Below are 72,089 nucleotides of genomic sequence, written 5' to 3'. Positions count from 1 at the left end.
TTTCAGTTGTTCCCCCTGATTCAGATGAAAGGTGCACACTCAGGGAAGAGAGGAGAGATTTGAAGAACTACTTTTTGGAGAATGTGGGTATAGAGAGTATGGGGGGGGTAAGATTCAGGGGTCCTTCATTTCTCAGGATCTGAAAACCAAATAAGATTTGGAACCAACAACAAGTTGAAGAACACTTTAAGTTATCTGTCAAATTCATTCTTCTTTTATGATGTGATCATATCAGGATAGCATACTCATCAGCCACACTCCACTGGAGATTCCAAAGTAAAGCCCCATTGACAAAATTCTCAAAGACAGAGAGTACTGCCCAACTCAGGGAAGAAACACATCCTATTTCCCTATATCTCCAAGAGGAAAAGATGTGGGGTCATTGCACCTATCTAATGAATTCAGGCAGGAAAATACCTAACCCTGCACATCAGAGCACATTGCATAACTCCACATTAAACCAAGTCTCCCTAGGTTCCAAATAATTATTCATATAATATGGGGCAATTGGTAAAGTACCTATAAATCTTTTCTCTTATTTTCTCTCCGGCAACTATTTAATGTCAATTGCCAATGACTTTATTATTTCCGTGCTGCAGAAGAGGAGATCAAGGCTCAGACAACCTAGTAACTGACCCCAAGTCACACAGCAAGGAAGTGGCAGAGCTGGGAGGGAAACATAGCCTTCTGGACTCCAGGATTCATTTCCCTGGATCATCCTGTCCCACTAGCCCATGCCTCCATTTCAAGAACCAGTCCCTCCCATGGGTATTAAGTAGGTAACTATTGAAGTGGACTGATTTCTTTTGAATTTCCTTGCCTCCCTCAATGTCCTTCCAAAGTTCCTGAAATCCTTGCCTGCCTCTTTTCAAGGTCAAAGACAATTATTTCCCCCCATAGAACTATCCAGTCTGGGGTCTTCTAAAGAGCTTGGGCCTGTCCTTGTTGGTGAACACTGGGGTCAAAATTTTGTTTCCAGACAAAATTTTGTTTCCTTCATTTATACAAGGAAGAGTCTGGGTCACCCTGATCCTGAAAGTCCCTCTTGCTGGGGACTCTTTCCTGTCCCTTTAGAAAAGGACCAAGGATAAGGGGCAGCCACACCTGAACACAAGTGTTCCTGCCAGAGACTGTTATGCTGGAGAGCTCAGAGATTGGCACAGCTCTCAAGGCTACTGACACAAAGCTAATAATGTCCCTACCACACCCTGGATCCTTCCCTCCTGCCTCTGTCCTCGCTCTGCTGGTAGACTGACCACAGGGACAGAAGCCCACACCAGTGGGGTCTCACAGGTTCCACTGATGGTTCCACTTAGAAAAAGAGTTATGCAGGTGTCTGTTCTGCCAGATGTGTTTAACTGCTCAGGAATGACTGAAGGACAGCTCCTCCTGACTCCAGCCAGCCCTGCAGCCCTACCTGTCCACTGGTTTCCTGTGAACGCAGAGGCAGGAAAGAGAGAGACAGAGACTCACAAGACAGCCATTGGCATATGAACAGAGATAATTCTTCCTCCTGGATTTTAAAAACTCTTGGATCATGAATACTGATTCCCAGGAGATTGTGTGTGTGTGTGTGTGTGTGTGTGTGTGTGTGTGTGTGTGTGTGAACTCTGATAAACATGATTTTCAACAACACTCAGTAATGTATATCTCTGATGTATGTGTGTAACTAGAGCTTGGCTTGAGGATACAGAGATCAGGGGTTGTTAATGCATCAAACATAAGTGTATAGATTCTAACAAGGTGATTTTTAAATATGTTACTGCTATTTTAAAATATATATTATTGTCTACTTACCAGATACTGGTTACTATCCAAGGTCTTTATTTGGATTATTTCATTCAATCCTTAAAACATCCTATGAAGTTACCTTGGCAGTACTGACAGTGTGTCTTGTTTGGGGATTTTATTACCACCTGATGGTGATGAATGGATAGAAACTAGGGTACAGACCCAGAAAGGCAATTCTGAGGACAGATTGGAACTACTCACTTACTGCAGCAAAGCAAATAGATTTTAGCTCAAGTGCCAGCTACCATTAAAAGTCAGTGAGAAACTAGAGGGTTGAATTGAGAAATATTCTGAGATTAAGTCTGGCTCAGTGGGAAAAAGAGATATGATTGACAGGCAATGCCTGTCACGGGTACTAAAGGAGGAAGTGCCCTATATGTAACAAGTATTTGTCATCCTTGCTGAAGAACAAATAGATCTTCCAGAAAAATCCATTTCTCTAAGGGGGACACTTAAGTATGCCCACATCAGCTGAGCTCTGCACAACTTCAAAGGATATCTTTTATACATAAATACACATATATATATAATATGTATGTGTGTGTGTGTGTGTGTGTGTATAGAGAGATACAAATGGAACTCCCTGAAATTATGCAGTCCATAACCTCCACAATCATACCTGGCAGCCCTGCTCCTGTGCTCCCCTCATGGAAATGAAAACTGAGGTAGGAGATGATGAACTGAACAAGAACGATGAGTCCTAAAAGGGTAGATGCGTTAGTACAAAGAGTTTCAGATGGAAACTGAAGAGCTCTTGCCCCTGCTGTTAATTTGTTACATGTCTTGGAACAAATTCTTTCCCTTTCTAGATCTTGGTTTAATAGCCTATAAAATGAGCTGTTTAGACCACAGTGTATTTGAAACTTCTGCCAAAAATGTGTATGGTGTACTTTGTTGCTGATTTTTGCCACTCAACTTGTCCTTCCCTTCTGGGCCCATGATATTCAGAGTCCTTATGAGGACTCTCCCCGCCCTTGGTTTTGAAGCTTTGCTGCAGTGGTAAGGCGTGCCCGAGCTAAGCCAAGCAGGGCATCTCATCCACACGGTCCCTGGCCACAGGGACTAGCTCAGGACTAGCTCAGGATTAGCTACCCAACCAGGCCCAAGGAGACTAGAGTCTAGGGATTCTTTTAAAGTCTAGAAGTGGGTTTCATTTTTCTCATTGGATGTCAATATAGAAGAATGGAGCCCCAAAAGAAGAGTTGGCAGTAATTTAGGGGACCGTGAAGGGAAACTCTGTTTGAATATAGAGCCCTTACCAATGAACACAATCCACAATAGGGAAGCTGTTTTCCTGCCCACTACTTGAGCATTAAGCTTCGCCTGAAGTCAGACATTCTCCAGCCATGGGTCAACGTATTCCTTTTGCTTGAGCAGTTTGGGATGGGGACTCTGCTCAAATAATCCTAACTGAAAATGTATGAATTCCTGAGTCCAAAGAGTGAATTTCTAACTCTGGCCAGAATTGTTCTTGGTATCACTGAAAAGAGCCCAACAGAAATAGCAGGTCTATAAGATGCTAAATACACATGACCCCAGATCTGTTTCTCCCACACATGTAACTATACACAATGTGGCTGGCATCACCACACCACCAGACTTTGCCTTCCAAATGTTAGTGCACTAGTGACCCAGGGAGGCAGGGTGTGAATATGTTTCTTTACATCAATAAGGCTTCTGGTACTCCATTTCTGAAAACCTTCAGATCCAGGTCGCAAACCTCACCCCTACCCCATGAAAACATTCTAAATCAGAATTACAACAAATCTTCATGACCACTTAATAGGTATAAGGGGTTACTACAGACACTGGGAAATGAGCAGGATCAAAGAAAGTTCAGAACCTCAAAACATTTATAATTTAGAAGGAAAAAAATATAAGGTAAGTATTCAGTCAATCCCATGTTCCACTCCTGCTGGCTTATAAAGATAACCTTCAAATGCTAAGTGGTTTTCTAGACAAACTTTCAGGCTTGTCTCTCTTTCAACCCACTTTGGATCCTTGTATGCCCTGTAGTAAATACCTATGAGGCCCTCTTTACTTAGAACTGACCTTCCCATCATCTGTAGTCACCATGGAAGCCAACCCAGAGGGATGTGACCACCTCACCTTGGCAAGGGTGCTTGTCCAGGGAGCCACCTACCCAAGACAAACCAATCCTAGAATCCATTACCTAGACACAGTTGATCAGTGTGTATGTGTGAGTCTCTATTCCAAAGAGACTTACCAGAGCCCTTCCAGGTTTGTATCCACACAAACTTCCGTGGGAGTTTGAGGAGAGGACTGGTGAAAAAAGCCAGGATTTTACGACTTCCTGCATTCTCAGGTGCAAACATTGCGACTTTCTAAGCTCTTGTTTCTCAACATATAAACCAAAGTAAGAGAGGGTTTCATCCCATAGAATGAAAAGAAGAAAAAAGCACATGTGAGATGGTATGTGAGAAGATTTCCAGAGAGCCTCAAGCCCCTGGTTCCAGTTGCTACTGAAGCCCAGATACATAACAGGTTTTGAATTGTTTTCTATACTTAGTTAACGTACAATAAATTCCTATCTTTGCTTACGCCTGCTGGAGCAGTGTTCTATCTTGTAGAACCAAGAGTCCTTACAAATGTGTGGTCCTGAGAGGTCTTGTGTCTCTGGTTCCAGTTTAAATCTGTCCATCCAAATTTGGTCCCCTCCCTAATTCCTGCCCTTGCATTCAGAGCTTATTGGTTGTGAGCTTTGGGCTCCCGGCAACTTGATGCCTTCCATTGTCTCAGATCAGGTTTCCCCACTCTCATCCCACACTGTAAAACTTCACCTCCATTCTCCTGTGAAGTGAGTGGAATCAGACACGAAACCCTGACACTCCACCACAACGTGGAGCTGTGGTAGAGGTATGTCCACAGTACCATGGAGGTGATGAAAAAGGAGTAAATCCTGCTGCAAGAACAGGAAGTGGTTCATAAAGAACAGGAAGTGGTCCACAGGGACTTGACTAAACATTGAGAACTGGGTAGGATTTTCATGGATGGAGAAGACTGGGATTATTAGGAAAGTAAAGTGGAAGTCTGTGTCTAGCAGAAGGAACAAAAAGGGCAAAAAGATTTTGGAAAAATGGTTAAGCACACTTTAGTGGACCTCTGCAGGAAAACAACTTCCATCTTGATTCCTACATTATTTAATAGATTTGAATCCATTGACATGTCCTTTCAAAACAAATATTTTGGTGAGTGAAGGATAGCTGATTGCATGCCTCGTGTCTTCAAAAAGATCACATACCTAGAAAATATGGGAAAGTATAAAATTTCCTATAATCCTTCCACCTGCTCAGACATGGTCTCAGTTAATAGTCATGCATCACTTAACAATGGGGATACATTCTGAGAAATGCAATGGTAGACAATCTGCTGTGTAAGCATCATAGAGTGTGTTTATAAAAACCTAGATAGCAAAGCCTACAACATACCTGGTCTATGTGGTTTTGACTATTTCTCCTAAGCCACAAACCTGCACAGCATCTGTCTATACTGAATTCTACTGGCAGTTGTAAAATAATGATAAGCATTTGTGACCCAAACATAGCTAAACATACAAAAGACATAGTAAAAATACTAGGCAGTGATTCAGGTCCATCATAATCTTATGAGATTCCTGTCACACCTTTAGTCCATCGTTGACCTAAACAGCATTAGACACAAGACAGTATTTATGTATACACTCTTTTTGCTTCTTTGTAAAGTATCTAAATATTTATATATCATACAAGTAGACTTAATTATTTATATGTTTTTGATGTCCTGATTTCTTCTTCGCTGTACAATATGTTATGGACAGAATGTCATTAAATGTGTTGCAGTACGATTTTACGTCTTTGACATTTAAATGGCTGCATTGCATTCTCTGCATGGATGTACTAGACTGGATGTAACCAGTTCCTCATTGGTGGACATTCAGGCTGCTGGGGGCAGGAGGGGGCAGCGGGCAATGCATTGACTTTTGTATTAAAACTCCAAAAGCAAATCTTTGCATACTTGTTTGCTTGTTTCTTAGCCAATTTTGTCCCATGGTCCCTACAAAAACTTATATTAAGCTACAAATATTAAACTGTTTTAATGGACCTGTGTCACTGAAATGTTCACAAAATTAAATACTTTGAACTTACTGGTTTTTAAGACAAATTCCAAGAAGTGGAATTACCATGTAAAAGGGATGCAGATTTTCAAGACTTTTCTGAAAAACTGATTAGAAATCTGCTTATTTACCTCCTAACAATACTATGTGAGATAATGTTCCCTCTTTTCAGTCTTAGTTTTATTACTTTCCTTCAGCATAACAGGTTAAAAAACAGATAGCTTTGTTGAGTAATTTGTATTTATTTTATTACTACACTATTTTATGTGATTATGGATCATCTGTATACTTTAAGAATTATCAATTATATTTCACATTTTATTTGGATGTAACTAATCTTTCCTATGTAACTTTTTAAATATCTGTAATATTAATTCTCTACTCATCATATATGTTGAAAATATATTTTTAATATAGCCTATGGTTTCTTATTATTTTTTTATTTTTTTTAGTTGTACATGGACACAATACCTTTATTTTATTTATTTTTATGTAGTGCTGAGGATCGAACCCAGTGCCTCACACAGGCTAGGCAACCACAGCCCCAGCCTTTGTATTTTAACTTGGTAATGTGGGGAGATTTGTAACATAAGTCTTACAATTTTATTTATATCCATATTCTTTTTAAATGATTTCTGGTGGTTGGTGCCATAGTTAGCAAGAATTTCTCCAAGACTGAAAACCTAAAATTATCCTTCTACAAGTTCCTACTTTAATGATATTTTTGATTTAAATTTTCAATTTATCTGGAATTCTTATTTTGTGTAAGGTTGGAAGTCAGGCCCTGACTTCATCTTTTCCAAATATTCAAAATTGATACCATTTGTGAAGAATGAATATGTCCCCTTTATCAACGTCTTAGTTCTGCAAAGCAGATCCTATTTAGATGGTCTATTCTATCCCAACTGTTTGCCCTGTTGTGTTACTAAGCATTTTAATCCAGCAAGGCAATTCCCTCCACCTAACTTTCTCTTTTCTAAATTTTAGGACCAGTTTTAAGCATTTATTCTTCCAGAAGTGCTTTAGAATAATTGTGTTAAGTTCCTTCCAAATCCTACTGGCATTTTCTATGGAATTGCATTAAACTAATAAATTGAATTGTAGGGCATTACAGTATTTCTAGGAGTGTGTCTTTTTGTTTATTTAAGTCCTCGTTTATGTATCTCCGTAAAGTTTTCTCATTTTTACATATAGGTCCTATGTTTCTGATTAAAATTATTTCCGAGTATCATGTATTTGGTCAATATTATATTTGATAACAAGTGCATATTGGTAAGCATTAAACCATTGATATACGTACACACACAGTTGGACCGTTGTGACAGAGCAGGAGTCAGGGGATTGATAAGCTTAGACCATAAGAGCTCCCAAACCAGAGACAGAGAGCGAGTCTATTCTCCTGTCTTTTCCTTCTTTCACCCCCAACGACAAAACCCAACTGGAAGCCTGATAATGGGAGACCCTGGAGGGTCGGAGGTGGCCCCCAGACATACAGAGCATTGCAAAGGAGGCCATAGACCAACTCACAATCTCTTCTTAAGAACAAATAATTGCCTCTAAAAGTTATATCTGCTCTCAAAGAATGAGTGCTTGACTTGATCATGAGAGTCACAGAAATGTGCCCTGGTCTGAGAACAAGGTCAAAAGAGGAGAGAAATAATTTTGATTAAATTACTTTTCAAGTAAAGTGACCGAAGCTCACCAACTCCTGTAATGGCTATGCTGAAGAGGGAAACCTGCCTGTGGGTGAATTGGTACTATTTTTTAATATGCAGAATGTAGAATTAATGTAGAATCATGTATTATGTACCATGTTTTTTACTCCCACAATCTCCCAAGAAGTGGAAACCAAAGAGAGTTCAGTCTCTAAAAGAGTCCAGCCAAATCTCATTTCCCTTCTTCCTACCTTAGAGCATCTGGTCACCTTCCTAGTGTGATGGGCTGACAGATCTGGCTCCATGGGAATGTCATAGGCCAGACTCTAAGGGACATGACTAAACAGACTCCATTTTGCTCTGAGACTCCATGTTATGTAGAAAATAAGCTTCTCCCATGGGAACACCCCGCCTCTGTGCCCATCATCGTTACTTGGTGTGACATGTTTAATAATATACAATGGCAACTCCTATGTAGTGAAGAATTGCTCTCTTTTGATTCCTAGTGCTCCTAAACAAGGTACCATGTGAACAGTGATTATGTGGATGTTAGTAACCATTCTTTAGTTTGTACCTAGGTAAGGATCATTTTGACCCACTTGCCCCTCTGTTGATGATCTCATGACGTTAGTTTGTAATTTTGAATCATAGCAACAGACACTTATGATGGATGTGATTTTTGGTATAAGAACCCCTGCAACCCTGTGGTCGGGGCTATTCTCCCAATAGCCATTTTGGGGGGCATTGTGTGAGATAGTCAGCCAGCTGGCTTAATAAAGACTCTCAAATTTGGACTTCTCAGTGGTGCTCGGTCTGTTCTTCAGTTGCGCCCCATAACACTAAGAGGACAAAGTGGGAGGGGGAAGTAGATCTTCTCAGCAGGTGTGTCCCCCACTGATTTATCCAGCATCAGCCACATAAGCCAAACAGAATCTCAGTAGGCTCAAAACTTTAAAAAAAAGAAAACAAAACTCTTCCTGAATACCAGCATAAATGGATGCACCTGTTGTAAGATGTAATTTCAACCAGACACGTCACCTTGAGAAAAATCCCAAATGCCTTCCTACAATCCTCGTCTTGAGGATTTCTTGTTCATCTCAGCTCTCCTCAGCCCTCGAAGTAGATGCTCAAGGACTATCTGTGGTGATAAACAGCTCAATTTTAAAATGGGCTCAGTTGTAAACCTAGCTCCAGAGAAGATGTACAGATGGCCAACAGGCATATCAAAAGATGCTCAATATCACAAATCATCAAGGAAATGCAAATCAAAACCATGAGATAGCACCTCATACCTGTTGGGGGGGAGTCACTATTTAAAAAAAAAAAACAGAAAATAACAAGTGTTGGGGCTGGGGAGATAGCTCAGTTGGTAGAGTGCTTGTCTTGTAAGCATAAGGCCCTGGGTTCAATCCCCAGCACCCAAAAAAAAAAAAAAAAAAAAAAAAGAAAAGAAAAGAAAGAAAATAGCAAGTGTTGGTGAGGATGTGGAGAAACTGGGACAACTGTGGCCCATTGGTGGGTTGGTCAGTGGGACTGCTGCTATGGAAAACACAGAGCTGCCCTATGATCCAGCAATCCCACTTCTGGGTACACGTCCAGAAGAATTGGAAACAGGATCTCAAAGAGATACCTGCATTCCCACGTTCATTGCCTCGCTGCTCAGAGCAGCCAGGCTTTGGAAGCAAACTTAATGTCTACTGATGGGTGAATTGATAAAGAAAACTCCGTATGTACATTCAAAGACATACTCATCCTTTAAAAAAAAGGAAATCCCGTCATATGCTACAACATGAATGAACCCTGAGGACTGTATGCTAAATAAAATCAGTCGATCACAAAACAGACAAACACTGCACATGTTCACTTTGTGTTGCTGTGACCAAACTACCTGACAAGAACAACTTAGAGGAGGGAAAGTTTATTTGGGGTTCACGGTTTAGAAGTTCTCAGTCCATAGATGGCCAACTCCATGGCTCTGAACCCAAGGTGAGGCGGTACATCATGGGACAAGGGCCCAGTGGAGGAAAGCAGATCAGCTCATGTCAAGGTTAGGAAGCAGAAAGAGGAAAGGGAAAGGGCCGCAGAGAGGATGCACCCTTCCAAGACATGCCCCCAGTGACCCACCTCCTCCAGACATGCCCCGCCCAACCACAGTTACCACTCCATAAGTCCATTCAAACTAGGATGGACTGATCAAGCTCACACAACCCAATCGTTTCACCTCTGAATATTCCTGCATTAAGAGGAGTTTTGGGGGACACCTCATTTTCAATCCCTAACACAACCCAATTCCACTTCGGATACTGTGCAGTATCCAAAGTCATCAATTCATAGAAACAGAAAGTGGTTGCAGACGCTGGGGGGGAGGTGCAAATGGGGAATTATTAATGGGCATAGTTTATCATGTAAAACGAGGAGTTCTAGAGAACTGTCACACAGCGATGTGGATATAGTTGACAATACTGTAATATCCACCCTAGAAAGAGTTAAAGGGGTAAGTTTATGTGTTTTTTAACATAACTTTTCTTAAAAGAAAAAAAAAAAAGGAATGTTTGAAGTGACTTCAAATTGAGCCCCTTCAGGTAAACCACTGCCATGTGAGGCCTCCCACATTTCAGGGTCCCCTTGGGTGACAGTTCCTAGCTACCATATCTTACACACCTCCTGGCTTAGTCAACAGCACTGCTGATGTTTTTGCAGGTTTGTGTCCCCCACACAATCTAACACAGCACCAAAGCCATTTCTCGCTCAATGTTTCTGAAATAAATAAAGGAGCTCAGTTTCCCCATCGGTAAAAGGGGAGTCGTGAGCATCTGCTGTTTTAACAGCCTGTGTGTTGGAGCAGTTCCTCCTGGTCCCCTTGCTGGTGGGAGGTGAGAATGTGGGGGATTTCCTTCCTCCCACGCCGCCAGCATGAGTCATCCAGGAGCCAGACACCATCACTCTCGGACAAAACATGTCAGGTAGTCGCTGGGAGCAGCGGGCCCATAAATCTGTGCTGCGTCCCCCGCGGTTACCTAGGGAACACGGGGGCACGGCAAGGAAGGGGGGCTCTGCAGACAGAGCCGGCTCTGGTCAGTGTCCCAGCCCTCTCCCACCACAGCCAGGCAGGACTGTCACCCTCTCTAGTGCAGAGCCAGTGTTCTATCCCCTGCAGAGGGCAAAGGAGCCCCCCCCAGCCAAGAGGATCTGCGGTCCCCATACCAAATGTGCAAAGAGGCAAAAGCGTAGCACTGGGAATCAGGGTCGCTGGGCTCTGGTTCTGTGTTTCAATCTTTAATCACTACGCTGGCGATCTGGAGCAGATTGCCCTTCCTTCCACCATCCATGAGTGTGAAGATAAAATGAAACATTTGTTAAACTGCTTGGCATGAGTCCTGACAGAGAGCAAGCAACTAGTAGATATAGCTGTAGGTTCAATTATTATTTTTGTTACTAGTAGTAGTAATAGTAGTAGACATGTATCACCCTCTCTGTAAGCCCCCAAAGCTTATCCCATTTTACAGGTGGGGAAACTGGACTCAGAGAAGTAACTGCCTTGCTCAACATCCTCCAACTAAGAATTGGATCCACTGGTAGTGGCCATGTAGTTACCCTAAAGGAAGATTATTCTGGTAACTCCCATGGGAGTGTGTGGGAAGAACAGCGCATGTCTCCATTCAGTTCCATGTGCCCAGATGGGTTCCCTCACTACGGTCACGTGACCTCCAGGACCTCCCGACCTCGCTTCCCACTTTACATCCCCTCAGCCTCAAATCCCACATCAGAAGAGTCCCTGGGCACTCGTTGGCTCTGATTGGGTTGTACCCAACCCTGGGACTGAAGAGGAGGACCAACCTGGGCCTCAGAGGCAGGGGACGCAGGGGACTCAGGGGACAGCAGCTCTTACAAAGAGAGTCTAAACAGAGACACAAACAAAATGTACTGATGTGTGTGTGTGTGTGAAATCTAGAAAAATTGGCCAAATGTTAACAGTGCTGCTTTCTCTGGGTAGTAGGATGAAGATTGATTTCCCTTTTGTTTCCATAGTTTTGCTATGTGCATAATTTACCTGAATAATCTTTTTAAAGCTACTTTCATTTGTTCGTTTGTTTGTTTGTGGGGGTTACCTGGGATTGAACTCAGGGGCACTTGACCACTAAGCCACATTCCAAGCCCGTTTTTGTACTTTATTTAGAGACAGGGTCTCACTGAGTTACTTAGTGCCTTGCTGTTCCTGAGGCTGGCTTTGGACTTGTGATCTTCCTGCCTCAGCCTCCCAAACTGCTGGAATTACAGCCATGCACCATAGCACCCAGCTTCATTTCTTTTGTTTTGTTTTGTTGTTTTTTTTTTTTCCCCCTGCATATAGTTATTTTATGTCCATTTATTTTCAAGACCATCAGGCTGAACATCACTGCCCTCAGTTCTGGATCTGGGTTCTGAGCATCCAAGTTCCTTGTCTGACTCAATTTCCCTGCCCGTGAAATAAAGGGCCACATGAAATCTACAGTCCACTCCAGCTATGATTCTGAACGACTCTTCCCTATCCACACACAGCCAGTAAAAAAGTGCGCATACCTTGGATCCTAGGAGAACGGCTTGAATTCAAAGAAAATAATTGCTGCTAAGTAGAAATCAATCCTGAACATAAATGGGTACGTTTACCAAGTCAAGAAAGTTTCATTGCATGTCAAACATGCTTCCCAGAACCTCAAAGAGAGATTACTCCTCTGTGGAAACCAGCTAACCTACTCCAGCCCAGAAAAATCTATCCCTTTCTCACTGGGGGGGGAAAAAAATTTAGCATTATTGGACTTATGTTCAGGCTCAGTACAAAGTGCACTAAACACCCATTCTCATCTACATTCATAACACTGCCAGCATCACTGTCTGTTCAGAAACTAAATACTGAATCTCCAGATATGCTATTTAACTACCACACCACTACTGATTATGAATCTCTGACTCACCTCTCCATAAACGTCCTCAAGGGGGAGAGATAATCCTAGTCATTCTGGTATGCCCCTCAAGTCATACGTGGTCTCAATAAATATCTGCTGCTCATTGGAACCTTCTCCTACCATCAGTGCCTCTTGGGTTCCATAGAATTTGAGTTTGACCAGCTCATTGGAGTACACACCTTTGATTAAGAAAGGATGACCTACAGGGCATGGTGGCACACTCCTGTAATCCCAGCAGCTCAGGAGGCTGAGGCAGGAGGTTCAAAGCCAGCCTCAGTAACCCTTAGTAACAGTGAGACTTAGCAATTTAGCAAGTGAGCAAGACCCTGTCTCTAAATAAAATATTTAAAATGGCTGGAGCTGTAGCTCAGTGGTTAAGCACCCCTGGATTCAATCCTCAGTACCATAAAAAAGAAAAGAAAAAGAAAGGATGATCCGGGGTCCTATTAAAAGGGGAAGAAGCGGAGCAACAGATGAGGTTGTTCTCCATTGTTGGCAAGAATCCACCCCTGTGAGGGATTCCTGCCACTCACTGGGCCTTTGGGAAATGGGATGTTGGATTGGTAGAATTTGACGGGGAACAGAAGATTGGAAAGGTCACCATTTAGGAGTTGCTGGATGCAACATGAAGGTGGTTGGAGTTGAAAAGAAAGTTGCAGAGAGGAGAATGGATTTCCAACATAAAACTCACTACAGAAATAGAGAATGGAGATCGATAGAGAGACAGACCCACACAGCAATCCTCCTCCTACACAATTCCACTTGGAGGCTCTAGTTTCGTGGATGGGATGGAGAGTTGGAATGAAAGAACCTGGGTCAGAAGCAAGAACAATAGTTAAATAACATCTACAAAGAGAGAGCTGTAGATAAACAAAAGTTTCACATTTTGCTTTATTTTGAGTTTCAGTTACAGCTGAGATCAACTTAATTCATTCTTTAATTCATTCACTCACTCACTCACTCACTCACTCATCTAGTCAATATTTGTTCAGCCCTGACTGTCCATCTGACACTGTCACTAGGCCCTTGGACGAGCTGCACCTATTCCCCTGGTACCTGGAGCCTACGGAGAGAGCAAGATCAAAGAATCACAGGAGGAGCGTGCAGCCACAGACCAAGGCAAATGCCACTATGATGGAGAGGGATGTGGTCATCTGAGAGCAGAGGACAAAGGAGTCTCCACTCGCCTGAGGAAGTGCACTGACATGTAATAAATGGGCGGGCCCTGGACGAGAAGTAAGCTGCAGAAAGTGGAGGTCATCTTTAACGTATCCAGTGGAGCCAAGACTGGCCGCATGGGCCATCAGAAACCTGCCTTCGAGACCTAGATCCTACGGGAACCCTGCTAGGGGATGTTCTGTCAAGTCGCTTGCGCTTTCTGGGTCTCCGTTTGATCATCAGTAAAGTGGAGATGTTGGATCAAGATGATGTTTCTCCGAATGTGTTCTGTAACTCTTCTGCAATAGAACCTCTTGGCTTACTTTTGCAAAATGTAAATTCCTGGACCTCTCATCAGCATTGTGGAATGAGAATATCCGGGTCCAGGAATCTGCATTTTAAGGCTCTCTCTGGGTGACCTTTATGCCTGGGAAGTTTGAGCCCGCGGCTGCACAGGCAGATCTTGGCCTACTCAGAGGCTGCGTATTTCTCCCTTTCTAAATTCCTAGGCTCTGGATGGAACAGCATCAAGAAGAGGGGAAATGAGCAGCCCCCCAGACTGAGCAAAGGAACATTCTCAAGTTTTCAGGTGACATCAAAGGGCCTGGTTTGCACACCTAAAGATCATCCAGCTGTTTTAGGGTAAGTTCCCAGCTTCAAGTGAGAGCTCCAGACTGAATTTTGGATTTATTTTATTTGATGTTTTCTTTTTCCACTCAACAACTGGAATTTAATTTTAAATACACAGACACTGGTATTGGTTCCCTGCTTTTTTTGTCCCCTTCTCTTTGTCCCCTTCTCAGGGATCCCGTCCTTTCTGCCATACCTGGGAACAGCAGATGGAGGGTCACACAAAGCCCATTTCTTCTCTGCCCTTCTAGGATATGAGTGGTCTGAAGTGAAGTCTTATGGAGAGTGGACCTCTTTGGTCTGGTACACAAGGAAATGCCAGTTGATCTAATTGTACCAGTGATCAGGAATGATAGGCCAAGGACCTGCGGGTCTGCTGTGAACCTGCACTGTGCTTCTCTTTCCCTCTGCATAGCAAGCTCACTGGGCCAACTGCCCAAGATCACCAACACCCACACTGGCTTGGCCTCCAATCTAGGAGTTCTCTCTGTGTATAAAATATTTCCAGAAAACCCTGGGCTCTCTGAATATGGTAATTTCCTAAGCTACATCTCAAAGTCCAGACATATAATTTCTCCCTACCTGATAGAACTCTTGTGTTGAAATGAAATAATGCGTGTAAAGCACATGACAGGTGCCTCGGTCACAATAAGTTCTCAGTAAATATTGGCTACTGTTTTATTATTGTTTTTCTAGCCATGATTGTTCAGGGTAATTTATATCAGGGGGAAAAAAATGTATCAGTTACATCTATTGGCAAGTAAAAGGTCGGAAGGATGGTTGAGAGATCAACTAGGAAAATCTGTTCCTACATATCCCAGATACTGAGAAATCTGTTGTGTATCTTTTAGATTATACAAAAATATCAACAATAACTAACATTTGTTGAGCTTTCTAGTTTCCAGGCACAGTTCCATTTAATCCTCTCAACAATTTGATGTGGTATATGCTATTAAAATCCCCATTTTACAGATAAACAGATGGAAGCTTAAATAAATAAGTAGCTTGCTCAAGGTCAAAGCCAGGAAGTGGCAGGACTTAAAATTTGATCTGTCCAGATGAAACCAGTCAGGTGTTTAACGAGCTACTTCAGTAGAGCTAACTGCCATCTCTCATGCTGTCATCAGAGTCTATATTTGCTGTTTCTCTCAGAGATAGATGACAGCTGGTTACTGGGACCAGTAACCTTCCCAATCCTTAAAGATAAGACTTTGGTCAAGCCTCCCATCCTCTTCTTGGAAGAATTGTGGCAGAAGCCTGATATAAGCTCACTTGAGATTCCCAAGGAGGGGTTAAGAGGGAGAGTTTTCTTTTAATAGACACATAATATTTGTATGTATTTATGGAGTACAGTGTGATAATTTAATGCATATATACAATGCATAATGATCAAATCGGGATAATTAGCATTTCCATTTCCTAAAACATTTATCATTTTTATGTGTTGAAAACTTCAGTCATTTTGAAATTTTTCATAAATTGCTGTAGATGCCATTTATCCTGCTGTGCTAGAGGACAGTAGGACCTGTTGTTCGTCTCTAATTATTTTGGCCCCTGTTATCTGGCATCCCCTATCTTCACTCCCCTCTACCCTTTCTAGTCCCCAGTGACCACTATTCTAACTCTCTAATTCCTTGAGATCTACTTTTTACCCTCTGCAAATCAGTGGGGTCGCATGGTATTTGCCATTCTGCACCTGACTCCTTTCACTTAACATGAAGTCCTCCAGTTCCACCCACCTTGCCCCAGAGGATAGCATTTCATTTTTTTATGACTGAAAATATTCCATTGTGCCCATACAACACATTTATTTATAGGAGGAGAGATTTAATCCTTAGATCTGACCTCAGAGAAGGGCCCATATTTTCATTGTGCACTAGCCCAGCCCAGAACGTTTCTGCCTCTCCAACTCCATGTCTCTGGTCTGTCGAGGCTTGCCCAGAAGTTACTATCGATTTTTGTTTGTTTGCTTGTTTGTTTGTTTAACAGAAAAGTCAGCCTGCAGCAAAATTTGGGGCATCATGAAGGTGAAAAGAATCAGCTTTCTAGTCACATCACCTCTGCTCTTGTCCCATGTCGGGATAATCTTGAGCAAGTTACCAAATCTCTCCTATTCTCGGTTTTCTCATCTGTTAAGTGGAGGCAATGGCATCTACCATAGGAATGGTGGAGGATTAACTGAGATGATGCTGGTGGTTCATTTTGGCACAATTCCTGGTGCATACCTGCATTCAGAAAGCCATGGTTAATTCAGATGTGGTCCAGGGAAACAGGTGACAGCTCTATCTAAGGGTACAGCACTCCAAGGGGCAGGGGAGATATCTGGGTGCCCTCCCAGGAACCTGCAGTTCACATCATGTAGCTAGCTGTCGTTATCCTTAGACCAGATTGCTTCTGTTAGAAGTTTCCAGAAATTCTTCCCTAGGGCAGAAAAATCAAGATACCTCCTCCTTCTCCCTCTTTCTTCTCCTGTCTTTTCAAGACTTCCAAGGCAACCTTCCAAATCTTTTGATTTGGTGTCCAGTAAACAGCTAATAAATGTTGGCATTTCCTGTCTAGCATTCCTCAATGCACCACTGAGATAGGCAAAGGGAACTCGTTCTCACTCTCCTCCCGGCCCTCCCCCATGCCCAGAGTGATGCCACCCACCACTCCCCAAACATGCCCGTGCTCTTCCCAGGCTCCCACAGTCTCTTCTGCCAGAGAAAGGAGATGAGAAGGCAGAAAACACCCTGTGACATCACTTCCCTGCCTGGCTCCCCTGGGGCCTGGTCTGTTCCCTCCAAAGCTGGGCTCTAACACTTTGTCCAAATACAATTTTTAGATGCCCCCAAGGAAAAGATTCCCAGTGCTTCCATCAGACCTTTTTGAACTTGGTGGCCGCCACAAGTGAAAATTTCCCAAAGGGGTTGCATGGTGTGGTTCAGAGAGCGCACAAAGAGGAAGAAGGGAAAGGAGGGGGAAATTGGAGACCTGTGTCATGCATTTGTTTCTCTCCTTATTCAACCCACAGCCCTGTTCAATGTCAGACAGGATTCTCTATGCAGCCTCGGTGGCACATTTCCGTTATTCATCTTAAACTGCAAACTCCCGGAGGACAAGGGAGGCCGGCATCCATTCACTTTATTCAGTTCAAGTTCTGCTCCATGATAAATGGTAAAACAATGGATTAGTTCTGTTGCCCCAAAGTGAAAGAGGTTACACTGAGATAGAGTTAGCAGGAGAGAGAAAAATAAGGAGTAACAGGCTGGAGATCAATGATCAAGGGGCCCTGGCAGCAACTTGGCACTGAGGGCGCCCTGATAAAGCAATTCAAAAAAAGTCTTGGGTAAAGTCACATATACATAGCCTTCAACAGATTCTCTGTAAGCGTGAGGACCCAAAATGTCTAAGAACCATTGGTTCTCTTGGACCGATGTCAGTTATGACTACTCAATTCTGCCATTACTGCATGAAAGCAGCCATAGACAATATACAAATAAGTGGATGTGGCTGTGTGCCAATAAAACTTTATTTACAAAAACAGGTACAAGGCTGGGTTAGATCCAGACTGTAGTGTGCAGACCTTGGACGAGATGATGTCTAGAGTTTTTTGGTTCTGACATTTCAGAAGTTCATGATCCTGACTGGTGGCAGCAGAGCCCAGAGGGGCAGGGCATTGAAAAGCCAGCTGTAAAGAGCCTGTTGTCATAACCTTTGGTGATTTCAGCACATGTGGCTAGCAAGTAAATCTGGCAGTGCTCCCTGGCACAGAAGCTGGTGGGGCATAAGAGAGTGGACTTGTCTCTGGAGAGTTCCAGAGAGAGGCCTAGCAGATTCCTATGTGCTCACACCCAGGCTCCAGTTCAAGGCTCCTGGGCTCTCCTTGACTAAGGGATGTAAATTCAGCCCCTGGATGACTTGGCAATTAATCTTCACCAGTCTGCTACAAATAGCTGCTACTGAGCTCTCTACCTTACAGGGAAAGCTGTGTAGCCGGAAGTGCTGGGTTGGGGGAATCCATGCTCACCAAAGAGTGACAAGTTGTAATTACCACAGACAAAAGCAGTTTTGCCCAGAGGAAGCTAAAATTCCTCACTTCTAGGAGCCTCTGACTTGCCGCCTTTGGAGGTAGTCTCTGCTGCAGTCAGTGTCCCCTGACCAGAAGAAAGGACACTTCTCATCTGTCTTATCTGGGGGCACAGGGGAATAAAAATTATCTTTTGAGTCCCCACAGAGCCCTGCGTGCTTCAGGGACCAATGCCTCATACTTCCAAATCCTTTTGCTTTTTCAGTCTCATCTACTGGGTTCTTTGTATGCTAACTGGGCTGTTAGTCCTGCGACCTCAGGCAAGTCATTTAACAACTCTGAACCTCAGTTTCCTCATCTATAAAATGTCCGTCAAAATAGCATCCTCCTGAAAATATTATTAAATTAAATGAGCTGATATGCACAAGACACTTTGGACAAATGCCTAGCACCTACTATGTGCCCAGGAACTCCTGACTGATAGGATTACCATTGCTCTGCACTAGGTACTTTATACACAGTATCACAGGTAGAGACTGTGGTGATCTTCATCTCACATGCAGGAAACTGGGTGCCCAAAATAGTTATGTGACTTGCCTGAGGGCACACAGATAATGAACTAGTGGAACTGGGACATAAACCCAGGTCCGTGGGATGCCAGAGCTTTGGCTCTACACTTTACTCTCCTACCAAGGTCACATTAGCAGCTATTAAGGATGGAAGTGGGATTAGAATCCAAGTCAGTTCTCAACTCCTTGGCAGAACGAATCCTGTGTGGGAGGCAGGGAAGACTAGCCCCAAGGAGTACCTCTGCAGAACCTTCTCTCCTGGACCGTTCTGCCTCTCCTCCCTGACCTCTGCCTCACTCAGGACCCGGATCACATTCTGTTTCCTGCTATAATTTCCTTCAGGCTAACATGAAGCCTTCTGCTGCATTTTTCTTTTTTAATCTCAGTCTGGTGCAGAGAGAAGGATACAAGCTTTGGAGTCAGGAAATAATGCTTTGAATACCAATGTTGCTTACTCACTGAATGGCCTTGGCCATGTCACAGAACCTCCATGAACCTCAGTTTCCTCATTTGTAAAATGAGGATAATTCCTTGCACACAGTTCTAGCATAACCCTTGGCACATGGTAGGTACTCTCTGAAAGTTGAAGTACTGTTAGCACGGTCTCCCACCTTGCTCAGTACTGGGTTTCCATTTGCTTAGTTAATTTATGTCTGTTGAAGCCACGGCACCCAGAGTGGTACCTTGCAGAAGAGATGCTCCTATTTATCTCTAGTTGAACTGAGAACTAGGGAGAGAGAATTGTGCAAAACTGCATGATCACAGGTGAGAGATCTCCTCCCCCAGATGCCCTGAACAGATCCCTGAATCTGCCAGCCTTGGTTTCCCCACCAGTCAAGTTCAGTGACAGCTTCTCCTGCAGGGCTCACAGAAATGGAAGTTTGCAACTTCAGAGGTTTCTAATGTAATAAGATGGATAATGAAAAGATTCTTCTTTCCCAAGCCTCGAGTGAGTCAGAGCTCTGTGCTTGGCTTTGCCCCAGGGAGTACCGAGAAAATGAAATATTGTCTGTATCCTTATGACACCTAAACAAACGGTCAGTTCCATGGGTCAAAAATTAGCCAGAAGGGTTAAGAGGCATCTTCAGTGAGGGAAAGGGAAGAAAGCAAGGTAATGACCATCCACAAAGGTTGCTTAGTGGGGTCCTGCTAGTGGCTACTATTAAGGTTGATGCCCGCTTGATGCCGGTCAATGACAACATATCTGAAACCTGCAATAATCCTGAATTTCTCTATGTGGCTCAATAATCTCTTCCACATCCTACCACCTGAATCAGGACACAAGTTCTCACCTAAGCAACAAATTATCCTCTTTCATAATAAAGAGAAACCAAGTCTGAATCTTGTATTTGCCCTTTTTTTCTCTCCTGGCCTTTTGCCACCATAGAAAAATGTCTGCTAGGCTGAGTTTTCACATTGCAGCTGGTTATTGTGATTATGTAGACACGGCCTCTGTCAATTCAATGGTGTGTTGCTGGCTGCTCAATAGCTGGTGAAATTAATGCTCAGGGAAGTGGGAAATGGGCCACCACAATCAAAATGTGGACTTGGAACTTGCTCTTTTCTGTCCTACCCTTCCCCTCCCCACATCCCTGCCTCTGTGTTAATCAACAGCTTTGTGCCAGCTCACTGGCATTCTCTCCCTTCCCCCACTTTCCCTTGGGAGTAAAGCAGTTCAAGAGAAGCTCCACCATCCTAGACTTGAAAATCCATGGGGATGGTGGGAATGAGAGACTGACACCCACCCCCACACCCTACTGTAGAAGATGCATGGGAGAAAGGGCAGCAGGGCGCCTTCCGGGTCCATTTTATTCAGCAAGGGAAGTTGAGCACCTGGAGCTAGGGCTTTCCAAAAGATCACTTGCACCAGTCCCTGTCTCTGAACAAATTAGCACATGTGCCCCAAGACCAAGGACCATCTCACCTTTTCATTACGATTTCTGGCAGAGGCAGAGAGCTGTACCATCTCACACCCCACTGTATAAGTCACTGGGTGACTTGCTTCTGCAGGGGGCAGGAAGGAGCTGGAGAAGTAGAATTTGAGAATCAGCTATGTCCCAACCAGCTCTAAGAACTCCTAAAGGTCTGTATCACTGTACACCTGTGAATCTCTCATTTTAAAATCTTCAGGTGTAAGTCAGGGCAATTTAATTGAAATGAAAAAAGAAATCTGTTTTCAGAGCTGTCTCTAGCACAGATTTTTCTAACCTCAGGGAAATTCTTTGAAATTGGATATTTGGTGCATTTATGGAAGCTATATTTTAGTAGGAAAAGATAAAACCTTAGATAGATGCATAATGACCACCTGCCCTCCTCTCTGGAATATAAAAATAAAAAGAGATTAAGAACACACCTTTAGCTTGAAGAGCTCAGAGGTAAATCACACAGAGTGACTAATGCTTTCACCTTAATATCAAGCTATAGTGCTTCTCAAGGGTGGGAGAAGTTGACTTGTGGACTGAAATAAAAGAGATGTTGGGCTTGACTTTTCAATCTCCAGCTGCTGCTGCCCATTGCTTGGCCACATGTCACTAACCATGTGAACTCAGGAATTTGCTAGCTCTCTATAAATCACCATATTCTCATTTATCCATGGAGAACAGTGTGCCCCGCTCAAAGAATTGTTGTGAAGAGAAAAGAAAATTGAATAAACATGTTGCTATCAGTAAGAGCTCAATAAATGCGAGTTTCCACCCAACACAGTAGCTCAGACCCCCAAATTTACCACTTATGAGACAACTCCATCTGCAATAGTCCCACCATCCCCCTACCTTGCCTCTGAAGGGGGTTTCATGGTGGCTAAATCCTCAACTTTGGAGCAGACCCCACAACTGGGTTCCATTCCTAGCTCCTCTCCTTGATGGCTGGATGGGCATGGACAAAGAGTTCGTCTTCTCCATAATTCGGTGTCCCATCCTCAGGATACAAATGAGGAGGAGAATAGTTCTTGCCTCATAAGGCTGTGAAAAAAATGCAAAGAGAACTTAGCAAGCTGTCCAGGACGTAAGTGTTGTTTAACCGTTAACTAGCACAGAGCTCTTCCTGGGCTTTTCTCAGTTTATACTTTCTCTCCTAAAGTACCATTCACCCACCTCTGAGAATATGTCCCTGAAGCAGAGGTCCAACATGGATATAAGGCAGAAAGGAAAGAAAACCAAAGACAACACAGGTCCCCTAAGTCCCTTTCCCAGATGTTGGGCTGTCTCTCCCCACCCCACCCTCTACCCCCAGATAAACGACTAGCTCCTTCCCTTCCTCCTTCCTGCCTCAAATATCACTGTAGTGACACCCCAGAACCCATTTAAAATTTTAAAATCTGCCCCATGCACACACTGAATTTCCCTCTCCTTATTCTTTCTTCTCCCTAACACATCGTCACATGATGCACCACCTAATTTGCTTGTTTATTATACCTAACATCTCATCAGATGATATACCTCATGATTTTCTGTTTTATTATCCCTCTCACTGGCAATGGAAGCTCCTGGAGGGCAAGAGCCTGTGTGTACTTGTTCAATTGCCACACCCACCGAGCCTAGAACAGAGCCGACAGGCAGTGGGTACTGGGGTACCAGTTCACCGGATGAGTAAGGGCAGGAGCGAGTGAACGAATGAATGAAGAGAACCTCCAGGTTTTATTGACACCAGAGAGGTTGCAACTGGGAGATCCAGCATGGGGGCTGCTCTCGGCTCTGACTCAAGTCCCTACCGCCTGCCTCACCCTGGCTTCTTCCTCCTTTAGGGGCTGGACAAGTTGCACCTCGCGTTAAACCAGGGCCTGACTCCAGGCGCCCGCAGTTAGAGGTAAGTACCCCCCACCCCACTTTGGGAACTGAAGAATGAACAGGAGGGAAAATAATTCCAGCGGGCCGCGTCGGGATGGCGGGCGGGGATCCCACGCCCAGGTCCCTGCTCTTGGCCCCCGCCCCTGCCCCGGCTGGCCGGGCCCGGGAGCGGCGGGGGCGCGGCCGGCCGCCAGGCTGACCCCGGTGGCGGCGTCGGGGCTGCGGGCGCCTTGGCTGGACCCGCATTGCCCCCTAGTGCCGCGCGGAGTCAGGACGCCGGGCTCCCCCGCCTGATGTCACCGCCGTGCAGTCAGCCCAGAGGCGGCTCATTGAAAGCAGACCCTCCTCGGCGCTCGCTGGGCGAAGGAGGCGCCGCGCACCGCAGACCCGCCGCGGGCCGGGCACAGCCGGGCGCCCCGCCTGCCGCCCCCTCCGCCGCCGCTCCCCGCCAGCCCGGCCCGGCGCGCCTGACGTGGACCATTAAACTTGGAGCTGCCTTCTCGTCCCCTCTCTCCTCCTCCTCTCTCTGACAGGCGAGCGAGCGGCTCGGTGCAGGCAGGAGACGTGCCGCCGGGCTGGGCTGCCCGGGGGAGATGCCTTCTGGCCAGGAGGGCGCCTCTGGGAAGACCACCGCCGCCGAAGCAAAGTTTCAGGGCAGCTGAGAAGCCTTCGCCGCAGCCCTTCCCAGCCCAATCACCTCCCTGGCTATGGAGGGCGGACTCTAAAATGAATCCCGATCTGGACACCGGCCACAACACATCAGCACCTGCCCGCTGGGGAGAGTTGAAAAATGCCAACTTCAGTGGCCCCAACCAGACCTCGAGCAACTCCACACTGCCCCAGCTGGACATCACCAGGGCCATCTCTGTGGGCCTGGTGCTGGGCGCCTTCATCCTCTTTGCCATCGTGGGCAACATCCTAGTCATCTTGTCTGTGGCCTGCAACCGGCACCTGCGGACGCCCACCAACTACTTCATCGTCAACCTGGCCATTGCCGACCTGCTGTTGAGCTTCACTGTCCTGCCCTTCTCGGCTGCCCTGGAGGTGCTCGGCTACTGGGTGCTGGGGCGGATCTTCTGTGACATCTGGGCGGCCGTGGACGTCCTGTGCTGTACGGCCTCCATTCTCAGTCTGTGCGCCATCTCCATCGATCGCTACATTGGGGTCCGCTACTCTCTGCAGTACCCCACGCTGGTCACCCGGAGGAAGGCCATCTTGGCGCTCCTCAGTGTCTGGGTGTTGTCCACGGTCATCTCCATCGGACCTCTCCTTGGCTGGAAGGAGCCGGCGCCCAAGGACGACAAGGAATGCGGGGTCACGGAAGAACCCTTCTACGCCCTCTTCTCCTCCCTGGGCTCCTTCTACATCCCTCTGGCGGTCATCCTGGTTATGTACTGTCGCGTCTACATCGTGGCCAAAAGGACCACCAAGAACCTGGAGGCGGGAGTCATGAAGGAGATGTCCAACTCCAAGGAGCTGACCCTGAGGATCCACTCCAAGAACTTTCACGAGGATACCCTCAGCAGTACCAAGGCCAAGGGCCACAACCCCAGGAGTTCCATAGCTGTCAAACTTTTTAAGTTCTCCAGGGAAAAGAAAGCAGCCAAGACCTTGGGCATTGTGGTCGGCATGTTCATCTTATGTTGGCTTCCCTTCTTCATCGCTCTCCCACTTGGTAAGTCAGGGACCGGCAGAGGGGAACTGAACATGGACAGCTGGAGGGTTTCCCCATGAGCTTACTCTAAAGTTTTTATGTGGGTACTGTTTTCTGTGCAGTCTCTGTGTGTTTGGAGATTGGATAACATTGTTTGTTCTGCAAAGGCTTTGCAGATTGGGGAGCTGGCTGCGAACCAACTCAGGTGTCAGTGGCACACGCTAAGGTACTAGGCACTTGAAATAGAACCTTGGGAGGAAAATCTGGGATAAGGGATGACTCACTCAACAGCCTCGGTTTAATAATTAAAAAGGACACTGGGCTTGAGCATCACACCAGCGTTATTTCGGTAGTGATGATGTGCTGGCTTAGGCAGCGTCACTAATGCAGCATACCAAATAGTTTGTAGTTACTGCAGACGCGGCGTTTGGGAGGCAGGGGAGCAGCTCACACACAGAAAGGCGGTGTTCATTCAGCATTTCCAGGGCTCTTGCAGAGACCACGTTTCTCAGGAGCGTTGCAGAGGCTGCAGTCTCTCCCTCCTCCCTCACCGCTGCCTTTCATCTCAATGCGCTGCCTTCATTATCAGTTAGTAGGAACCTTTTACAGCCACACAGCCCCAGCGGGCCTTTAAGTTATCTGAAGCTTGAGATTTAAAAGAGAAAATGACTGGAGGATCATACGTTCTTGGTTTTCATCCCCAAATGTTCCCAACTCTGGTGATTTATGGAATGCCCAGAGTTAAATTATACTAGACCCTCACCTTCAGCTGCAAGACCCCAAATCCTGTCGAGACGGAATGCAGTGTGTCCTTCCCTTTGAACAAAAACGTGTCCATCTTAGTTCATATTGTGGTCCTACTAACTGAATTGTTCAAAAGGCTTCCTGATTTCTTCTAAGGTCTGGTTGGGGATAAACCTAGAGGACGGTGTTGGGACCTGCTGTTCACATGGCTTGGGACATCTTTTTCCCTTCTCTGAGGCACCCATCTGCTTTGATTTCTTCTGTCTCTGGGAAGCAGAAACTGAATGGAAGGAGGTGATCATGACACATGACTTGCCATGATATCTGGAGAGGTGTCAGCTGCCACATGCCATAGACCACATATACCTGCAATCCCACTGGGTCTCAGAACTGAATGTAACCAAACCCCTCAAGCAATCAGTATTGCTCCTTTCAGGAGAAGAAGGTGAATGGAAGAAAGCAAACTGATAACAAGAGTTTCCATTGTTAAAATAAATAAAGAAAGAAACGCCATTGAACCTACTCTCCATATTATCTTTCCTAAGGCAGGCTTGCAGGCTAATGCCTCTGAGAAATATTCTCAGTGATGAGTGTTAAGTAGAAAGGGCTTGAAGTTCTATGCCAGGAGCAGTCACATCCCACTGCGAGGAAGCTTGCTTCTCTTTCCCAAGGTCTCAGGGTCCTTTTGCAGGTGGATGATGGTTCACACTGCCTGGGGTCATGGCAAAGATCATGGTTGTACAGAGTTTATTTGGCCTCTTATTAGTCACATGACCTCAGGCAAAAGACCACTCCTGTGTGAGCCTCAGCTTCTTCATCTATGAAATGGGGCTACTTAGGGTTTACTCCATGAAGTTTGCACTAATGCATGTAAAAGACAGTTCAAAATCTGGCACATTGCAGACACTCAGTGAAAGTTAGCTATTAGTACTACAAACCAAACCCAATTGCTCCCTAGGGTATACTAATGTTTTCTCCTTCTCATTTGCCAACCCCATGTGTGTCACTAATGACTCAGAAGAGAAGTGGGTCTTTCTCTGTCCTTCCTTCTGTCCTTGCCTTCCAGCCTGCAGAGGCTGTGATCAGAGCATGCTCAAGAAGAAAAGGCCTTCATGGGTTGCAGAGATGATCAGAGGTACAGGCTTGGGCAGGGGAAATGGCTTCAAAAAGGCAGGAGGCTTCCAGCGAGTTGAAATGGAAAGAACACTGCTCTGCTCTGGTGGTCAATAGCAGCAGGATTCTCATTTGAATTTTGCCATCGATTAGCTCTGTGACCCTAGGCTTGTTGCTTTACCCCTCTAGGCTTCTGATCTCATGTTTGAAGAACACTTTATCAAGATCAAGGGATCTTAAATTTGAATAAATATCAGATTCGCTTTTGAGACTTGGTATTCATGTGGCCACCTGTGCCCAAGTCACAGAGAATCTGATTCAGTTAAGCAGATGGATCCCTGGAATCTGCGTGTTTAATCAGCTCCCAGGTGATTCTGGAGAGGTGGTCCATAGACCAGGCTTTGAAGATCTCTGGCCAGAGGATCTGTCATCTCCCTTCAATCAACATCTTGGATGCCACGGTTAGGTCTTCCCCCAGCAACCCGGAGCTCCTCTCTGGGTCCTGTGCTTCAACTCCTCAAGCCCACTGTTCCCATTCACATTATCCTGTTATCCTTTCTGTCTGTGCCTTTCTGAGACCTGCCCTCCTTGCACCTCAGGTTCTTGGTTTCCATGCCCAAGAAGTGAGAGCTTCTTACCCTCCTCTGAGCTTGTTTCTCCTCTCCTGGAAATGAAAACTTTCTGATTATTTGTGCCATGATCTCCTGGGGACCTTCTGATACTCAGTCCTTGAGCTGACTCCATGTTCATCCTTCTTGTTTGGAAACCTGACAGGTGAGGTGAGGAACATGGTCACCTGGCCTTGGGTTTAGGATGGACTCCAAAAACTTCTCAAGCTCTCCAAAGGGGAAGGTGCATAATTAATGTTTTCTTAATAATTTAGGAGGAACATCCCATCAAACTAAAGAGATGTAGGTTTCTACTTCTTCTGAGTTAAAACAACACTCAAACAAAAGTAGCAAGATGTAGAACAATAGGTCCTTTGGAATCTGAAGAAAGTTCCAAATACTAAATTTTCCATGAAGGACTTTTCACTCAAAAGGGGCGAAAGCAGATCTGGGGGAAGACAGTGCTGGGCAAACAGAGCCGTGCAGGTAGGAGTGACTTCCCGTTGGTGCTAGACTTTCAGGTGCCTGGATGGCATGAGATTTCCATAGCTGTGTTTGTCTTCTCCATAGGAGAGAAGGATTGGGATTCCTTCTGAGAAGGAGGGAAAATAACCAGGCCCCCTACAGGATTCTGCTCAGGGTCCCCATTTGTTTTCCTTCTTCCCTTGTTTTTTTTTTTTTTTTTTTTTTTTTTTTTTTGGGGGGGGGTGGGGGGAGCAGGGCCTCTTGTCTCCCGCTGTGCCCTCCCCACCTGTGACATCCTCCTCACCTCCTCCCCACCCTTTCCCTGTGGCCTCAGACCAAGTTGGACCAGGGACCAGTGCTCACTTACTCTGGAGCAGGAATGGACTCCACCAAACAAGGCCTCTTTATTTGGCCCCTGGAATTAAGCCAGAGAGGGACAGGAAATAATTGCAACAGAATATAGCAGTATTTCTACCCCATCCACCATGCGGAAGATGTCCAAAGGCACTGCAGTGCAGACCAACTTCCACTCGCCTGGGGCAGGCCTGCTCAGGGTCCCCAGAACTGGCCTGGCTATTGAGGGATGTGCATTGCAGTGTGGGGGTGAGGGAAGGGGGGAAGCAGGAAGTGCTAGGCAGCCAACTAGTGGCCGGGCTTAGTGAGTTGTTTAGAAAACACTGGAGCCTTGCCTCGCTCCAGATCTTTCTTCCGTCTTTTAAAATGCTGAAAGGCATCAGGAAGCCATTCTTGAACTAACTGCTTTCCCCTCCAAATAAATGAAGGTCAATTTCAAAGAAACAGTTGTGCTTGCTATAGGGCTGGAACCAAATCGGAACCCTTCGCTCCATTGATTTGACTCTCTGGCCCTCTCATTCAAATGGGGGCTGAAGAATGTCCAGCCCCCCACAAGCACAAGGGAGGAGGAGGGTCTCCGAGATGACTCACGACTTCAGACAGATACACCTCCACAAACGCATGTTAATCCTCAGCTCTGAGATTCCCAAGCACAGGAGTTTGGGTTGCCCACAGGAAAGCAATTGGTTGGGGATGGAGGAATTTTTACAACAGGAATCCTTCTTGGAGGAGGGAAATCTTACTGAGGTCAAACACCTTTGACCATTTATTAATTCCTAAGGAAACACTTCCTAAATATCTGTGTGCTAGGCTCTGTACTAGGCACTGGGACATAAAACCAAAAGCAAACTAGGTCCCTGCCTGCACAATCAATATGTGATTATTGAGCACATACTTCATGCCAGACATTCTGCTAGGTCTCCCAGAACCGTTACCTCATTAATCCTCCCAGAGCTACCTCACAGGAGAGAGTAACTGCTCCCCATTAGCAGATGAACATTCTGAAGCTCGACGAGGTTAGATCTTTGTCCAAGGTCACACCAGACAAGTAAGTGATAGGGCCAAGAGTTGAGTCCTGACCCGTCAGAACAGGCCGTACCTGTTTCTCTGCACCTAGGAGATGTCTGGCCTTTTCTGCTTTCTGGTAGCAGCCTGCTGTCACAGCAGATGTTCTCCAGGAAACCCAAAGCCACCTTGTCAAGAGCTAGTTATGATGCTTCTGTTGCAAAAACCCTGCCCACTTCTGAAAAATGACCAACCCATGAAATGTCATGGCAGGCCATCCATGTCCAAGTTCAGGGCTAGATTTTCTCCATACCTCCTGGAGTGTTTATGCTGAGGGTCTCTGAGGACTGGGCGCTTGGTCAGTCCCCCAACAAAAACGGAAACGTGAGAGGGGCCTTACCCTTCTAGGGATGTGGGTCTACATCTTTAAGCATGTGTTTACTCAGTTGCTGGATATATATATGGATTTATTGAGTGGCTACTGTATCCAGGCATTTCACTGGAGAAACATTGGTGAGCATGTTAGTTCTGTTCCATAGAATTTAGTGCTAGTGGGGGACACAGGTTTTTTAAACAACACACAAATGAACATGAATGCAGATTGTGACGAGTGACTTGAGATGAGATGCTATTGGAATGACATAAGGGATCTGTCTTATGCCAGGTCCCTGGGGGATTCAGAGTTAGGCAGAGGGAACCCTGAATAGTTTGGAAGAGCTACTTCAGTGAAGGGGGCAGGTAGAAAAGGGATCCATGCAGAAGGAAAATCCCACCTAAAAGACTGGAGGGGAGATGGGTGGGTATAAGTCAAGGCTGCAGGCGCGGGCAGAAGCCAGACCATGCAGGGACTTCCAGGCCACATGAAGGATTTTAGATTTTATCTTAAGTGTGTTGACTACTGTGGGGTGATTTGAAGCAGACAAAAGATCCTGTCTGAATTGTGTCTTTAAAGATGACTCAGGCAACCATGTGGAGAACAGACTACAGACTAGACAAGTCCAGGGAGAGGTGATGGTGACTTAGACCACGCTGGTGACAGTAGAGGTGCTGAGCAGTAGATGGACTCGGGGACCTGGGGTGGATGGGGGGTGACCTAGGAAGGTTAGTGAGAGAAAGAAATGTATCCAGAAGCATCTGAGGTTTGAGGATGGAGCTGCCTCGGTACTGTTTGCTAAGATGGGGGGAATGGGGTATAGGGCAGGCAAGTACAGCAAGAGGATTCCTCACCGGCTCTTCCTCAGAGCATTTGTAAGGGATCAGAAGACACCATGCTGGGATGAGCCCACCAGATACCCATGAGTTCGACAGACAGAATGTCAAACCAGGAACCAGGAGCAAAAGCAAACCTCACCGCTCCTGAGAAACATCTGGAGGGGGTCATTTTTAAAAGCATAACTTCTTGGACCCCAACATAAACCTACTATACTACATGCTTTTGTTATAGGGTAAAGAATCTCGGGGTTTAGGTTTTTTTGTTTGATTGATTGATTGATTGTGGTACCGAGGATCGAGTCCAGGGGTGTTCTACTACTGAACTATGCCCTCAGCACTTTTAAGCACATTTCGAGACAGAGTCTAAGTTGCCCGGACTGGCCTTGAACTTTTGACCCTCCTTCCTCAGCCTCCTGAGTAGCTGCAATGACAAGCAAGAATCCCAATTTTTAACAAGAGTCCTCAGCAGATTCTTACATAGCCTATATGACACCAGTCCGCCCTGTGCCTAGGAATCCCTTTTTTTTTTTTTTTTAATTTTCCTGCAAATCTCCTAAGTCTTCGAATCACAGGAGACACTATGGTGACTAGACAGTAAATACCTGTGAGGAAAGAAATGAAAAAAAAAGGAAGGGAGGCAAAAAGGAGTTGGCCTCCTCCTTGCCATGAGACTCAGTGGCCCAGGACAGAGGGAAAAGAGTTGGAAAGGTGACATGTGACAATTACACCTGTCAGAACCCACAGGATGGGGGCCAGACATGGTGGCACCGAGGCCTGCGTGGGCAAACTCACCATGGACTTAACTGCAGATGCATGTGTAGCTGCCCTGCGTCATAGACAGGCCTATTAAGATCTGTAATGCAGGGGACGGCTTTACCTGAATATGTGTGCGGCTCATAAAAATAACTGATGGCCGCCGGCCTGCTCTGGGAAATTGCTGTCTCCCATACCTGCAAGGTACTTCTGCAGTCCTCCTGCTCTCTGACCACGACTGATCTTAATAATACTGATAGCTGCCTTTTATTAGGTCTTGCAGGGGCCGGCTTACCAGTGCTGCTCTATACGGGGGTGCTTCCTGGACAGCCTCTCCTTTCCTCCTCTCCACAGGCTTGTAAGTGGGGGCTGTTATTACAGATAGGAAAATGGAAGCTCAAGGAAATTGACTAATTGGCCTCAGCTGATCAATGGCACCATCTGGATTTGAATTCAGACAACAGGATAGGTGCATCACAGGAGGATTCCTAAGGGTGGGGCTCCTCAGTTTGAGGAGGTGCAAGAAGGAACTGGGGAAATCGGTCTGTTCTAAGAAAGAGGGGGAAAGGCAGACAGCTGCCAATCATTCAGCAACCAAGAGGCAAGAGATCCTGGTGAGAACAAAAAGAATAGAAAATAGGTGGGACTTGCTCCTAGTAAGAGAAGTCAAAATTTCTGTTGATTATTTTAAAAGAAAAATTTCAGCCTCATAACTTATTATTGGTACAGTCATGCATTTTTTAAGATTTCTATCAAATTTGGGAAAACATAAAATGTAGAAGACTTTGTCATAGTTTCCAGTCATATACATTTCACACTGGATTCCTCTCCACCACCACCCACCTACACATGGTACCAGAACCCTAAGACACTCGCCTATCACAGATCAGCCTCTGGTCCTTCTGCTTGATATCATGAGGCTGGGGAAGAGGGCACCATGTACGAGAGTATTTCTAGACTCCATTCTTTCACTTTGCAGCAACCTGGGCACAGAATGAAAAGACTGCAAACCACACACATGTCCAACAGAGCCCAGATGAATTGCATCTTAACTCCTAGCTACTTCCCCCAGTTGCTCACGGCCCTTTACCACCACCCAATGAGGTTAGCAACGGTGGGAGACAGCAGCAGAGGGAAGTCCATGGGAACAGCCTGAGGTCTTCACTGATTATAGTTCATTGACCTTACTTTGAAAACTGTAATGTCCTTGGGCACCTCCTGAGCCTTGGAAGGTTCATGAAGAGAGAGGCCAAGTAGATGTCCTTCATCTGCACCCAAATACTGGAAGAAGCTCACTCTAGCAACCTCAGGGCCCACTTCCCTTTCCCCTCTGCAGGTTGCAAATGTCTTGTAAGCAGCGATCAGTCTTTCTTCTCTACCTAACCCAGGTGCTCACAAGCTGAATGGATAGATGAAACATGAACAGCATGGCTAGTCCAGCGGAAGAGTTAGGGTACGACCTGGTGGAAGTATTCGCCATTTTCCAGATACCTTTTCGCCTTTTCCTTCCCTCCTGCCTTTGTTTATATTGTTCCCCCCACCATGGCCACCACTGTGCTTTTCCCACACCCTCCGCATACCCAAATCCCGCCCCCTGCAGTCACCCAGTTCTGATGACACCTTTCCCATGAGGTGTCCCTGGTTCTCACCCCTTCTCCTGGCAGCAGTCCCTCCATTTATACCTGGTTTATAGTGCTCATCACATTTGTCCCTGGGGACGAGGACTGATGGACACACAGGTAGCAGTGCTACCAGGTTGCAAACCCCTGGAAGGGGAGAGGCCCAGGTGTGTGTCCGCCTCTTGTCCTCTGTGCCCAGAGAAATGCACACAGTAGACTCTCAGTAAAAACAGCTGTGATTCGTGCAATGTGTTCCAGACTTCCCCGACCCTGGAACCTCCCATAACCCCTCGGACAGGTATTAGCGTTTTGCCCATTTTATAAACAAAGAGATGGGCTTGGAGGGGTTAAATGGCTTGTCACGTTCCAGGAAATGCCAAACACATTAAAAGGAGACTGTCATGGACGCTCTACTTAAAAAAACACAAAATGCCAAGCAGTACAGTCATGGGGCAGTAAAGAAAGATTGGGTAATGAAGACCTTGGACCCGGGTATGCACTTGAAAACTGGGTGGTACTTTCACCTTTTAGGATCCTTGTATGGGGTAGAGCTCCCCATTGCCAGTTGACCCTCATTTCCACTCACTTTACTAGCCCCCGTCACCTCCCACTCCCCTCTGCCATGGATATAATCAGAGTTGGTCCCCACAGAAGCAGGAAAGGAAGAAAACATTCTGGTGATTTTGTAGCTGGGCCAGATTAAGACCTTTAGAGACCCAAGGTATAGAGACAGGAATAATGTAAATGGAAACACACACACACACACACACACACACACTTATACGTGGTGCCTTGAAATAAATGTAAACCATGCCAACAACATTCTGAAATTGGCCAGGTATGGTGCCGAAAACCTGTAATCCCAGTGACTTGGGAGACTGAGGCAGGAGGGTTGCAAGTTCAAAGTCAGCCTCAGCGTCTTAGCAAGGCCCTAAGTAACTCAGCAAGACCCTGTCTTTAAATAAAATACAAAAAAGGTTTGGGGATGTTGTTCAGTGGTTATGCACCCCTGAGTTCAATCCCCAGTACCAAAAAAAAAAAAAAAAAAAAAAAAAAAAAAAAATTCTGAAATCAAAGGCAAATTTAATTTAATTGTATTTACTTATATATTTATTTATTTTGGTGCTCACGTGTGTTATGCAAATGCTGTATGTGAGCCACACTCCAGCCTCTGATTTTCTTTAATATCAAATTATCTCTCAGAAAAAGTGGATGTTCCCCAATCTGCTAACACTCTAAAGACACCCTGTGTCGGTGTGCTGATTGGTAAAGCTCTGCTGTCTAATGCAATGACATATGCCCCAGTTTGCCCCAGCCAATCCCCTTTATACGTGTTATAAAAGTGTGATCGTTAGCGTGTAACATCACTGTCTATTCTCCAAAAATCTCGGTTTGATCAGTAGAAGTGCCTCCCTATTTTAAAACTCCGAGGAAATGTCTTTACCTTGGGGACATCCAGTCGTACCCCTGTTTTATGTCAGACCCTGCATTAAGGAGGAGACAGAAGCCAGCAGCCACAGGCTCAGCAGTCCAGAAGAAGGTCCAGAGGAAGAGGCCAAAGAAGGAAGGCTAGAACTCGCCATGCGCGCGCTTAGTGGAAAGCAGTGGGAAGCAAGAGTTATCGTAAACATTGGTCTGAATTTTTAAAGTATTCTTCATTTAACCCTGTTGCCCTGGTTACACGAGCAAGTGACCGAGCTAGAATTGCAATCCACATCTGGCTGAACCTGAATACTCAATGAATCAATGAATGGAGGGAAGGAATGGGTCAATTTGGGCACCAGACAAAGGATGTCATTGCAGACAGGTGTCTGCAGAATGTAGAGGAGACAGAAAGAAGGTGGGCAGCTGTTAAGACTGGGCAGAGGAGAAGGAAGGTGAGCTGTGTTTTGAGGGTTTGTGTGGGGCAGGGTGTCTTGGTCCCATCTGTCATCACCCTGCTGCACGAGAGCATGAGTCAGCCCCCGTGCAATAGAATCCATCCCGGGAGGCTGTGTTCCTTGGACTCTCCACGCTCCTGGCCACACCACTGGTAGCACATCCAAGCCCCCTCTGAACACTCCGGTGCCCCTCTCTGGTGCGAACACACACACTGCCATAAAAGTTTCACCAACCAGCAGTTCAGGCTGAAATGTTCAGAAACAGAATGTTCTAGCACAGGCAAGCCCACCATTCCTCACGGAACCCTTTAACTTTTTTCTGGGGTGTCTGCCCATAGAGTCTTGCTCCCTCTCAGCTCTCTCTCTCGCCTACGGGGATCCACTTGGGGCTCAGCTCTGCACGCTTTTTTGAAATTCTTCTTTAAGATAGTGTTTGCTGCCAGGCTCATGGGCATGGCTTAGAGGCTGATCTCAGCACCCTGGCTGGGCCCCAGAAGGAGGTTAAAATGGGACCAAGGGCAAGCCGGGCTCGCTGTCATTTGCAGGCCCTGGCCCCGGGGCTCACACCACCAGCTCAGGGCTGGGCAGAGATCCAGGGAGGCAGCTGGTCAGGGAAGAGGACGATCCACCAACTGGAACAGCAACAAAAAATTACATCTCCGATTCATATATTCAGGCCATTAACTGCCCCCTGGCATCCAGAGATTGTGCTGGGGTCCCTTCTTCCACCTCCAGGGATGTCCCCAACAGCGTCCACTTCTGACTCCTTGCCCACAGTCCTTCAGGACTTACACAAGAGTTCTTGGATTTTTTTGTTCCTCTGACCACTTCAGCGATCCGATAAAGCCCCTTCTCAGAGTTGACACGTCAAAGAAAGGATTTCAAAGCAAACCAATTATTTTGAAATACAGTTATTATTATGTTGAAAAGCAAATTTATTGTAGAGTTAAAAAAATGTCCTTCTTAACATATTAAACAAACAAGATCTAGCAGCAAGTCAAATAAATAACTACTATAATTTTGAAGTAGTGACAAGTGGAAATATTTCAAAATCTCTGCAACGAATGTAATGTGATATTATAAATCTGATTTCTTTAGTGACAAACCCCGCTGATTCTACTGTGGCTTGTTGCCTACATTCCTATGGAAGGAAATGTAAACTTTGAGTCAAAGGTTTATTTTGTTTTGTTTTGAAAGGTATTTTCCCATCCACGTTCATGGAACCCCCAACTCCAGACTAAGAACCTTGCGTTAGGACCCCCCTAGGGTGTACTTCGGGATGTGAGATACTCTTCTTTTCCAAAAAATACTGTCTTAGGACCACAGGGAAATATTTTACTTGATTTCTTGTATCCACTGTTTTAACCAACTACTTTCTTTATTTAAAAACAATGCCCTAGATTTTTTTTTTTTAATTAGAAAGAAGAAGAAAAGAACAAGGATAAAAATTTCTCTCCAGACCCCAGGTGCCCATGCATTCAACGTTCCTTCAGTAGCAGTAAACCATTACAAGATTATTTGTGCATGTGCCCAGAAATATTCCATTTATTTGTATGCATACATATACATGTGTATGTGAATGTATTTGAGTGTATATGCCTGTGAAATGTGTGTATATTGACACTCTTTATTTTTACTGATGGTGTCACTTTGTAAACACTCAGTAAAGGTGATGTTTTCACTTAGCAGCCTATTTTGGACAGTCCTGTGTTAGAATGTACAGCTACTGCTGTATTTGTTCATGGCTGCATAGTAATCCATTTTATACATTTTCATGTTTTACATATCATTTTCCAAATTGATAGATATTTATTTTTGATCTTTTGCTACTACAAAAAATTGTTGCAATGAATGCTATGCCTATGCCCACATGTTCAAGATAAAAATTCCTAGAAATGGAATAGCCGGGGCAAGGAATATTTGATAATTTAGATTTCAACCTGATTATGTTCAGTTTTATTGAATAAAGAATTAACAATTAGGAAAATACAAAGTGATATTTAAAACCAATAGGTTACCCCTATATCTACTAATCACTTAGGAATCAACCAATCACTTAGGAAGAATGGTCACGATATAAACAGAAGAAAAGTCATCAAATAATGTGCAATCCCATTTTCAAAAGCTATTAGCTTAGCCACTTTGAGGGGTAGGATGAAATGAGCAGGAGTAGATTATTAACTTTTTTATATCCTCTGTATTATTTCACTGTCTGTGATTAAGAACATCGAATTAAGAAAATGTAATGAAGGCAAATTTGGTTTCAACAGAGGTAGCGTGGGGACCATTACACCATTTTATGATTTTAGAAACTATCAATGGCCAAAAAAAAAAAAAAAAGATTGTTGTACATAGTTATTTTTTATCTAAGTTTACAGTGTTCTAATTACACTTAGAACTAACACTTAGAACTCTGGCCTCTTCTTTGGCTGGTTTATAACCCTGCTCACTCCTCCAGATCAAAAAGCATGTTGTCAGATTATTTGTGGATTTTTTAATATTCTTTTCAAACAAAGCATTTTTCTTTCAATCATAAAAAAATATTTCATACCTAACAGTAAGATATAAAAAAGAAAAGCCACCCACAAGCACACCACTTGTCTCAGTCCCTTTGAGCTGCTATGACAAAATGTCTCAAACCAGGTAATTTAGAAATAGCAGGAATGTATTGCTCACAGTTCTGAAGGCTGGAGAGTTCACAACTCAGACACTGGCAAGTTTGGCATCTGTTAAGGACCCATTGCTCACAGATGGCAGCTTCTATGTGTCCTCATGCTGTGGAAAGGGAGAATAGGTTGCTCGGGCCTCTTTTGGAAAAGCATTAATGCTTCTATGGAGGCCTCACCCTATGACCTACTCACCTCCAGATGCCCCGTCTCCCAATGTTACTTCCCTAGGATTGAGGTTCAACACCTGAATTTAAGGGCGCAGGGGGCTCAAACATTTAGACCGCAGCACCATGTCATTGCCATGTTTGATATTTTCCTGTGGAACTTTCCAGAAGAGTGTGTGTGTGTGTATGTGTGTGTGTGTGTGTGTGTGCCCACGCGCGCGCATATGCGCGTCGACACACACAAATTGGATCCCCTATTGCTTTTTTCATCAATCATGAACTTCTTGCCATATCAACAAATTAGTCTTTCCCATCATTATTTTTTCTCATCTTTTCAATGCTGCATTGAATTCCGTAATAGATAATACCACAAAGTACATAACCGAGCCAGGTGTGTAAGCAACTCACATAAAAAAGCAGGTGAGGCACACTCAAGGTGATCAATTCACAAGGTGCAAATATAGAATAAAAAGTATGTCCCTGTCACAGCCCTGATCTTAGCCATTTAATTTCCCCTTCTTGGAGACAACTACTAGTTGCTTGTATATTCTTTCCATTACTCTATGCACATATAAATGCATTTATATTTCTTCTCAATGAAAGCAACATGCTATAAACACTGTCCTACATTAATTTTTTTTTATTGTACAAGTGTTTTGAAGATCTTTCCGCTTCAGTACAAACAGAGCGATCTCATTTTTATAGTTGCCTAGTATTTTCTTTTTTTAATGGAAGGATATTCACATTGTCTTACATTTTTGTTACTTCAAAATAATATTCTAATATATACTTCACCATTCTCCACTTGAGTAAACAGATCTGTAAGATAAAATCCTGGAGGTGGATTATTTCGAGTACATGTTTTAATGTTTATAAATATTGCCAAATTGTCCTCCACTGAGATTAGACCAATGTATGTTTCCATGACTGACATTTGAGGGTACCCCGATATTCACCAACAGGGTTATCAAAATGATTCACCTTTGCTGTTCTAATAGATGAAAATTTTGTGAACAAGGTTAAGTGCATCTTCCTACTTACAGTAATCCCTCCCCTCTTGATGAACATTTTTTTCCTGTGATGTGATTAATATTTGGATAGATATTTTTCCTTCATAGCTTGTACACCTGTCCGTGCTTCAGAATTTCCTTAGGAAAAAGTTCACCGAGAATTGTCAGGTCAAAAGGTAGACTCAGAAGGAAGGCCAGTGGCACCTGTTGTCAAGTGACCCTCTGGAAAGAGTGTGGCATTTGCACTTCTACTAAGTGTGTGAAGAAGCTGCTTTTTTTTTAATTTATTTTTATTGTAAACAAATGGGATACATGTTGTTTCTGTTTGTACCTGGAGTAACAGCATACCATTTGTGTAATCATATATCTACATAGGGTAATGGTGTTTGATTCATTCTGTTATTTTTCCCTTTCCCCCCACCCCTCCCACCCCTCTTTTCCCTCTATAGAGTCCCTCCTTCCTCCATTCTTGCCCCCCTCCCACCTCCCATTATGTGTCTCATCCGCTTATCAGCGAGATCATTCGTCCTTTGGTTTTTTGAGATTGGCTTATCTCACTTAGCATGATATTCTCCAATTTCATCCATTTGCCTGCAAATGCCATAATTTTATTTTTCTTTATAGCTGAGTAATATTCCATTGTATATATATACCACAGTTTCTTTATCCATTCATCCATTGAAGGGCATATAGGCTGGTTCCACAGTCTGGCTATTGTGAATTGAGCCGCTATGAACATTGATGTGGCTGTATCTCTGTAGTATGCTGATTTTAAGTCCTTTGGGTATAGGCCAAGGAGTGGGATAGCTGGGTCCAAGCTTTCTGAGGAATCTCCACACTGCTTTCCAGAGTGGCTGCACTAGTTTGCATCCCCACCAGTAATGTATGAGTGTACCTTTCTCCCCACATCCTCGCCAACACCTATTGTTGAAGAAGCTGCTTTTTTATACCGACAGCTCCTTACTGCCTGGGACTGGGGGGCTTCAGGCATCCGTGTGAGCAGTCAGTTTTCCCTCTGAGGTGATAAGACAGCTTTAAAGCTTCAAATCCTTCCAACTAATTTGGTGCCTGCTTCCAGAGCTCAGGCCTCGCTGGCTGTCCTTTTGGAATGCAGTGTCCCATCTACCAGGGAGCTAGAGGACACAGCAGCCTCGGAATGTGTGTGTTTCCCCCCCCCAGATGAGAGAACAAAAAGCAGTCACCCACGGTGTGTAAACGGATTTGATCTTTCTTCCAGCAGCCAGGCCCACCACGGCCCACATCAGGGGTTTGAGGCTCCAAAACTAACGTCCCAATTTTAAACCATAACAAAATAAAGTACTGGCACCACCCTCCAGGAAAGCAACCAGGCCTGCTGCACTGAGGGTGATTGCTCTGGGCATGTGAGCTGGCCCCACCCCACGTGGGGGCCGGGTGGATCCAGGGAGGGCAGTGACTGCCTATATTTAGACAGGGGCCAGGAACGGCCCCCACATTTTAGTGGTAAGATTCAAATTGGCCCTGGAAGATGCCAGCCTCGCCAATTGAAAATTCACTTGAGCACCACTCAGAAAGAAAGGAGGAGCAGGTTCTGCCGGGAAAGAGGCTTTTGGAAGGGACTCCGGTCCTGGTCTGTCAGGGACATCATTTAATCCTGACCTTGAACTGCTGATCTGGAAGGAGAGGCCGGGTTATTTTCAGACTAGACTAAATCTAGAGGGGTTAGAACCAGCCGCTAGGACAATGCAGGGACAAGGTGAACTTTGACCCACTGCCACAGGTCAGGGGGATCCAGAGGGATGCTCCTAAGCCAGGGGCCTGGTCTCGGCCAGTGAGTCTCAGAATCTGACCAGGAAAGCGCTTCCTGCCACCAGGCTCTGAACACTGAAATCCTGTCGTTCACCTTGATGAAAGGGGCTGGGGCCTCCCTCCCTGTCAGCCCTTCATGACTGCTGTTGGAGTGGCAGCTTCGAGTACTAGAAAGAACGGGGACATAGAAATCAGACAAGCCAGGTCTGAGGTCCTGGCTCTGCCACTGATCTGGCTAAGCCTCGGTTAACTCATCTGCAAAATGCAACTAGAAGCATCAACCTTGTGGAATTGTAGTGAGGAATACCTGAGAAATGAGCAGAAAGGACTCAGCCTGGTGCCTAACACCAATAAATATCCACACACACGAGCTGTGAATTGCTCCTGAAGCTGCTAATGCAGCTTCAACCTCGGGAGACATTTATTTCATAAGTACCTGGTTCACACCATCAAGCCTGTGGCCAAGGCTCTGAATGAGCTATGTCTTTCAAGAAATCAAAAAAATGGGCCAGACCCCTTCTCATGAAATGGTTGGGGGGGTCCCCTCTAAGAAACAGTGAAAAGCTAAGGAAGTTTTATCAGTGGGCTTGCTGTGGTGGTCTCATGCTCGGAATGTAACAGAAGACTTGAGCATTTCTGTCCACGTTTCTCTCTTTTTAAGATTGCTGTGGTAATCTGTAAGTTATCAGACATTTTAGTGGCTCCAAAAAATAATTTAAGACACCCATGAATCCTCCACTCAGAAAAAAAATGTTAACTTCTTGCTGAACTTACTCCACATCTTCTCTTAAGAAATAAAAAGGTTACAGATGCATCCATCCACAAGGCTCCGGCCCCTCATCCCATTGACATCCCTTCTTCTTCCCAGAGGGAACTACCACCATGCCTGGGCTTGAGCGGACTCTCTGCACATCCTTAAATGTGTACTCTAAAAGTCAGGAGGGCCAGGCACAGGGCGCAGGCCTGTCATCCCAGGGATTTGGGAGGCTGAGACAGGAGGATGGCAAATTTGAGACCAGTTTCAGCAATTTTGCAAGATTCTGTCTCAAAATGAAAAAAATGAAAAGTACTGGGGATGTAACTCAGAGGTAAAATTCCCAGGGTCCAGTCCCCATACCAAAAGTACATAAATAAATAAATAATAAATGCAAGGATAGTGACCGAGGGTGAGGATCTGGGTGATCAGTCCTCTACTCTGATTCCACTACCACTCCCTCGCTAGCTGTGTGGCCTGGGGAAAACTGTCCAGCCTCTGCTTCACCTTTCCTTCTTCTCTAAAATTCTCTAAAATGGGACTAATAACACCACTTTACTGGGATGTGACAGGGATGAAATAGGATTATTCAGGCCAAGCAGTTGTTATTAACCTAGGGTGACTTTGCTCCCCAGGAGACATTTGGTCCTACTGAGACGTTTTTATTGTTGCATTGAGGGGGCAACTGGCATCTAGTGGGAGGGGCTGGGGGCGCTGCTGAACTTCTTATAGCACACAGGATAGTCCCCCCAGCAAAGAATTACCCCACTCGACATTGGTCAAGTGGAGAAACCCCACAGTGAAACATGCCATCACTTCGCAAGGGCTCCGTAAACCTTTGCTCAACAAACACAAAAGCATGAATTATTATAATTTTTGCATGGAAGACTCTGTGTTAGACACTTTCACATGCGTATCTCACAGGTACCTAGTGAGGTTGTCCCTTCTTGGATATAAAAAATGATAGGAGGCACATGCTGCTGCTTCTACCAATGCTTGTCCCATTTGTTAAATCAAATTGGTAAACATACTGAAAAGGTAAAATTTCGGGAGAATAGATTAATTGTAAGTTTTTCCTCGGAGCCCGACTCCTCCTTACTCTCCTGCGAAATGAATTGTATCAGCACTTTCAGTCACAAAATTGGTTCATTTAAACCACAAGTATTTCTTCCACCTAAGGAAGCCCAGGGACTGGCATGGAAATAAGTAAATAAATAAGGTGTTTTAATTAAAAGAATGCCTTTTGGCCCCTGTTCATGAAGATTGGCTCTCCAAGGGCTCAAGAAACCACAGAGGCAGCAGAGAAGATGACCAAGAGGTGACAAGCCAGTGCCCTGCCTCTGACTGGCCCCAGGCTGAAGTGGATTCTGAATGTTCTGCCTATGGCTGTCCCAGGAATCAGAGCTACTGCCTGTGGGGGTCAGAGAGCAGCCTCTGTGGGTGGTCTCAGCACTGGGTTTCCTTCCAGGTGGGTTTCCCAGTCCAGCAGCATCAACACTGACGATTCTTGGGCTCTATTCTAGAACAACTGAATCAGAAACTGTGGGTACAGTGCCTAGTGCAGTAGCACACACCTATAATCCCAGATACTCAGGAGACTGACACAGGAGGATCCAAGTTCAAGGACAGCCTCAGCCACTTAGCAAGAACCTGCCTCAAAATGAAAGCAAATAAAAAGGACTGGAGATGTAGCTCAGTGGTTGAGCACCCCTGGGTTCAATCTCCAGGACCAGGGAAAAAGAAATGAATGGAAGAAAGAAGGAAAGGAGGGAGGGAGTAAAGAAAGAGAGAGAGAAAGAAAAAAAGCAACTAAGGGTACAGCCCAGGCTATTTGGGTTTTCTCAAGTTCTCCAGATAGCATCCACGCACATTCAAGTTCAAGGCCAGGCCCCGCTGTCCCCGTGTGCCTGCAGCTTCCCCACTGCAGACACACGGTTCCCCAAGACAGTTCAGAAGTAGAGCAGCCTCTGCTGACGAGCTCGTTCCTGGTGTCAGAACGCTTGACACATATTCTTTAACTTTCACAACAAGAATAAAAGAGAATAGCTATTATGTCCTTTTCCAGATAAGAAAACCACAGCTCACAGAACTTACGCGACATGCTGGGGTTATACCTACAGAAAAGGAATGGCACGGGGTCTGGATCCAGGTGCCAGCCTGATGCTAAATCCTCCGCTTTTAACAATGACATCACATGGTGACATCACACTGACCTTTAATGATAAAAGAGAAAAACACAAACAGATCAGCCTGCACCAAACTGTGAGCCCTGTCAAGATTTAGTGCTATGGAATCAAATGTCCTGAGGTTCCCTGGTCATTAACCCCTCGCGCCTGATACTGCCCTCTAGTGGCCTAATCTTCCAGCCTTTCCTTCCTACTAGCTGTGTGACGGGGTAGCTGACGTGTAACCTCTCTGAGCTCCCACATTTCACCTCTAAATCCATTTAAATATTACTTTCCTATCAAAATTGTTATGAGAATTAAAGGGGATAACAAATGTGAACATATCTAGCCCAGTCCCCAGTGCACAGGAGAGAGTAATTAACTGCAGGTTTTCTCCCACTGTCCTCTGCAAATCAACAACTACCAAAACTACTCTATCCAGGAGTGATTCTCTGGAAGCCTGGTTTACTGACCAATTAGCTAATAGGATGAGCAAATCCTGGAGGTGTTAATTCATAATAATGGTTTCTGCATTTACCTCCAAAATAGTATGTGCCTTTCAACCTGGGGATTTTAGTCTTCAAAATTTCACAACCATCTTGTCATTAATGATGGAAATGTTAGGGAATGTGGAAGGCCAATAGGGAGCCTTTCCCACCCTTGATATCACTCCAATATCATGTCACTGGAGTCAGTGGCCAGGGACTATCAGAGAACGGGTAATGAGATAAGGAAGGAAAATATACCTTTAAGGCTGCTACTGACTTTGAAGAGAAAAAAATGGACTACAGGCATCTGAAGCTCAGGATAGGTGCGAAGGATTGGAAAAAAGAAGTGAAATCAAAGACTAATGAGTCGTTTGCCAACATTTAATACAATTGCTTGGGATCTGCACAGATGAATGTAATAAGGCTTCATTAAAAAGTAGTTATAACAACTAATAAGACCCTAATTAAATTAGCTTTCACTGGGCAAGCTGCTTGTGAGGTCCTAATTAGGTTATTTGCTGCCATTGGTCCAGTCTGAAAACAAAAGAAGACTCTGTACATCTTCAGTGGAGCCTGGAAAACTGGGTCTCCAGCCTTGAACAGGAAACACTAAAAGGCCAGGAGAGCAGCCTGTCCATATCTATCCTGACTGTCCCAAAATCATGGTGAGCAGCCACAAGGAAATCCATGACTAAGTCTCACCACTCTTAGGAACCAGACAATTTTAAAGAAGAAAAGGGCATTAAAAGATGGAAATACCAAGAGCTTCATTTTACGTATGAGGGAACTGAGGTCATGTGAGATGAGATTAATCCAAGTCCCTTAGCAAGGGGAAGGATTCTCCACTGCCCCCAATCTTCTTCCACCACAATCTGGACTCAACAAAGAACTTGGGGCTGCTGGTACAGATTTTTGTTCTGGGAAAGAAGAGAGAAAGAAAAATAACTGGATTCTCAGAGTCTGTGTTTTAAACTAGGGTGTGTGTGTGTGTGTGTGTGTGTGTACATATATACATGCACTGGAGTGTGTGTCATGATCAAAGGCAGTTCAGCCCAAGGTAAACTGCTGCACTGCTTCAAAAGGACCTTGGTAGCTAAGCACAGTAGTGAACGCCTGTAATCCCAGCCACTCAGGAGGCTGAGGAAAGAGGATTGCAAGTTCAAGGTCACTCTGGGCAACTTAGCAAGACCCTGTCTTAAAATAAAAATTTTATAAAGGGCCGGGGGATGGACCTCCACGTTTGCCTAGCACGTGCAAGGCCCTGGGTTCAATACCTACTACCGCCAAAGGACAGAAATATAAAAAGAGAAAAAGAAAGGAAAGGTAACTTGGCGTTGCTGCTACAATGACCTCTCTAGAACTCAGAGCTGAAAAGACTGGTACCATACAGAACTACCCATAGGGTGACTTTTGAATTTGTGCTCATGGCAGAAAAGTCCCCTAGCATGAATAAAGTCTTCCTTATTGTGCTTGAACAAATACCACTAAATAGTGTACACACACACACACACACACACACACACACACACGATATTAGCAGTAATTATCTATGGTAGTTTCTCTCTCTCTCTCTCTCTCTTTCATATGTTTCTCTGCAGTGAATGTGTGTTGCTCTCCTAGTAAGAAGCAAGACAATAAAGACAGTTTTTAAACTGGTGAACTGAAAGGAGATACGTGAAATTGCAACTTTCCAAATACATTCCTGCAAATTTGGGAGTTACCTGTATCTCAATACAGTGCATTTAAGGTCTGGTGGTCTCTGAATTTCTTCTGGGTGACATCTGTGACAGAAGCAAAAGGCACATAGGAAGGTGGCTACTTCTCCTGTATTTTTATGGTGGCCTTTTTTGGGCACTATGAGTTTTTGCAGACAGGAGAGGATATGTACTGTCTACAACAGTAGCTACTGGCAACATGAGGCTAATCAAACTTAAATTAACTGAAATTAAAAATTCAGTCCCTCAGTCATAGTAATCACATTTTAAGTGTTTGATAGCAATGCACAGTTAGTGGCTTCCATACTGGACAGCACGAATTTAAAACATTTTCATCATCACGGGATGTTCCACAGGACAGTGCTGAGGCAGTGTGCTATGCAGCTCGCTCCAAACCTGGTTGATGATGTCCAGGGAGCAATAATCATGTCCATTTCTCCATGAAATGTTCTTCCTTGCTTAAAAATATATATTCATTCTGGATGCAGTGATATACACCTATAATCCCAGCTACTCTGGAGGTTGAGGAAGGAGGATACCAAGTTCAAGTCTCAAAATAAAAAATTTAAAAAGGGTTGGGGATGTGGCTCAGTGCCTGCCTAAACTTGTGCAAGACCCTGGATTCAGTAACCAGTACTATGGGGAAAAAATACATATATATAGCCATGGAAATATAAAATGGTACAACTACTTTGGAAAATAATTTGCAAGTTCCTTAAAAAGTCAAGCATAAGCTGCTTTATGACACAGCAATCCCACTTTCGGAATAAATGCATCCAGGAAAATTAAAAGCATATGCCCACACAAAACTTGTGCACAAATGTCCATAGCAGCATAAGAGGGCCCAAAAGTGGAATAACTCAAACACCCATCAGCTAAATAAAGGATAAACAAAATATGGCATATCTACACAAAGGAATATTATTTGGTCAAAAATTATGAAGTTCAGTTGTCCCATGGTATCTGCAGGAGATTGGTTCAAACCCACCACCACCACTGCCAACCACAGTACCAAATCTGCGGATGCGAAAGTCCCTTATAGGAAACAACATAGTGTTTGCATATAACCTGTGCTGTCTTCTTGCATACTTTAAATCATCTCTAAATTACCATGTAAGTGCTATATAATAGTTGCTATGCTGTATTGTTTATGGAATTATAACAAGGAACAAGTCCATGTATGTTCAGCACAGATGCAAGATTTCTTCCAAATCCTTTTGATGTGCATGTGGATTGAGGATGCAGTTAACCCTGCAGGACAGAGGGTGGCCTGTACCGATGCATGCTGCAACATGGTGAACCTTGAAAACAACATGCTCAGATCATGTGTCATACGATTCCGTTACCATGCAATGTCCAGAACATCAAACCCACGGGAAGAGGAAGCAGAAGGGTATTTACAGAGGATGGGGAGGGAAGCGTTCACCGCTGCTAACCTGCATGATATCTTCTGCTGGGGTGATAACAGCATTCCAGAATTAGACAGAGGTACTAATGCACAACTCCATGAATATACTCAAAACCACTGAGTGTCAGGCTTTTACAGGGTGGATTTTATGCTATGTGCATTTTATAGTTCAATGAAGCTGTTTCATTTATTTAAAAAAAAAAAAAAAACACTATTCAAATTGAGAGGAAAAACTCCTAAATATCCATCCATAGGCAAGTGAAGAAATAGATTCTAAAGCATCCATGCAGTGGACTCTGATGTAGTGGAGAGAATGAATTAGATCTGTACTTCTTAAGAAAAATATTTAAGACAGAACTTTAAGGGGAAAAAAACAATTTTCAGAGTATAGTATGAAATATTACATTAAAAATCCAAAATCCCCAAATATTCTAATTTTTATAAGTGTGTGCCCATATGGAAATACATAGAAACCAGAAACTGGAAGGTTGTGCACCAAAAAGATCACAAGAGTTAACACTGAAGGAAGATCCTGGGAGATTAGGTAGGAACAGGATCAATGAGTATGTTCTTAATTTTTAAAAGAAAAAAATATTCATTATATATATGTGCAATTAACTTTTTTTTTGGGGGGGGGGTACCAAGGATTGAGCGCAGGGTCACTTAATCATTGAGCCACATCCCCAGACCTTTTTTATTTAATTTTTTTTTTTTTTTTTTTGAGACAGGGTGTCAAGTCCTCATTTAATTGCTGAGCCTGACTTTGAACTTGTGATCCTCCTGCCTCAGCCTCCTGAGCCGCTGGGATTATAGGCATGTGCCACTGCACCTGGTTATAATTAATCATTCTAAAAACTCTCTTTATTAAAATGAAAACATAAATAGAACCATCTCTTTGGGGGAATAAAGAGAAGTATATTAAAATACAAATTTCAAAGAAATAAACTACTGAAATATCATTGCTTGGTTCTTCTGTTTGTTAATCAAATTCTCTTATTCTCCCAGAGAAACAAACTTAAACTTTGCTTAGCCCTGAGCTCTCTTGGGCTGAAAAAACACCTAAATAAACAAGGCTAATCCTCTTGTTTTAGCCCCTGCTAAAAGAGGCCAGCCCCATGTCCCTTATTCCCACCTCCAATCTGATTAGAGGTAGTTAGTAGGGTGACTTCCTATCTGGTCATCTGCTATCACCTCTTCCTAACCAGATCTACCTAGAAAACACCTAGAAATTCTTTTATGCTTCAGATAGCCCAAGCCTCTGCTGACACAGTCGAGAATGTGGTTTGTCCTATTTAGGAGATTTTTTTTTTTTTTTTTAGGAGTTGAGGAATGAAAGAGACTTGCTTTTCATTTGATTTTTCACCAATTTTCCCCAATCTTTCCTTTTTCAGATCAAAAAAAAAAAAGGATAAAATTTTAAAAGAATACATGAGAACACTTTCTCACCTGGTAGCTACAATTCTGTGATGATTTTCTTCCAGTCAGTATATTATTACCTGGGTGACTGACAATCACAACTGACACTCATTGCTCCCCTCACCCCCCGCGCCCAGCCCTGTCTCCTCCTCTCCCCCCTCCCACCTGCACAATTTTATTCTTCTAGTTTCTGACATCCTTTCAATGGCTCCCTATTGCTCTTTACTGAGGAATTTTCCATTTATTGGCCCAGCATCTCACAATGTGCACTTCCACTTTTCCAAACTTGGACTGTTAAATCAGAACAGCCGGGTCCCCTTCTGAACTTTGGAGCAGGTTTTTTTCAACAGAACACTTCTACAGATACCCATTTGCTCAGGATTCCCCAGGAACAATTGGCCCCATTTGTTACTGTGGAAAGCTGTGACTGTCCTCACTGTCCCTGCTGGCTGCTGCTTCCTACACTCAGGGTCGGGCTCTTGCGTTTGCATTTATTGCATGCATGCCTATGGTGCAGGGTCCTGCAAGCTGCTCATTCTTCTAGACACAAATCCCATCCACCCTGTCTTTTGAGGAATGATCTAATGTAGCACAAGGTCTCTGTTAATCAATTAATTATGTGTACATCACACAGAGAATGGTTAACACTTAGCCAAAGAAACATCAGAATTGTGCTGAGAAACCTGGTCTCTGGGCAAGCATGTTAGACCATTTTGTCAAAGTGCCCTTAATAGGAGATGATTGCTTGTTCATGATAAATGAATCAGAGCGGTCTCTGGTGAGTTTAACTGAGGCTTACAGTTGGCATCCAGGGAACACAGCCACCATTTTTACCATGTGCCAGGACTGTGCTGAGTGCCTTCCCTTAGATCATCTCCCTTCATTTTTACAACAACCTGCAGGAAAGGCGAGAATCTTATTTTTAGCCTAATTTTACAGATGTGAAAGTTGCAGTTCAGAGAGTGAGAGGTTTATAAAGGGATCATAGGTACCTTCTATGTACCGGACACTCCTAGAGGCACAGTAGTTAGAGAGTGGCCAAGTCACCACCTTTATGAAGTTTAAATCTTGGACAAATAGATATTAGGTAATTGTAAGTACTAGACAGGAAATAAAATGGGCTGGTATGCTAGAGAGAGGCAGGGTAGCAAAAATAAAAAGAAGGAGCGAAGGACTCTTTCGGCATGGACTGACACTTGATTGACTAGAAGGAGCCAACCCTGCAGGCTCGGGGGAAGTGACTCCAGGCAGCAGGAGCTGTGAAGGTAGACTTGTGTTTGACTAGCGGCCAGAGCGCTGTAGTGGAGAGAGGAAGGAGGGAGGTGACAGATGAGGTCAGACAGGAAGGTAGCATGGACATCTTGTAAGGTCTCGCAGGTCATTGTAAAGAGGTTTGAGTTTTCTTTAAGTGCAATAGAAAAATCACTGGAGGGTTTTGGAAAAGGAAATAGCATAATCTGATTTCCACTTTTAAAGACTTCATTGGATAGGAGGATGAATTGTAGAGACTCGCAAGTAGATGCAAAGAGGCATTTGTGAGGTTGTAGCTGTGGTCCAGAAGAGAGGTAATGGCAGGTTGGGATGGCCCTCTGTTCTTGCATATAAAAACCGAGACTACTCAGGATATAGCAGGATCCAGATTTAAAGAGAATTCCTCCACCTTCCTTAGTCATTCATGAGACATCCCACCTCGTAATGATTGTGTGCGAAGTGTGTGCCACAGTTTTCCTTTGAATAAACATTTGATTGAAGTGAGGCATACCTGCAGAAAAGGGCACCAGTCATAGGGTATGACCCCATCAGTTTTGACAAAGTAAACACATCCCCATAAGCTGCACCCAAAACGAGAGAGAAAAAAGAATCAATACCCTGCAGCCCCTCATCCCCCTTCCCATTGATCTCTAGCATTCCAAGTGAATGTCACACGTTTTGCTAGAATGACATTGTGTAAATAAACCCTAATATTCTAAGTCTTGCTTAACCCACACCCCCTTTTTCCAAATCCCTGCATCCCCTTCTACCAGGAATTTTCTGATACCATCCAACAAGAATGCTTGAAGTTTACATTCCATGGTATGTATTATAAAAACAGCATTTTCACATTTAAAATTAGCTGTAATATTGAGTATGCTTTTTTTAAACTTGGTATAACTTCCCTCTCTTCAATTCTGAATCCTCTTAAGAATCAGAGCTCACACAAATAAATGTGACACAAAGTCTGGAGAGCCTGTAAGATGCATTGTCCGAAAGAACAGTCTGGAAATCCAATGGCACGGACAGTAGGACTGAGATCCACGGGTTTGTAATAGAGACTGAAGATGCAATTTCAAGACTCTCTTCAGGGGACAGGACACTGGCCAGGAACTAATATTTACTGAGCACTTATTATGTCCCCAGCCCTGAATTAGGTGTTTCAGTGTGTTATCTTATTTAACCTTCACAAACCTTTGAGGATGGTGTAATTCTCTCCATTGTACAAATAAGAAAACCAAGGCTAAGAAAGGTAAAATAACTGACCTGAGTTCTCAGGGCTTACAAGTGGCAGAGCTGAGCTTACAACCAGCTCTGTCTGCCCCCTAAATCCCATTTCACTCTTCCAAAGCAGCTTCTCTTGTGCTTTTCATCCTTTGATCTGCACTAAATAGATTGAAAATGTTAGTCTCAACACTTGGTTGCTGCAATAAGCTGTTTCTTCCATTGGGTTTCCTTTTCATTCTTTCTTAATACACAGGCTTTCAAATTAATGGCAAAGCTATTCATAAATGAAATGGGAGAGGTGGTCATGGCTCTGCTTCTTTTCAAAAAGCAATGGCTCTTTAAGCCTGATGAAGCATAATGCTTACTGTAAATCCAGGAAAGAAATGAATGAGCACAATTTAAATCACCCCCACCCAGGCTTTGGCCACATCGGGGACTCGGAAGCTACGTTGCATTGCTATATTATTGGTTATAGAGAAAGGAGCCAGCAATTAGCAAAGCAATCTAGACTAACCATTTTAACATCTCCGGGAGAGGGATTCATGTTTTGTGGCTTTCTGGAAGCTCCCCCAAGCTCAAGCTGTTCCTGGGTTCTTTGGCTTTGCGTCATGAAGGGAATTGATTTGCTCAATTACATCTCTGCTGCCTAATTAGTAAGCATGGCCACACTTGGCCATGGGTTTCACAGAGATTAAACTTGGTATCCTGCCTGCAGACCGATTTTCCTAGCTGAGATTGGTGGTACCTTTCATCCTCAATCCATGCTGAGCTCCCCTCAGTTGATCCTAACAGCCTTTTAGCCAGGACTAGAGCACATTCTCAAAGTCCAGAGAGCTGGACTATCTGGGAATCACAGGTGATTTCCTGAGAGCCCTTCCAGCGAGGAAGCCCTGACTTCCCCAGTGTGGCAGAATGCGTTCACTCTCACCCTCCCATCTAACTTTCCCAGGATCTCAACAAGGACAGAAGAGACAGCTCCCATTCTCAGTATGAGGAAAGGAGCCTTCACAGAAACGGCCCCTCCAGGCCTCAAGGTGTTTCTCAGCAGAGACTAGTCATCGTTTTTTTTTTCAAAAAGGAACTTTATTAGGTTAATTTTTCTTATTGCAAGAAGTTATACATGTTCACTGTAGAAAATTTAGAATATATATGAAAATAGATTCAGGAAATAACAAAAAGCTATCCCTCAAACATGATCGCTGAGATGTCTGATGCATATTTATTCAGCCATTTTCCTGAGGGATGATGTCAGACATACTATTTTGTAACCTGCTCTTTGTCCTTTGACATACTGTGAATACTTTCCTAGTCAATTCAGTAATTTAACTGGTATGGAATAAGCCAACTACCTTTGTTGGTTATTTTGGGTTGATTACCACTTTTAGTTATGATAAATAACATGGCAATGAAACCTTTGTATGCAAACATAATCAACACTTATTTTGTATTTATTATGTCTCCTATACTGTACTGTTTTACATTACTATTCCATTTAATCCTCCTAAGAATCCTATGAATACATAATATCATCTCCATTTTACAGATGAGGATACTGAGGACTAAACGTTAAGTAACTTACCCATGGTGACATAGATATTAAGTGACAATGTTAAAAGCTAGCCACTTATTAGCCACTAAGATAAGTTCTTAGAATTGTCATTTCATGGAAACTAAATACGTAAAACTTTAAGGACTTTGAGTCCTATTAACCAGTTGTCCTCCAGAAATCATGTAACAATTTATTCTGTTACTATCAGGGCATGAATGCCCCTGTATTTGCATCAGCATCAACCCAGGGTGCTATCAAATTTGTATTGTTCATTAGAGAAATGCAGCCTAGTCTTCCTCCTCTTGGAGCACATGAGCAACCAGTCCTGACTGAGACGTTGTTCTTTGAATCAATGGTTCTTATTCTTTGTTGGTATATAAGCCCTTTTGAAAATCTTACAGAAGCCAGCTACAGAGGAGATGTACCTACATACATCAAATAGCCCCTGATTCTTCAGTGGTTGACAGACACCATTGAGAACTCCCGTGCTTGCTAGAGGCTTGATATATCAATAACACTGCTTGATTTATCAATAACACTGAAACTCAAACTAAAAGCAGAACTGACACACCCACTCTTCAAATGCTGGTTTTACCAGATTGTTCCTTTTAACAATCCTGTGTGGTGAGGAACAAATCAGGAGAGACTGAAATAAAATGCCCAGACACTAAAAAGGGATGGCTTGCCATCTAGAGGGAAGAAGGCAGGCAAGACTCTCTTGAGATCATGTTGTCCTCCACCCATTCACCAAGATGGCAGACCAGCTGGACTGGCCAGCACCAGCCTGCCCCTATGATGTACTTCAGCAACCTCAGAAGGACACACCTGTAAACCTCTTGCCAAATGTACTTCTTCTCCCGCTGGTGATTTTCATGACCCCCTGACTCCTGCTGCTTTATGGTTTGTAAAGCCTTGACTCGGATCAGTCAGACACCATCATTGCCACCCACCTCCTCCCGTAACGAGCAGTCAATTAGGGCACAGGAACAGGGGAGACTGGAGCCCAGGGCCTTGCCCATCCATCTGCTCTGAATGCTGCTGTACCAGGCAGATTTTTCTGCACTCTCTCCTTGGCCCGAGCACGTGCCTCTGGGAAAAATGGGGCCTTTTTTCATAATGATCCATCGAAGCTCAGTGACAATTTCAGAATTAGGTGTGGAACATCTGCTTCCAGCCTGCAAGAAAGGAGGTAAACAGAGGAATCAGTAAGCTTGAGTGAACTGCCCTTTTTGGGTGACCCAGTGGAGAACTGAGTTCCAGCTGAATGGGCAGGCCAGCCAGACCACCATGAGACACACATCAGGAATGCAGGCAGTGACTGGGACTGGAATCTGAGCCTCCCTGGCCCGGCTGTAGGGCCACAGCCATGTCGGGGGTCTCGCTGCACACAGGACAACCTCATCCTGCTCAGAAATAAAGGACTAGTAATGAAGGGAGGGCCACTGTGATCTTTGATTGCCTGGTTTAGCTCTTTCTCGTTGTCTCTTATTTTTTCCGTCCAGCCAGGACTTATCCTCATTTTCATTCTCTGAATTGCCCATCTATAGATCATGGGAGAATTTGTGAGTTAATTATCCCTTCTCCAGGCACCTTCTCAGAGGCCTGGGACTTAAATTCACAAAGACTGGGCATGGCAGAGGATGACCTTTTAATTCTAAATAATTACAGTTTCTCCCAAATTTGGCAGAGAAGATGAGTCATCTGGAAACAGGCAGATTCACACCCAAACACAGCTCTTCTTTTGCCACCTACGCATTCCACTCCCCTGTGGAATCCGCTCCACTTTAATTTCCTGTCGGTACCTGATTCTTTGGTGGCCTGGCCTCATGAGTGGTAGTACATGGGAGAGGGGGAACTCATGGGTTGTCCCAAGATAGTTCTGTGAATTACTTCTGTTCTGAACCTCAATTTCAACATCTGTAAAATGGGGACAGTTAACGTTAGCACCCACATAGAAATGTAGAATAACTGACTTTAGGAATGAGTTACAACACTTGCCACCTATATGCTCTCGATCCGCGGTAACCTCTTTTATTATTGCTGTTATTGTTATTAAATTCAGATCACCATTTTCTGTATTTTCTCTGAAAACATTGTTAGGCTTAAGACCATTTCTAGCTGTAGCGAGAGTCTGCACACATTTCCCAGCCTTCTCTGGAATCAGGACACTGTGTAAGAAGTCAGACTTCTCTCAAGAACTAAGTAACCTTAAGTCAAGCTTTTCTGAAACACTGGCCCTGCTGCCTCTACACCCCCACCCACGAAGGAGATGCTCTTCCCTGCCCTTCCAGCTCCTGTCCCCTTAAAGTGTGACAATGCAACCATTTTTTCAGGAACATTCTTTTAAAGTAAAATGTCGAATAGCACCTCTTCCCTAACTCTCCCCCACAAATCCCTCCTTCCCTATGTATCACCAGCATGCCCAATTTTCTTTCAGATACCTCCACACCAATTGCTCCACTAGACATACAAGTCTCCAGTCTGTGAGAGTCGGACTTGGGTAGCAGGAAGACCAGTAGCTTTGGGTCAGGACTGGAATTGAATCTTATCTCTGCCACTGTGTAATCTTGAGCGGCTTACTTGATCACTCTTAGCTATCTTTTTTTTTTTTTTTTTTTTTTTCATATATAAGCTGGACGTAATAATTTTACCCAACCTCATAAGCTTGGGGGGACTGGATCAGATAATCAGCGAAAGCTCCTTGCTTCCCAAATCAAGGTTAATCTCTGTGACTGGATGCTCAACCCAGCTGCAGTCATCTAGGAGACACTCAGTAAAGACTTACCGCGAAGTGGAGCAAAGCTTGGTGACTTCCCACTGAGAGTGACAATCCAGAAGCCTCTACCAGATTGAGAATGGAGACTTTGCTTACATGAAAGAAAGCAGATAAAATCATATTTTATGAAAAATCTAGATTTTCTTGGAGAAAAGGGAGTGTCTTCAGGAAGATCCTATTTAGAGGTGGAGCGGGAAGATAAAACGCATCTCCCACTGTCACCTCCTCCTCCATAAGGCTGGTGCCCAAGCTGCCAGAAATGAGAGCAAACGTGCTCTTAAAAGAGGAATCTAAGAAAATTTAAAAGAGAAATAAAAATTTGGGATTTCCTGGGTCAATCTGGAAGGAAGGTGGAGAGGAACAGAGATAGGAGAAGACAAGGCCAGGGTCAGGAAGCCCAGCCTCAAGGATTTCTCTGATGTGCTTGGTGTCTTGGCTCAGGCTGCCGTAGCAAAGCACTGTAGATGAATGGGTGGCTTATAAACAGCAGACACTTTTCTTTCACAATTCTGGAGGCTAAAAGTTCAAGGTCAGGGTACCAGCATGGTTGGGTTGTGGTGAGGGCCTCCTCCTGATACTGAATTCTAGTTGTAAGCTCACATGGAGGAAAGAGAGTTAGAGATCCCTTTGGGGTCCCTTTTTAAAAGCCACTACTCTCATTCTTGAGAACTCCACCCTCATGACCCAGTCACCCCCAAAGTCCTCACTCACCTCGCCAATCACTGCACTGGGGGCTGAGGCTTCAGCGTATGGATTTTAGGAGGACACACACATTGCCCGTGGTGTGAGTGATTTTTCTCCTCTGGAATCATTGCCTCAACATAATGTGAGCAGAGAGAACATCTCTGGTAACACATATGCAAATAGCACAGGCAATAATATTGAACGCACTCCGACTTTCTTTCATTGGAATTCTCAGAAAACATTCTGTGGTCACAGCAAGCCCACCCCAGCTCTGTGTCCTATAGGACATCTGTGAGTTGAGCAATGAAATATTTTCCAGGCGCTTCCATCTGGAAGGTTTCCCAGCTGTGCACAGCCTTTAAGCTATGAGAGAGGGCAAGAATTTCAGGGTCATTTTGATTTTTTAAATTTAAATTTATTTTTTTACTGATGCACAAAAACATAAAAATTGCACGTTAATAGGGTACCATGTGATGTTTTGATACATACATACATTGTGTAGGGTTTAAATCAGGGTGAGCACATCTATCTCCTCAGACATTTATCATATCTTTATGGTGAAAATATTCAAAATCCTTCCTTCTAGCTTTTTGAAATGCACAGTGCATCCTCATTATCTGTAGTCACCCCACTGTGCAACAGCACACCAGAGTTTCCTGAACTGTAACTTGGCACTCAGAGTCATTTCATGGCTTGCCTGTAGATCTAGGCTGAGAGGCAGGACGAAAAACCCATTTTGCTAGAATTTTGTACCACAACACCCAATCCGCAGCAAAAACTAACCTTTTCATTAGACAATAGTCATGACGCCAGGCAACATGCTTGGCTCTTGGGACGTGGTTAAGCAAGAGAAGGCTCTAGAGAAGAGACCAATACCCTGGAGATGGTGAGCTGGCTTCACTCGCTGTGGTTAAGAAGAACGGAGGACTGCAGATGACAAGGACAGCCTGGTCCCCTGGGGTACCTGTCAGGAAAGAGTGGGACAAACAGGTGGAAAGGAGATGCAGAGCCACACAGGGTTCCTAGGTCAACCTAGACTTGACAGACCAGTTTTGATAACAGGCAAAGTTTTGATCTCCACCAGCCAAAGGCCAGAACAAAAGGAGAAGTCAGAAAGAGGACATCATGAAACAGCTGCTGAGAGAAGGGATGAAAGGCGAGTGTGGAGCCGATGGTCTCAGTGGCCCAAGCTCTCCGTTTTACCATCTGGCTCCCCAAGGCCAGTAATTGTCCCTGTTCTCTCATGGAATCTTTCATCCCCGACACCTGGGCCCCTCAGTGCACTGGAGGTTCACCTACCACCTCAGAGGGAAGGATCCAGCGTGGCGCAGCCTGTGTGTTCTAGGCTCAAAGAAACTGGCCAGAAGTGCACTTGAAACTTCTCCCCCAACTTCCATTCCACCTCCAAACGATAAGCACAAGGGGGAGGAGGTCCTGACAGGTAATGCGACCCCTTTTTTTGTATGTAGAGAGACTGGGGCCCAGAGGGAGGCCAAGACCAGACCTAAATGCCAGATTCCAGCCTTGTGCTAACTCCTCTCCTGCCTATGTTTTCAATAGTAGTTTATTGCAAAAAGAATTCTAAATACAAAGTGAAAATCTTCAAATAACCATCTTTTAGAGGTAACCTCAATTACAATGTAGTGCATATTTACTCAGATTTTTTTTTTTGCTGTGAATACACACATATATATATACACACATGCAATGTTTTTAATAAAAAAATTAGATTGTATTAGACATAATTCCCTGAAATTTGGTTGGTTTTTTTTTTTTTCGTAATTCTGTTATGTACATCATTACATTGTAGACTTAGTTTACCATTTCAGTAGATGTATGGTTTTTCATAATGTGACTGCTACATGATTTACTTTTCAATCCCCTATTGTTGGAAATACAGGTTATTTCCCAGTTTGGGGGAACTGTGTGCTGCACTTCCTTATACTTTTATCTTTGCTCCCTCTGGAGAGTACTTCTGGAGAGTAAATTCCCAGATGTTATACTTAGATTAAAAGCTGTGACCAGGGGCTAGGGGTGCAGCTCACTGTTGGAGTGCTTGCCTAGCATGAGCAAGGCCCTGGGTTTAATCCCCAGCCCTGATTTTTTTTTTAAATACTCAAATTTTATCAGATAATGACAAAAAGAATTTTATCAGAGAATGCATATTTTCTACCCCAAATTTATACCTCCTTCAGAATGTATGAAAATGTTGGTTTTCCCACACCCTTGCCTAATGGAGCATAAAAACTTTTAAAATATCTCCTAAACTAATAGGTCTAAAATATTTAGCTGCTTCTTACTTGCATTATTTACATTGTAAAGGAATTTTATTTCTGCATCAATTCATTATGCTTTGTACTTACCTTGCTATTTGCTTCTCCATGTGATGGGTTAGTTTTATATTGAGTTGTTTTTCTCTCACTGATTGCAAAGAGAGCTTGTTATTTGAGATACACATACTTCTCTCGATTCTTCTTCTTAACATTGTTTTTGAAGTCTGTAGCCTTATAAAAAGGCCCAGACAAGTTCAGATCCTGAACTTCTATTATACTTTAAAAGGTCTTTCCTGTTTCAAAATTATAAAAATATTTTGCTACCCCCTCTTCTAATAGTTTAATGGTTTTTCTATATTTAAAATCATGGGTCAGTCCAAGTTTATTTTGGTGTAAGAAATAAAGTAAAGATCCAGCTTTATTTCTTTATAAATGGCTATCCTGTCGCCTCAACATCATTTATAGAATAACCTATTTTTCCCCACAAGCATTGAAATGGCATATAAAGTTCTTACGGTTATTTGGGTCTCTTTTTAAACTATAAAATTTTATTGATCTTTCTGCCTTTTTCTATACTTTCTGCCCTAGTGTTTTTAATTACTATGGTTTTATGGAAAGTGTTAATATCTATAGTGGTGAAGTTACCCATTCCCCCATATCCTTCTTCACTATTCCTCTTCACTTCCATTTACCTGGGTATTTTTCTCATGTCTATTCTGCTATATTCCGTATTTCTATGCTTGAGTCTGGATCATTAATCTTCCCTCCCTACTTATTGGGGTTTTAATGAGATCATTTTGAACTTCCAGGGGAATGAGGAGAGAACTGAAGTTATCTTGGATCCAGACTTCCTGTACAAAGGCAAACTATGTCTCTCCATTTATACATGTCTTCTTTTTATGTCCCTTATAAAATTTTACAACTTCCTTCCCATAAGTCTCACCAATGTTCAGTTTCTAAAAGTGTTCTATGGGGAAATTGCTATTTCCCGTGAGATCAAAGCATGGAACCTTCATTTGGCACCAAAGATGGCCCCGTGAGTACTGCAGAAATCATTCTATCCCTTCTGCTCCCCACTCTGGGCCTCTGCCAGGAGGTAGGTCCCCCACTGGAAGTTGGAATGGACCCATCAATTAATCAGCAGGTAATCAATGGTCACTGACTCTATGCCCAGCCCTATGCTAGAAGTATAAAACCCAAATCTGTCTTTAAATAGCATTCACACTGACTAAAAGTAAAGAGGCACATCCTCTAACAATGAAGTCAGTGACCATATACTATGGACTCTGATGGGAAATTAAAAAAGAAGAGGCTTAGAGCAATCAGGGAAGTTTTCCAAAGAGATCAGAACTGAGCTGGGTGTTGGCATGTGGTTACCATTTGGATAAGTAAAGAAGAGAAAGGAAGCAAAACACAACCAGGAAAACCAATCAACAACCTTCTTAAGCCAATCCCAAAAACAAACGGCCAAATGTTTTCTCTAATAAGTGGATGCTGATTCATACAGTGGGGGGGGGGGATGAAGGAAGTTTGGATTGTGCAGGGGGAGCAAAGGGAGGGGTGGGGGGGTGGGGATGGGAAGGATGATAGAATAAGACAGACATTATTACCCTGTTTGCATGTATGATTACACTACTAGTGTCACTCAGCACCATGTACAGCCAGAGGAATAAGAAGTTATACTCCATTTGTGTACAATGTGTCAAAATGCATTCTATTGTCATGTTTAACCAATTAGAACAAATTTTAAAAATTAATTAAAACCAAAAAAAAAGAAGTAAAAAATAAAAAATTCCAAATGCGAAGTCAATGTTGGAAACATCGCTAAACAAGAATGCACAGTGCTGAAAACAGAAACAAAGGACGGAATAAGAAAATTTATCTGAATTACATGTAGTAAAGCACATATGATTTTTATGCATCAATTAAAAGATAAACAAAAAAGGGAAAAAAAATTCTATGAACCTGCTGCTGAGCTAGGCACATAAAGAGGACTTACAGGCTCAGCAAATTTTTTACACATTTGCAAAAGTCAAACTCTGTGTTGAGTGCTAGAGAAAACTAGATGAGGAAGACTGACCTGGCCTCAAGGAGGGTACAAGCCAGGGCGACACTCCCTTAAATAGAGTTCAGGAGCTGTCACGACAGATCTCTGTGGAGACAGTAGCCCAGGTACTTACTCAAGGGACTGAATGCTTTTGGGGTACGCATGGATGGCATTCAGTAGGCCTGTGGATCCCTCAAATGGTATGGTGCTAGATTATCTGCTTGGCACCTTTTGTTTCATTGTCCCGGACATGGAACGCCTATAAAAACTTAAAAGCAATAAATGCACCATTTACAGTAATTTGGAAGTAAGAGTGGTTGTGCTCACAGAATTGAAAACTCGAGACCTAATGTGTTAACCAGTATTGCTGGCTTAAAAAAACCTGAAGGGATCAAGTAGAACAAATTTTTTAAAATTAATTTTAAAAAAAATTGAAGGGTTAAGAGACACAGTTCTTGGCTTCTAGATACACATTTGAGTTTTAATGGCCAGATAAAATATATATAAAGACACAACCACAAAAGACCTAAGTAAACAAAGTTAGCCTTCCGCTACCCCAGAAATGCGCTCAGAGTTGAGGGAAAATTCTTGTGTATTAAGGAAGCTGCCCAGCCTGGAGCCAGGCAGATCTAGGTTTGAATCCCAAATCTACCCCTTCTGAGCTGTGTGATGTCAGGTGAGTGCCCAAGAGGCAGTGCCTCAATTTCTACATTTGTAAATTGAGAATTATAGAATCCAACCCCACCTTCCTGTCCACAGCGAGGATGAAATTAGGGAGCATGTGTGTCACCCAGGACTTCTCAGCATGCTCATTCCTTCCTTCTGTTGTCACACCCCAGAAGAAAGTGGTTATGTGGAGCAGGGTTTAAGCAGGGCCTGGAAAAAGGAGAGAGGAAGACGGGAGGAGGAACAGGGAAAGGGCATCCACTCTGACCAGTGGACAGCATGAATCAAGGGAAAGGGGCCAGAAGAGTCAGCATGTGTTGCAAAGTATCAGTTTAGTGCAGCCAAGTTGAACGGGTCTTAAATTCCAGCCTAAGCAGTTTGAACTTTATCCTACTAACTATAAGAGCTGCTGGGGGTTGAGGGCAAGGGAGTTCATCCCATGGGGTGGTGGCTCTCAGCCCAGTTTTTGCTGGTCCCTGGATCCCAAAATATTCAGGAAAACAAGTTATTAAAATAAAATTGCAATGTGGGCTAAGGCAACACTTCTCACCTCCGGGTCTTTTTAAAAAGCAGATTCTGATGCAGTGGATCAGAGAGTCTGCATTTCTAACAAGCACCTAGGTGCTGCTTATCTGAGAACCTCCACCTGGGTAGCCTGGGGCTAACACCAGTTTTACTATTTTTATTACTATTTTTATTCACGCAACACGTTGGCTGAGTGCCTGTCTCGAGTCAGACACTGTGCTAGGCCCTGAGCAGAGAGGAGAATCAGATGTGAACTCTCTATTCTAGATGTTTACTGTCTAATCAGAGAAGATGAGACATAGACCTTAGCAACTATAATTCAAAGTAAAAAATAATAAATGCCACATTTTAGGGTTAGAAAAAGCACTTGGACAAGTCAGCAGTTGAGAGAGAAATTGTCTAGCATTTAAGGAAATGAATGGAAGCATCTTTTTCTAATGATTACAAAACCAGGCCTTCGGGGTTGGATTTTGATCCTAGGCCACCCCTTTCTGAGCACGTGATCTTGTTGACCTCTCAAACCTCAGTTTCTTCTTCATAAAATGAAATTCGTAATCGCAGAACTGCTGGAAGGGTTGCTTTAGAGAATGTTTATAAACACTACCTAATAACTGGTTTAGGAACCAGTTATTGTAAATGGTGCCTGTGGGGTGATTATTTTTGTTTTCAGCATATACTTTAAAACTCAATATGGGTCTCTTGGCCCCAAAGACATTATATTTGTTGGACAAGTTTATGTTCCAGGGTTAAGTGGCAAATGAAAGTGGGAAAAACCTCGAAGGGAATTTCCAAATCCAAAGGAACTTCCTCTTACAAAGCTAGTGCTGAAAGAATTTGAAACTCTTTTAAATTTTTCTTGTTTTTATTGGACCAAATTCTGTCAGCTAAGAAGACATGACCTAGCTGAAGGTGTAACCAAATGCTCCTAGTAAAGAACCACTTTGGAAAAAAAAAGTTCCACTCCCTTTACAAGTTCCACACCCACTGGCTCCCCTGAGATCATGGGCTTGTGGGACACTAACAGTGAAATAAGTCAGATCAAAACTGACAATTAGAGTCACAGAATGTCAGCACCCAGAGGGATTTCAGAAACCACCCAGCCCAATATTGACATTCTGTGGACCAGATAAATGATGCTGCAGGCCCTCACTCCTCGCTGCCGTCTCCACGCCTGCTCATGGGCTCATTCCTCCAACCCATATTCAGTGAAGGCCTATGGATGCATATGTAAATGAAAGAATATGCAAGAAATAGAAAGATCTTCTCATTTCCTGCAGCAAGGGGATGAGGGCAGCCGGCTGGGTCCAAACACACTGGAACCAAGAGGGAAGTCTTGTGGGCTTAACAATAAAAAGTTTCATTTCAAAGCTTTCTTTCTCTTACCTGTGGGGCCCCTGGTCACATGCTGCTACCCACCTGAGTCCATTTCTTTATTATAAGGTAGGGAAAATCCCATCTTGCTCATAGAGCCGTGGGGGTTAAATAAAATAGGACAAAGAAAGTTGGCTGACACCTAACAAGGACCTGTTAAGCACAGCATATTTTGATTAGTTTTTTTTTTTTTTAAACTTTTAAATAATATTCCCTGGATTTTCCAAATGACAGAAGTAGTTCGTGTCTAGGAGACAATTCTGGAAAATACCAAAAAGCACGGAAAAGGAGAATCCACCCAGAATTCTCCCATCTGAGAATTATCAGTGCTGATGTTCCAGGGTATATCCTTCCAGGCCTTTCTATCCATAAACATACACATGCTGTTTGCCTCTGAACTGTACTGATGGTGATTAAAGGCCTTTGTTAGATGCTGCCAGGATTCAAATTCTAACTCTGTCACCCACTAACTCTGTGACTCAGGTAACCTGTCTGGTGAATCTGAGCTTCTGTTCCTGAGTGTAATAACCATGCTCTCCAGGCCTAAGCATAGAGGTTGGAGAAGATGGTGTGGATGGTGATCTAGAGCCAAGCAGGGCACAGTCACGTGGTGCTGCCCTTGGAATCCGGGACTGATGAAGGGGTCACAGGAAGGCCAACAAGAGGCCGAGCATTTAGCCCAGGACCAGGCACAGAGGAAGCATTTGCTAAATGGAAATACTATTCTACTAACATGCCCTGTGGTTCTGAAGAGCGGAGGTTCAACAGGGTTGCGACCTTCACTACTCACTGTTCACTGTTCAGATTTGTGAGATGGCACCTTAAGGGTGACCTGCTAGGACCATGTCCTGCCAAGAAATGCTTCTCCCTGTGCAGGTGCTGCACAGCATTAGTCTTTGAGTCTCACACTTCATAATCCCTCTAAATCACCCTTGGGCACTCAATTCCCTTCTCCCCAAACTCCACCTCCAACTCCCCCCACCCAGCATAAACAGAGTAAAATAATGGAAGTGCCTCAAAAGGTAGAGAGCCTTCAATCCCTCGAAGTCCTTCCAGAAGGGTTTTCTCTTTAGATCTGCTTAATAATTCTAAGTTAGAGGTTGCCAGGCAGGGGGTGTCAGAGTAGGGATATGGAACCACCAGGGATGCTCCTCTCCTGCAGGTCAAGTTCGTGATGGCTTTGGATGGTGTGCAAGATAGCTTGAAACGACAGCTAGAGATGGTACAAGAAACTCCGAGTCACATCTTCAGTCATTCAGTCACTGAGCAGATGTTTATTTAGTTCCTACTATGTGCTGCTGTCAGCTCTCCAGCAAGAAAGTGATTCTCTGTTCCCGTCTGTTTCAATCCTTTAGACTCCGAAAAGAGGAACGCCACTCACTTTAGGACCCAAAAATGGCTTCAACTGCTCTCAATTCCTTCGGGAGCAATTCAGAAAGTATTGATATTGTTTTGTTTTCATCTTGTTTTTTCTCTACCATGACTTTTCATTTGTGACAAACGATGCAGGTTTCAAAACAGTGATAGAAAGCCTCCTTCAAAACAATTTAGATACCACAAGTGAATTGATTTAAAGAGAAGCATGAATATGGGGGAGGGAGGTGATTATGTTGTTATATTGTGCGCATGTACAAATATGTAACAACAAATCCCACCATTATGCGCACCTCCATTGTGCCGATAAAAAAAAATATTTTAGAAAAAAGAAAGCAAAGCATAAATAAAAGGTAGTCCAGGTGGTGGAGTGATAGATGCTTAGGAGGCCTAGACTTGAGATAGGGAGGACGCAGCCCTCTCAGGGGAGTCACAACCCGTTTAAGACCATGACAACCCTATGGACCCTCCTGCCAGAGAATGCATGAATGGTGCATCAGTTTCAGCAGGCTCAGGGCCTGGTGGGAAAGAACCCCAGGGCGGGAGCCCAATGCCTGGTGAGCAGGAAACCTCATCCTCTCCTCTCTGTGACAGTGGCCTGGCATTAAGAGCCAGAGCAGTCCTGAAGCAGCAGTGCTAGAAGCAATCATAACACATCCATTTATTGAGTGTTTTCAGTGTGCCAGGCCTTTGCCATGCCTAAGCTCACCTCGTCCGCACACAGAACTATCACCCGGTTCATCTCCAAGGTCACACTCCAGGAAATCCAGGGCTGGAACTTGAACCTAGATCTGTGACATCTGAACATCAAACTCCCCTGCCTCAATCCATGAACATTTGTTGATCAGACGAGTGGCCCCTGGAACCCGTCCTGGTGACATCTCTGCTATGTACCGTGGAGTGACCTGTGCCAGTCACTCACTTTCACTAAGCCCAGGTAAAAGAAGGAGGCTTGCCCAGTCTGGAAAGTCAATTATTAGGATGTAGAGCCAGGTTCAGGGACGTGCAGAGCAAGCTGGTGACACTGTCAAAGAATCCAGCACAGCCCAACTTCCAGCAGGGAGAGCTATCCTTCCAGGAACCGGTACTTCCTGTTGTGTTTACTTCCCTCTCCTTGCAGCTTCATCCCCAGGAAAAAGTCTGTTTGGGCGCCCAGGGAAAGAGATCCCTGTCACTCATCCTCTTTCATGCCAAAGAGGTTTAGCACCTCCTCTAATTAACCTCAGTTTTTTGGCTTCCACCAGGAGAGGCTGGCGCAGCAAATATGGCCCCTAATCCTTGTAGCTAGTGTGTTGCTGGGAGCAGAGGGGAGAGCGAAGAGGGAGGGGGAAACTCTGGTGGCCTGGCCATCCAGTCCCTGACCCACACTGCCCCTCTGCGGTGGGTCTGGAGAAATACCCCAGCAGGAATGGGAAAGGCTGGAGGCACCTCTGGCTTCACGCAGACTCTGAATTTCAAGCAAGGCTGGAAAAGACCCAGTTCAAACCACTAAATTAAAGCAGGAAAACTGAAGCTCAGAATGGGAAAGCAAGTTAGCAAATACAGGCTTTCTACAATGAAATTTCCAGCCCAGTTAGTGATATAGAGGCGTCATCATCATTATGTGGTGAGTTACTGTTGATGCAGAGTTGATCGGGTGGCAGGCACCTGGTGTTCGGAGTGTCCCTAAGGACTTGACATGCTTATCCTGCTTAATCCTTGAAACAACTCCAGGAGGTCACTAATATTACAAGTCCCATTTTTCTGATGAGAACCTGGGGCTTAAGGACAACATGAAATTTGTCAGTCATGTGGCTGCTGGTGAGTCAGCCAGAATTCCACCCCAAAGAGCGCCATTCCAACAAGAAAGGGGACTCCTGTCAGAGGTCACCGAGGGCTTGTTCAGGGGTGGGGGTTGCCATGCTGGGATCTGCAGGAGGAGAAAAATAAAACTGAATGCAAATGAGACAAGAGGGCAAGCCTTGTTCTCCTACCAGACATACGAGAGCTAAAAACAGCTAAAGGAACACAGAGACGTGGGGATGTAGGGAGAACGTCACGCTGCACGGTTGGCATGAGGGAGAATTGGTACAACCAGTTCAGAAGGCAATCTGGCTAGCTGTCAGTGCTTACATGTGTGGCTGACCCAGCGATCCCTTATGTGGGAATTTACTCTACAGAAATGTTCGAACATGCAGAATGTGAAATGCTTCAGGCTTCCTATTGCTACGGTTTATAACAGTCAAAAATTGGAAATCAATCACCTATTTGACTAGCATTAGAGAAGGTGTTAAATAAAGTACTACATACCCAGATAGTAGGATGTAATGCACTGTTGTAGGGACAGGGGTGGGGTGGTGAAATAGCACAATATATCCTGACCTGGGAAAATAGAAACACTCAAAGCAAAGAAAGCAATTTAGGGAAAGGTACTGCAATATGACCCCATTTTTTCTTAAATCTAGAAGAATAAAAATAAAGCTGTTAACTCTGGTCCCTTGTGCTTGAATGGAGAAAGAATTTTCACTCAATATAGATTTTTTGGTAACATGTAATTTTTTAACACAGCATGTATCATTTTTGTAATAAAAATATACAAATCTGGAGGGGAAAAGAAAATAAACGAGAATATAGCTCCTGACCAGAAGGAATTCACAACCTGGGTGGTGAACAAGGGCTCAGCCGGCCCTGGGATGGCTTAACATATTAACAAGCAAACAATAGAATAACAAAATGTGATCTGCTCGTACATGTTCCATGGGGTGCAGAATCTGATGTGGATAGGGCTGACCAGGGCAGAGTTCCTATGGAAGTTAATTGAGCTAGATATGAACCCCATATCTGTGGGTTCTGAATCCAAGGATTCAACTAATCTGGATCAGAATCATTCAGGGGGAAAACTGCATCTGTACTGAAGAGGTACAGATTTGTTTTATTTATCATTTTCTCTAAAGACTACAGGGTAGCCAGGCACGGTGGCACACCTGAAATCCCAGTGACTCAGGAGACTGAGGCAGGAGAATGGCAAGTCCTACACCAGCCTCAGCAACTTAGGGAGGCCCTGTCTCAAAATCAAAAATAAAAAGAGCAGGGGATGTGGCTCTGTGGTTAAGCACCCCTGGGTTCAATCCCTGGTGCCAAGGAAGGAAGAAAGGAAGGAAAGGAAAAGGAAGGAAGGGAGGAAAGGAAGGAAAGAAAAGGGAAGGAAGAAAGGAAGGAAGAAAAGCACTAGAGTGTAGTAAATATTAATGTGATGTTGGCATTGTTTTAGTACTATAAATAATCTAGAGATTATTCAAAGCATAAAGGAGGATGTGTACACATGATACATTATCAGCACATATTATGCTGTTTTATATGAGCATCCACAGATTTTGATATCTGCAGGGGGTCCTGGAACCAATCCCCTGCACATTTAGCCAGAAAACTGCCTATTACAAAAATGGTCACCATTTATTATTATTTACAAGGCGTCAGATCATGTGTCAAGTATGTTACATGGATATTTTCATGTATTCGCAAGCATTCTATAAGGCAGACATTGTCCCCATTTTGCAGATAAGAAACTTGAGGTTGAGAAAGCTAATTAACATTTCTAAAACCAAACCGCAAATTCCTAAAGAGGACATTCAATACCAGGTCTGCATGGATCCAAACCCTGTGCTTCAAGCACCCACCCACACTGCCTAACTTGAGGATAAAAAAAAAAAAAAAAAAAAAAAAGAAAATGGCCTTCTTCTAAGAGGGGTAAACAGCTGAAGGAGCCCAAACCCAAAATGTGCTGTAAATGCTGAAGAGAAAAGTCATTTGCACCCCCTTACTTCGGCTGAATACTTTTCAGGGTCATGGTCCTGGAAGGATACTTGGTAAGAAAATAAAGGCAAAGATTCAACCCACCTTTGCCTTTGGCAAGGTGCCTTCAGCATAAAGAAAGTAAAGAAGAACCTGAAAAGATATGCCACAGTACCCAGGGGGACAGAGTGGCATGTATGCCCCTATCCTAATGCTGCGGCGTGTACTCTGTTGCAATGGCCTGTTCACTGCCACAGCGCAGAAGCAACTTCCCAAATTCAGTTCTGTATACCCACAGCTTGTCAGTGCCTGGCACTTATCAGGAGCTCAGTAATTCTGGAAAGAATTAATGAATGAAGAAAAACATGTATGAGTGTATAAAAATTTAAATAGCTACCACCATCATATGCTGCTATCCTGGTGCCAAAACATGGGACACAAGAGCACCTTCCTCAACAGTGCCTTCCCACTGCCACTCCATTATCAAATGGGCTAATGGTGGGAAAAGTCTAGCACAGATCCTGTGGAGCACGCGCACAACATGAACAGCAGCTGTTAGCAATACTGCTATGCATGCATCCTTTTAAAAGAGTCCACCCCTCGGGATGCACCCCCGCTTTCATTTATCCCCGTCTCACCACCCTCTTCAACAGTGTTGGCACCACGCAAAGGTATGAATTTGTTCTCAGTAAACAGGGCTTCCCTGCTCTGGATTCTCCCCACCTTTGGTCTTTGCATTCTCAGCTGCCATCCCATATGTCCTCATGCGAGGGGATGTGCCACCTGTACAGATGCTCATCAATAGCTACCTGGGGAAAGACGCACAAGGCTCCCTCTTCTGTTTCCCAGGCTCTTCAGAAGCAGTGATGCAAACAAGCCCATCGCCATGGACAAAGCCCACTGCTAGGTATTCACACACCATCTCTGCATCTCAGTTGGGGCTTTCCGTATGGTGCCTTAATTCCAAACACTGTCTTCAATGGTGGGACGCAAACCTAATGACCCAGTCCTTGTCACAAATCAGACCAGGAAGTGGCACTGTCACCTGCCTCATCACAGTAAACCTAGAACGTCGCCCACTTTCACATCTCCTGAGTTGAGAAGCGGTCAGTACTTGTAACAAGTATGGGTGTTCTTGTTCCAAATTAAATCCCCAACTGCCTCAGTCCTAAACCAGGAGCTGAGTCAGCTCCCACCAGCTACTACCACGGGCTTGCTAAGCAGAGAAGACTTGGGTTCCCTGTAAAATAGCTGAACCTCAAATAATCAAGAAGATGAAGTGCTCCAAGGGGGGAATTTAAGCATAATCCAAAATCAAAGACAGGAGTTCTTATGTGCCACCACCTGTGAAATGTTCAGCTACTCTCAGGGCCCCATTGCGTCCATATGCAAAATGGTTGGTCTTGACAATTGTTAACCAGGTGTGCTCAATCTTCATTCAATAAATGGACTCGAAGTGGATCCCCCAGATCAAATCCTAAGGCAACTCATAGTCCAACAGAATTAAGAGAGGAATAGAAAAAGTTCATATGCCACAGGCCAGGTGACAGGGTTAAGACGTGGTGTAAAGGTACAAAATAGGGCTGGGGAGATAGCTCAGCTGGTAGAGTGCTGAATTCGATCCCCAGCACCGCAAAAAAAAAAAAAAAAAAAAAAAAAAAAAAAAAAAAGGTACAAAATATTCTGCAAAGTATGATCCCATTTTTAATATGTAAATGTGTGTATACAACAGAAAAAAATCTGAAAGTATATCTGCCAAAATGTGACATGTTTCTGCATTGCAGGATTATGTTTGCTTTTTAAAATATTTTTTCTTTCTTTTTGCTTTTTTGCGTTTTCCCATTTTCCCAAAAAGATATTAGAGTGTCTTTTTATTTCAAAAACATCTTTTGTATTTAAATAGAATTCAGTTTAAATCTCAGCTATATCACAAACATACTGTGTGACCCGGGGCAAGCCACTTCCCCTCTCCAAGTCTTGGTTGCCTTATATTTAAAATGGAAATGGTTTTTAATTTGATATTGCCATAAAATGTTTTTGGATCTTGAATTCAGAGAGATGAGTTAATCGTGTTTCTGGCTTCATAACATCTCATCCGCATTAGTCTATGCCAGTCTCTCTTATTTTATTGATTTATTTCCTTTTGTTCCCATTCCCCAGTCCCATGTCCATCTGCCTTTACCCTTGGGCAAACGTTCTGTTTAACATGTCATTTTAGTTTGAGAGTGTTTTCACAAAATGCTTATGGTTGTGTGGTGAATTACTTAAGTTATATTAGATCATAAATCTCATTCTATTTCCTACTTTTTTTTCATAAGGAATAAGGTACTTAAGATCCTTCAATATTGCTGTGTGGACATGTCGTCCTGGGTCTCTAAGAGCTACATCATCTCCATGAGTGTATCTAAGCCCATTTTGTCTTTCCCAGGGAGGGACACCCAGGTTTTCTCCAACTCCCTGTCACCACAAATAACACTGCCTTGAGCATCCTTACACATGTCCCCTTACATGTGGCTTTTGTGAAAATGCATGGAGATCTGTAGCCTAGAGCAGAAAGGCTGGGTCACAAAATGTACACTAAATTGGACCAAGGGATGCCAAGGTCTTCCCAGAATGTCTGGTCCCCAGCCACGCAGAAGGCTACCCATGTCCCTACACCCTGGCAGATACGGTTTCCTAATGTGTGCCTGCCTACCAGATATGTTACATCTCTTTGTGGTTTTCACTGTAATTCATCTGACTGCCTAATATTTTGAGCAACTTGTCATATGCCCATTAGCCTTTGGGCTTCTTAATTTTGTAAATTGCTGTTTTCTTTGCCCATGTTTCTCCTGGGAAGGCTATTTCTTGTGGGTTCAAGGAGTTCCTTGTCTTCTAAATACCAATCCCTTAACTCTTTGGGATATGTAAATAACTTCTTCCCATTCTTGCCTCGTAGTTAATCCTTTTGAAGTGCTAAGTCATTTTTCTTTACCCCCAAGATCAAAAAGATAGTCCTTTAGGTTGCCTTTTTTTTACCTTTAGAAGTCTGCCTTTTGGATTTAGGACTTTTGAACATCTCCTATTTGCCATGGAAACACATCAGCATATATTTCATGGCATCTGTGAAACCTAAAATATAGGTAAAGCGCCTACTATAGAGCCTGTCCCTCAAAGAGGTGTGCAGTGATGGGTGGCTGTCATCATCACGTGGGGAGAGTGGGGTACAGTCCATCGGGAAAGGTTTCGGGTCAGAGGGGAAATCATTGAGGTTTCCCTACAAAGGGATGTAGGATTCCTTCAGTTTTTTACTCTGGCGGAGAGGGGGCCGTGATGCGGGTTGAACCAAGGGTCTCACACATGCTAGGCAAGCGCTTTGCCGCTGAGCCACAACTCCAGCCGGGATTCCTTCATTTAGAAAGGGAAGGCCGGCCTTCCAGGCAGACGCTGGCTTGGGGCAAGGCCAGGGCTCAGGAAAGGCGCCGGCTGGCAGTCCTTAGGAGTGGCCCCAATACTCACCGATGCTGTCTGTTTCTGCCCGCGCCCTCCCCACCCTCCCCGCTGCAGGCTCCCTGTTCTCCACCCTGAAGCCCCCGGACGCCGTGTTCAAGGTGGTGTTCTGGCTGGGCTACTTCAACAGCTGCCTCAACCCCATCATCTACCCGTGCTCCAGCAAGGAGTTCAAGCGCGCCTTCGTGCGCATCCTCGGGTGCCAGTGCCGCGGCCGCCGCCGCCGCCGTCGCCGTCGCCGCCTGGGCGGCTGCGCCTACACCTACCGGCCGTGGACGCGCGGCGGCTCGCTGGAGCGCTCGCAGTCGCGCAAGGACTCGCTGGACGACAGCGGCAGCTGCCTGAGCGGCAGCCAGCGGACCCTACCCTCGGCGTCGCCCAGCCCGGGCTACCTGGGCCGCGGCGCGCCGCCGCCTGTCGAGCTGTACGCCTTCCCCGAGTGGAAGGCGCCCGGCGCGCTCCTGAGCCTGCCCGCGCCCGAGCCGCCCGGCCGCCGCGGCCGCCACGACTCGGGCCCGCTCTTCACCTTCAAGCTGCTGGCGGAGCCCGAGAGCCCCGGGACCGATGGGGACGCCGGCAGCGGGGGCTGCGAGGCCGCGGCCGACGTGGCCAACGGGCAGCCGGGCTTCAAGAGCAACATGCCCCTGGCGCCCGCGCAGTTCTAGGCCCCGCGCGCAGCTTCCTGTCCCGGGGAGGAGCCACCGTGCGGGAGGGCGGGCGGAGGGCGGGAGGGAGTGTCAGCGCCGGGGACGCGGCCGAGGGAGCGGGGGAGGGGGGCGGGAGAGGGGCAGCTGCTTTTCTGGCAGGGGCATGGGTGCCAGGTACAGAGCTGGGCCGAGCATGCTGAGAGCCTGGGGGACCCGACGCCGGCCGGGATTTACGTCTCTCTCTCTTCTCTCTGTATATATATAACGAGTCTCTCTCTCCATGTATTTAACTGTGGGTACACGTGCGTGTGTCTGTGCGGTGTACGTGTGGTCTGCATGTGTGCGTGTGTTGGGGGCCGCCCGCGCGGGGCAGAGCGAGTGTGCGCCCCGGAGACAGCCAGCCGGCCAGCCAGCCAGCCGGGGCGCTGTTTGTCTGGTGACCTCGTACCTCTTAAGCCCCTCCTTGTTCTTCACTGAATGATGGCACTTTGATGGGGTTGGAAACAAAGTCAGACATTAAAGATCATTTCTCCTGTGCGGCTTTGAGTACTTTGTGAGCTGAACCGGGTGACAAGCGGGGCCTTGTGCTGCTGTTTCCTTCCTTCCCCTTCAGGTCTGAATGGAGTCTAGGTTTTGGACGCTCTTACAATGAAGCTGCAGCCAGGACCCTCCCATTGGTCTGTGGACAATAGTTTTGCTAGATCCCCTTAGTTCCACTTCCGCTTTGCCATTACTGCCTTCCAGCAATATACTGAAGTAGCCCCACCCAGAGAGAACACAAAAAAGCAATGAATCCGGCCC

At 44.5% G+C, this 72,089-nt stretch overlaps 1 protein-coding gene and 1 long non-coding RNA gene across 5 annotated transcripts; one reads left to right on the top strand and one right to left on the bottom strand.

Annotated features, from left to right (window-relative positions):
* Positions 1 to 13,136: 13,136 nt before the first annotated feature.
* Positions 13,137 to 23,260, bottom strand: LOC306664563. Of its 3 annotated transcripts, none has more exons than XR_013764743.1 (4): positions 23,133 to 23,260; positions 21,641 to 21,829; positions 18,301 to 20,893; positions 13,137 to 16,516 (listed from the first exon to the last, which is right to left on the bottom strand). It is a non-coding gene; the product is annotated as an uncharacterized lncRNA (long non-coding RNA). The 3 variants fall into 3 exon arrangements; XR_013764744.1 differs by having other exon boundaries at positions 20,794 to 20,893; XR_013764745.1 differs by lacking the exon at positions 13,137 to 16,516 and having other exon boundaries at positions 16,523 to 20,893.
* ADRA1B (adrenoceptor alpha 1B) lies at positions 22,135 to 71,825 on the top strand. Of its 2 annotated transcripts, XM_079145514.1 has the most exons (3): positions 22,135 to 24,329; positions 63,363 to 63,445; positions 70,699 to 70,856. In XM_079145514.1, the coding sequence occupies exons 1-3, from the start codon at positions 23,381 to 23,383 to the stop codon at positions 70,717 to 70,719; spliced, it is 1,053 nt and encodes a 350-aa protein (XP_079001640.1). In that variant the 5' UTR covers positions 22,135 to 23,380; the 3' UTR covers positions 70,720 to 70,856. The 2 variants fall into 2 exon arrangements, with proteins under 2 accessions (XP_079001640.1, XP_079001639.1); XM_079145513.1 differs by lacking the exon at positions 63,363 to 63,445 and having other exon boundaries at positions 22,141 to 24,329; positions 70,699 to 71,825.
* The last annotated feature ends 264 nt before the right edge of the window (positions 71,826 to 72,089 follow it).

The sequence above is a fragment of the Sciurus vulgaris genome (assembly GCF_902686455.1).
Source record: "Sciurus vulgaris genome assembly, chromosome: 6".
In the NCBI taxonomy this organism is placed as follows: domain Eukaryota; kingdom Metazoa; phylum Chordata; class Mammalia; order Rodentia; family Sciuridae; genus Sciurus; species Sciurus vulgaris.
Note: the sequence above shows the minus strand (reverse complement) of the source record. Positions and strands in the feature narration are given on the sequence as shown.

Coding starts and splice junctions, on each gene's coding strand:
- ADRA1B (XM_079145513.1), top strand. CDS start 23,381: ATGAATCCCGATCTGGACACCGGCCACAACACATCAGCACCTGCCCGC. Junction 24,330..70,698: donor CTTCATCGCTCTCCCACTTG/GTAAGTCAGGGA, acceptor TCCCCGCTGCAG/GCTCCCTGTTCTCCACCCTG.